General features: G+C 39.6%; 1 protein-coding gene and 1 non-coding gene across 2 annotated transcripts; one reads left to right on the top strand and one right to left on the bottom strand.

Moving 5' to 3' along the window:
* Positions 1-5,113: 5,113 nt before the first annotated feature.
* On the top strand, positions 5,114-6,646 carry LOC133802628 (U-box domain-containing protein 27-like). The gene has a single exon (XM_062240979.1). It carries the CDS (start codon positions 5,222-5,224, stop codon positions 6,464-6,466), a length of 1,245 nt encoding a protein of 414 aa, XP_062096963.1. The 5' UTR covers positions 5,114-5,221; the 3' UTR covers positions 6,467-6,646.
* A 29,317-nt stretch (positions 6,647-35,963) lies between these two features.
* Positions 35,964-36,069, bottom strand: LOC133813277 (small nucleolar RNA R71). The gene has a single exon (XR_009884307.1). It is a non-coding gene; the product is annotated as a small nucleolar RNA R71 (small nucleolar RNA).
* Positions 36,070-72,089: the final 36,020 nt, after the last annotated feature.

Here is a 72,089-nt window from a genome sequence, read left to right as displayed (position 1 = left end):
ACTCCCGAGGCCTAAAACTAAGTTCCCGGGGTCAAAATGAGCAAACGGGGTGAAAACAGGGCAAGGGCTGCGGCCCTGGCACCATAGGCCGCGGCCCCCAAAAATTCCTGAAGCAAGTGCCGTGGTGCCCAACACCAAGGGCCGCGGCGCCCAAGAACAGGGTCGTGGCCCTCGACCCTGGGCCATTCCCAAACGTGTTTTCAACTTCTCCAAGCTTCCAGAATCATACCTAACCATCCCCAATCATCAAAACAAAGTTCCCGAGCTTCCCAAAACTCCAAAACCCTCAAAACCCAAGGTTCAAACCAACCAAAAACTCAACAATTCACAAAGTCCAATTCAAAGCTTAGAAACTCTAAAAACTCAAAACTTTAAACTTAGATTACCTTTGATTGGGTTGTTTTCCGCCAAATCCTTCGGTTAAGAAGCTTCTAATCTTTCCTAGGATCGCTATGCCTCGATCCTTGCTTAATTCCGACTCCTAAATCTCGAGATATCTTCGAAAATGCTCAAACGGTAAAACGAACTATCGAAAGGGAGAACGAGAGGTTTTCTAATCGTACGTTCTATCTGACAGCTACTTCAAGCTTAAGTAACCTCAAATAAAACCTAATGCTCGGGGTCCCGAAAATACTCCCAAGGACATTATAGTCAAAACCTCAGAAATTTCCTCCTAATCTCAAATATTCCCAATTTATCATCAAATAAACATTTCTATTACCCCAAAATTGACCCTGTTATGACAAAACTGCTAATCCATTATATATGACTGTCTCATGCCGAATAACTCGAATATATCTCCATAATAATGAAATCTCATTCACAAATCACATTATGCACCCAAATACACATATTCACCCTCAATGAGCCAAATTATCAAAATAGCATAATTATTCAAATGTGGACCCACATGCACGCATATAACATCATATCATAATATAATTCACATATACATGCATAATATCATTTAATGGCATAATTAAACAAGTATGGCCCTCCCGGCCTACTAATCCTGCCATTAAACCATACCGGAGAATTTGAGGCATTACAGCTACTCCTTGCTGGGTAATCATTTATAGTCCACATCAAAGTTGCTCGAAGAGTGAAGAAACTACCATCGACTGCATCTCGAGTCTGTACACCAGTCACCCATAATTCTTTTAACTCATCAATCAATGGTCTTAAGAAAACATCAATCGTCAGAAATTCAACATTGACACACCTCCTACACGGACATTTCACCAATCCCATTGAGTCAACGCACTGCCGTGCTCTCTGAAGAAAATCCATCACACCAGCCTCATACTCATTAGATAATCGATCTGTCAAATTAATCCAGCTCTTGTCGATCGACATTGTATGAGTGTAGCACTGCATGGATTACTAATCATCAAACTTACAATCAATTTGTGTGTGTCCTAATTCAGAGAGAGGCAAATTTAAGAGTCTTCAATGACTCACCCTCTCCGAATGGGTCTAAGATATCTAATTATGTTGTTTTATGATATCTAACTGTAATATATATTTGAGTGTAAATATTATTAAAATTATTTAATTTTGACTTATTTTTTTCTAACTTAAAATATTAATTTTAATTACAAAAAATAGTGAAAATTATAAATGTTAATTAATGATTTATTAAATTAAATTTTATGCTTTTACTTTATTAAATAATTTTATTATTTTTCACACAATTTCTAGGATTTGGTTAAAAGTTATTTAATTACTTTATGATTTTTTTTACTAAACCTATTAAAAAATTTATTTAGTACTTTTACTAATATTCACAAAATCTTTAAATTTTATAATTCTTTGTAAAATTCAGTAGCATAACGACTGTATTGCATCTATCCCAAAATTTAAAAACCTGCAAATAATACATAAAAAATATCCAGTCCCAGATCATGCAGAGAGCAATACAAATACATTGTAAACGACTATATAATTTATAATTATTAGTCTAAATTTTATTAATTATTCAATTTTCTAATCAAAATATCAAAATTCTACTAAAAATTAACAACAACAAATCATCAATATTCATAAAATCTGATTTTTTACTACTAACATAACCAAAAAAATTAAAATTAACAACAACAACAACAACATACTAACATTAGCACCAAAAATTCCAAATTAACACTCAAATATTTAATATGTTTACTAATATGTTTAATACACATAATTTTCACCAAAACAACATAGAATCTATTTTAATAAAAAAAAATACTAATTAATCATCTAACAATTTTCTAATTCATAATCTCATTTTTACTAATAAATATTTTTAAAACCTAAAAATAAATACATTCACCCTAATATAATTTCAGATTTTTATTAAAACTAATATTATTTTATCTATATACAAACATAAATTATTCAAAAATTGAAAAAAAATTCAAACAAAACAGAAAAATTAAAAACAACTTACCAACACTTTCAATTCCTTGCAATCTTTCTCTGTAGTTCAACAAAAACCGCACCCACACCTTCAAACAAAAATTACAAAAATGCATTACCATTTCATAAATATATATATATATATATAAATGAAGAAATAAACCTTACCTTTAACAAATAGAGAGAAAACCCTTCACTTTTGGAGATTTTCAGACTTAAAAATGAAATTTTTGGGAAGAAAATGGGGGATTTCGGCAGAGAGAGGCGGAGGGAACGATGTTTGAAAACAGAGGGAAAGAGAGGAAGAAGAAGGGGGTTCACGCAGCTGGGAATATTTATAAACCCTATACTGTTCTCGGTATAGGAACTTACCCTATTCCAGAACCGCGAAAAAGTCCCGCGCATCTGAAATGTCTATACCGAGAACATGTTCTCAGTAAAATGTTCTCGGTATAGCACATTTTTTTAGTAGTGATATAATCCAACAAAAAATTACATAATCAACTCCTATAAATTATAGATAAAAAATGATAAATCTATTTTTGTTTTAACTTGTGTAACAATTGAATAAAAATTAAATTAATTGTATGGCCAAATTTATAACATAAATAAAATTCAAGGGTAAACTTGAAATAAATTTATCTTGTATGTGGTATTCAATGATAGACAAAGTGTTTGGGGTAAATTCATATTAAAAGAAGTAGTTAGGGGTAAAAGAAATTTAGTTTTATTATTTAAGGGCATTTGAAGACAATGTCAAAAGTGAAGGGGGAAATGCATACTACTAGCAAAAGTGGGGGACAAAATAACTAATTGTTCTTTAAAGTTTAGACTTTTTTTATATTATCTTAAGTCGGAGCTTCATATCACGTTAAATTCATCCATAATGACCAAATAATATTATGGTTATGTATACAAATAACTGTCCATTTGATTTATTTCTGTACATACTCAAAATATTATTTAATGGCGTTCTAAATGTAGTTATTATATCAATTTATTTAGTACTATTTGTTTGGACTAACTCAAATAATAGATTTTAATTTTACTTATTAAATCAACCTATTTATTATTAAAATATGAAGATTATAAAACTTTTACTTTTGTTTTAGTACAACTTACACTCCTCTTATTTAATAAATACTGAAATGTTATACCATATCTGACAAATCAATACAGAAAATTATGTACATTATAATTTTAATCAAATTTATTTTCAATATTACTTAAAATATATCTATTTAATTAGACAAAATATCTAAAATATCAAAAAACAAAAAATAAAATATTAATAATAATTTAAAAAATAAAAATAAGTTTAGGAATAAAAAAATATTACCACTTGAGGCTAGCTCAAGTGTGTGTGGGAAGCTAGGGAGGCTATCAAATCCCCATTCTAAAAAATAAAATTAAAAAATTAAAAAATAATACTTATTTAAATCTTAAATTTGGATTTTACTTTTTTTGAAAATCAATATTAAAATTTAATTTTTTTTAATATATATCATATTTATGTGATTAAAATATGAATAATATGTTAATATTAAATATAAATTTAATTAAAAGAATATTTCTGTACTAATTTGTTAAATGTAAAATAATATTTTATTATTTATTGAAGAGTGCAAATGGGTAAATAAAAAGTAATAATAGATTATGTTTCAAGCGGTAGAAATATGATGGCATGTACGTATGTATAGATATAATTTTACTTTACCAAACATATTTAATAAATGAATCCACACCATATCATAAATGAACATATAGTATCTGCCAACTTAACTGTAGATAGCATTAATTATTTCCGGCATTGCAACTAGTGATTAAAAAAAAAATCACGACTTGATAGATGTTCCCCACTAAAAAAGATTATTAACTATTCACCTTAATTTTTCTTTTTCATCACTCATATATTAGTCAATTAGCACTAATAATTAAATTTGTATTTGTATTTTTTTTTTTGCTTGCTATCATTTATTATCATTGAATTGATGGATCTCCTGTTGTTTTGATTTTAAAAAATATATATATTTGTACATATCAAAGAAAGAAAGGACGGAACAAAAACCTTAATTAATTACAAATCCACAAATCAAAAGACCCTTTCATATGTATTCCTTCTACTTGGACTTTCCCTACTACAACGTACAAATGATGCAATGAGACCGACCGAGCGAACCCTCCCTGGGCCCCCACCACACACACTCCCTTCATTTGGGCCCACATTCAATCCCGAAACCACCAATAATATAATAATGAGAAAAATAAATTTAGCCAAAATGTCTCCTCATTTCATTACTCTGCCGCGGTCCCCACTACCCCCACGTTCTCCTCCATATTATACGCCCTTTACTTCACATCCCACGTGTAAGCTTGTATTTCATCTCAACCGCCTATTCTCACTACATCCAAAACTTTCCAACTCTACGTACAATCAACGGTGGAGATTTCACGGCATAATATACGTAACACTCTACGCGGAAACACCTCCCTACTAATTTAAAATTAAATCACTAAATAATAGTCCTCTGGTTTGACCAATGACCCACCCAAAGAATATTATTATTTTTTTTTTAATAAAGATAATTAATGTATAAATCAGACGAAAAAGTAAATGCTGATGTCACCGTACCTTTGACTCTTTTTTTTCTCTCTCTCTTTCTCTTTAAACTCACTGGTGTCTTGTTTTCCTCATCTTCTGTTTCTTTTTTTAATTTTTTTTGGAGGGGTCGTTTCTCTCGCTTTCCCGTTCAGTTTCTTGGTGCTTTCTCTTCATCCTAACAAGTTTCCAAAGTGGGAAAAGAACTAGCAGTAAAAGACGATGGTTAGGGACGATTTGTACATCACTGTCCCGAGCTTCTTTCGATGTCCGATATCGCTCGACGTGATGAAATCCCCTGTGAGTTTATCTACCGGCGTGACCTACGATCGTTCTAGCATCCAGCGCTGGTTTGACAATGGTAACAACACGTGCCCCGCCACCATGCAGGTCCTTCAGAGCAAGGAACTGGTCCCTAACCGGACCTTGCAGCGACTCATCCAGATCTGGTCCGAATCAGTCCAGCACCGGGTTGACTCCGCCGAGTCGTCTCCCAAGCCTTGCCTTACCAAAAGCCAAGTCACCGAGCTAATTCAACGAGCGGACCGTGAAGCGGACTCGTCTGTTGATTTTTTGTCAAAAATCGTTTGTTTCGCCAGGGAGTCCGACGAAAACCGGAAATTTCTCGCCGGAGCAGATGGCTTCGTCCCGATGCTGGTAGAATTTCTTTGCAATGCCAGCGCTGGAGCTTCCAGAGTCATCGATTTTTTGGAGCTGGTGGTTAGGGCTATGGATATGATTCGTAATGATGTTAAAGACATGGAGAAGCTGAGAAAATCGATGCTGAAGAGCGACCGCGATTGCTTGCGCTCGCTTGTTCTCGTTCTTCAACAAGGGAGCGTAGAATCAAGAATCGGATCGGCTAGGGTTTTGGAATCCATCGCCATCGACGCGGAATCGAAACTAATTATTGCCGAGAAAGAAGAGCTATTATCCGAATTGTTGAAACTAATCAGTCCTGAGAAAGATCCAAACCTAATCGAAGCCGGATTGTCGTGCCTAATCGCGATATCCAAGCCCCGGCGAGTCAAGGTGAAACTTGTCCAACTAGGCGCAGTGAAATCCCTAGCGAAGTCGCTATCGGAACCGAATCTGAGCGTTTCGGTCACTGAAAAGGTGCTGAAGCTCCTTGAAACGGCGTCGTCCGTCAAGGAAGGGTGGTCAGAGATCGGCGGCGACTCGAATTGCGTGGCGAGGATTGTTCAGAGGTTACTGAAAGTTTCGAGCGCGGCCACCGAACACGCGGTAACGGTGCTCTGGAGTGTCTGTTACCTCTACCGTGAGAGGGCGGCGCAAGAGGCCGTAGCGAAGGCCAACGGTGTGACGAAGATATTGCTTCTGATGCAGAGCAATTGCTCGCCGGCTGTTCGCCAAATGTCGGCGGACTTACTTAAAATCTTTCGACTTAGCTCCAAATCTTTCATTTCGTGTTATGATACTAAGACCACACATATCATGCCTTTCTGATATGACCCCTTTTTTATTTTATTTTTTGTTTTATTTTTTACATTTTAGTCTCTCTCTGTCTTTCTGTTTGAAGAAATAGAAAGTAAGAAAGCAAAAAAAAAAAATTGTTGTAAATGAAAAGGAAATTTTGTTAGTGAAGAAGAATACAAAAGAAGAAATTAATTTGATTTTTACTAGCTAGCTACTCTACTCTGACTACTTTACTCCCTTGATTGTTTTGTTCTTCGGTTTCAAATATGCTTAATTTGCATGAAAGTCTCAAATAACAAGGTCGGTCCAAAATTGTCGCATTTCTTTTCTCTTGGCTTGTTATCAACGTTCAAGCAAGAGGTGCTTAATCCAATTTGCTCAACTTTGGAGTAAACCAAACTAGTAACTCTTCAAAGTTTAGTTATACATTTGGTATGTACTTTCTAGTCATCTGTCATTTTGTTCCTTAATAATTTTATGGTGTGCTGATTAATCTGAGCCAAGACAAAACAAATCAATCAAAGAATCTTAAAGAAATAAACTGTGGACTTGAAACTGAAAGTAATGAATTGGGATTGACAGCTGCGCAATAAAATAGTTATTTGTGCCCATTTTTCTGGCTTTTGAGTCATACCAGAATATAAACCTGGATGCAAAGCATTGTGTACATAGCCAAAACCGAAACGGCTAGGTGTGCAGTCCAATGTTAAAAGGGAAAAGAACAAAACAGTAAACACCGCCTGAGAGTTTTTAATAAATTAGAGATTAGAGATAATAATAAATTAACAATAAAAAATGTGAAGAGGAGGAAAACAAGAGAGAGAGAGAGACAAAGTGCCCGCAATTGCTGAAATTGTTGCTTTGCTGACTATGATATGAGGCCTTTTTCTCTCATTTATATCAAAATTTCTTTGTTTGATGGCAGAAAGGGAGCGAAAGGGATTGGAATCCCTATAGAAAAAGAAATGTGCTAAAGGAGAGAGAGGTAATACGAATTTGACCACTCCTCCAATCCCTTGTTATAATAATATTATTATTATTAGCATTTAAATACAATAAGCTAACTAGAAAGATAGACCCTTGAGAATGCACCCTCCACCCAGTATCTAACTCCCTAATCTTTGATTATAAAATTCGATCGACCCCAATTCATTATCTTGGGTAAAGAAGATCATGAAAAGAAGGGAGTCACCAAACCCATTAGCTACAATACAACTAAATAAAAAAGAATCACATATATGTCCAAAGATTGTTTTGTATTCTATTGGCTTGGGATTTATTTTTAATGTTCGGGTTGGCTTGGGATTGGTTGATATTGCCATTTCAATAAAGTTTTTCTATAGAATAGTTCCTCACTTCCACTTCTCCCCAGCACTTTGGAGAATTTCTCTCAATATATTTGTTTCCTTTGCACATTTGTTATTATTATTATTATTGCGTAAAAATATTTCTAAAATGTAATAATGTACTAAGTTTTATATCAAAGTTAAAACTTCATGAACTTTATTCTTCAAAATACATTATCAAAATTTCTTCATATCAAATTTTTACATTATACCATTTTTAAGTTTTTTATTATTTCTCTACATTATTTAAATATTATATATTTTTTAATATAATTTATTTATTTTAAATATAAAATAATAAAAGAAAGATGAGATAGGAGAGAAATTTTATTAAAAATTGTTTGAGAGATGAATAGTAGTCTCTAAATTTAGAGAAGAGAATATAATATGAGGTTAAAAAGATATAGTAGAACATTTAATGGAATGCATTTTTAATCTTTTTTTTTTTTTTGTATTTCAGAGTTATCCCTATTTTACATCATTTATTCTAGTGCTCTAAAAGTTTATTATTTCTAAAAATAAAGAAACAAAAATTAGACGTGTATCCAAAACGAGCTCCAAATAGTTACCAGTATAGATACATTTACACTAAATCCTAAATAATGTTTGAGTGTTCATTCACTATTATGAACTAACTTGTTAGATTCACTCTAGAAATTTGTGCAATTAAAAGTTGAGGATAAGAGTGGACAAAAATTTGAAGAAAAATGTTCGTAATCATCTTCAATAACGTGTAAGAAACTCTTTAACATAAATTAAACCTTACTATTAAATTTCAATTATAGAGCCTAAGCTCTCAATCAAAATGTAATAACACTAAAATGTTGGTGTCTTCTTGGATTGCCTATACACAAATATATTAGCCACATTGGATCTTGTATGTGGTTGATAATCACAAAGTGCACCTTTTAATATTAATATCGATAATATTTTAGGGAATGCAAATTGTTAGTTGTTTGGTTGTGGACGTGTCATTATTCGATGTTGGGTCAAATTGGATGATTTGTGTAGAGCTTATGGCATCAATGAGCCCACCTTGTATTATAAAAATTTGCTTGTGGCAAAGGTTAGTCTGATACTTTGTCAGTGGGTGCACTAACTATTTTCAGCTCTGTGGACCAACTATTGCAGTTCGACAACTCATTCTAGAATTTATTCATATGTGTTTCTTTGTTGCTTTCCCTAAATATGTGAAACTTGCTTAGATTTTCTTTTCTTCATTGGATTGTGCTATATTTTTCACATTCATTATGGTAATAAAACAAAAATATAAGTTTTGAAATAGTTTAGATTTAGTAGGTAATAAAATCACTTGGTTTTGAATCAAAACTTTTATTAGGATTGAGGATGATTACAGGTAAGGGTTACCTATCATCAAACCAAAACTTTGCCAATTACAATATTAGACTTTAGTGTTGATTTATAATATCTAGTTTTTTTACACATTATAGCTAAATTTTAAGATTGAATCGCTTTCATGTCAAAATTATTGTAATAATTTTGTAAATAAAAATAAATTAAAATGATAAGAGTAAAGGAATTTAAGATTGTGTTTTTCTTTGGTTGAAGAACAATATTTTGCTAAATAACTTTAAGAGTAATAATATATGCATCAAAATTATGCACCAAAACAATAGTTGGTGCAGTGTTCAAAATTTTAGTGCACATATCATTATTGCAACTTTAATATTCTTGATGCAAAGAAATGAGCTCTAGCTTCCTCTCTACCAAACATAACATTATTGTGGGGGTAAGAAGTTATTGACATAAATTCGAGATGACAAATAGATTTAGGTGAAGATATAAGATTTCTCGAGGAAAAATGGCTACCAATATCAACGCGGTTTTAAAAAAATTATAAGTCTTTTCTTCTTGAGAATCTGAGAGTGCTCAATTTGAGGCTTACTTCGAGGCGGTGGAATGAGGATTTGTTAGAAATATGTTCTGATGATGATAGAATTATGTTAAATAGCACATCAGGTCCTTATTTTATACCAATAGTATCACTTAAGTCCCCATTTTAAATTTTTGAGTACATAGGTCCTCATCTTCTATTAAAAGCCACAATTTAGTACGTACATTCTATATTTACCATTCAAAAATAAAAACCTTTTGTGGACGCTCAATATTCTGACCCAATATAAGATCCCGTGAAGGCCCATCATCCTTTGACGGCAACTTCGGATCAACTCGCGATGCATGAGGTCCCAGCCCCGTCACCATGGCCTCGCTCGGCCGTACCCCAGGCGCAAGGCCCTCCTCGCGCGTGCACCACCCGGCGTCGCTCGGCCACCGCGCGCGCATCTCCATGGCCTCGCTCGGCCGTGCCCAAGGCGCGAGGCCCTCCTCGCGCGCGCACCACCTGGCGTCGCTCGGCCGCCGCGCGCGCGTCTCCCTGGCGTCGCTCGGCCACCGCGCGCGCATCTCCATGGCGTCGCTCGGTCATACCTCAGCACTCGCCCAATAGGCTCCGTGGTGGCCTCGCCCATGCCCACGGAGGGGCCTCGCCCAATAGGCCCCGTGGTGGCCTCGCCCATGCCCACGGAGGGGCCTCGCCCAATAGGCCCCGTGGTGGCCTCGCCCATGCCCACGGAGGGGCCTCGCCAAATAGGCCCCGTGGTGGCCTCGCCCATACCCACGGAGGGGCCTCGCTCAATAGGCCCCGTGGTGGCCTCGCCCAATAGGCCCCGTGGTGGCCTCGCCCATGCCCACGGAGGGGCTTCGCCAAATAGGCCCTGTGGTGGCCTCGCCCATGCCCACGGAGGGGCCTCGCCAAATAGGCCCTGTGGTGGCCTCGCCCATGCCCACGGAGGGGCCTCACCCAATAGGCCCCGTGGTGGCCTCGCCCATGCCCACGGAGGGGCCTCGCCAAATAGGCCCCGTGGTGGCCTCGCCCATGGCCTCATGGGGGTCACATCCGCAGCACACTCAGCCTCGTGAGCAGCCAAGAGAGCCACGCCATCAATAAGCCTTCCAAGGGTCCCATTCCTTACACCTAGAGACCCCTATGCTTAGAGGCTCCAGTACGAGTCGCATGGGACATACTTGTACGACCAAGTACTGAGTACGGACACCAGTACCAGTGGGACTGCTGGGGTAAGAGTTATGGCCCGTACATCTACGACCAAGGGTCAGAGTCGACACCACTACCACCTGCGCCACTACGCCTGCCGCCACTCATCAGACATGGGTACAGACAAGTAGTGGAGACATCCTCCTGACACCTGCTCCCGTACTGTTGTACGACCACAACCTCTGAAGCCACTCCCCTGACATAGTACTTATGTACCATTTGGTCTCCTGGACCACCATGTACCTAAGGCCATTAGAGCCTACTATAAAATGAACTGGAACACCACCTGAAAGGGGGTTGGAAATTTTACTGTAGTAAAGGCTTGAGTGTGAATGAAAGACTGAATTCTCCATTATTGTGCTATCATTGTTCTTGAGTGATTGTTTAAGTTTCTACAGCTTTTCCATTAGAGATCTTGATTTGATAATTTTTCCAACTCAACTTAGTTGACGAGTTCTCACCGCCAACAGTTTGGCGCCGTCTGTGGGAACGTTCGTTTCAAGCTACTGTTCCACCATTGTTTCCGGCAAGAAGAAGATGCCAAGACGTTCGAAGCGACTGAAGGAGCCACGGGAAGTAGAGGTTCACCTGAACGGAGTCCAGCTGAAGGCCTCCATGAAGAAGGCTCCTCCACCTAGAGACGTGGAGCCCCCTAAGGACCCTGAAGTTCACGGAGGTGATAGGGTGGCCTCGTCACCGGCCGCTCCACCTGTAGAAAGTCCTCCAAGAGCACCACCGGGAAATGCTACTGAGTTCCCTCCTCCAAAACCACCGCAGGTACCGAACTCCGGCCGGCAGGACCCAGGCCCTTCTGCCCGTAGGCATGATAAGCACCCTCGGGTCCATTCCGTGAGCTCGAGTTTGAAATCTCGGTTTTATGAAGAGGAAATACGTGAGCTCCACCGTAAGAACCAAAGGTTGGAAACCACCTTGGAGAACATGCAAGAGGTCCTGAATGGCCTGTTGCAGGGTAAGTCGAGTGTGACCTTGCCCAAGAGGAAGGAGAAGGGCAAGGATGGGGTGGAGACCACTGTACCGGTAGATGATGGGAGAACCCGACACTCAACCAGTAACACCCCCCGAGCGAAGCAACATGAGCACCCTGAACCGCCTAAGCAGGCCCAGAAACCAGCACCGAGGACCAACGCTGCCCCTCGCAATGAGGACGAGGTCACCTCTAAAAGAGCACCCTCAGACTTACGGGAGGAGCTCAATAAAAAGAGGGAGGGCAAAGGGACCACGCCCCCTGTGGCGCCTCGAGAAGGCAAGGGAAAGGCGGATCTTAGCCCGTCCGCTCTGAGGGACACTCTAAGCAAGAGGAGGCAGGACCTGGACATGGAGATGAGGAGCCTGCAAAGCAAGATCGTCACCGCATCAGGCGGCCAGGTCTTTGAGGAAGAAATCGACCATGAGTTACCCTTCGTCAGGGAGATCCAGGCCATCAGGCTCCCTGCCAACTTTAAAGAGCCCCACATGACCCCCTACGAAGGAGTGACGGATCCAAAATATCATCTAGATACATTTAATGACCTGATGAAGCTGAGGGGAATTGGCTGCGGGGCGCGATGTCATTGCTTCGCTGTCACCTTAAGAGGACCTGCCTACAAATGGTTCAGGAGGCTTAGACCGGGGTCCATCCGATCTTGGCAGCAACTTTCTGACGAATTCCTCCAGTAGCACCACGCCATGCGAGATTACACAATACCAGGCACCAGCCTCGCCAATGTGAAACAAGGAGAAAATGAGAGTTTGAAGAGCTATATCCACCGGTTCAATATGGAGGCGGCTAAGGTAGGGAGCCTGACCCGCCGAGAGCTGAAAATGGCCATCACCACTGGAGTACGCCCAGGGAGAAAGTTATGGGATAACATGCTCAAGAGAGAGGTCACGGACTTGGATGATTTCTACGAGCGGGCACAAAAGTACATTCGCGTGGAGGATGGTCACGAAAACCTTAAAGTTGGAAAAGGCCCATCGCCCCCGAAACCTTCTGCCCAGGAAAACCAAAGTCGTGCCAAGAAGAAGGATTTATATGAGGGAACGAGGGACGATCGTCCCTGGAAGCACCAACGCTCTGACGAGCGCATACAGAGCCCCTACACTTTTTACACAGACCTCACCCATGCGAGAGAGGATATTTTCGTTACGAACGAAAACCGGGTCCCTTTTAAAAGGCCCCCGCCAATAAAAAAGGATCGGTCTAAAAGAGACCCGGGCAAGTATTGCCAATATCACAAGGATATCGGCCACACCACCGCGGAGTGCAGCCATTTGAAGGTGGAAATCGAGGAGCTCATCCGCCGGGGACATTTGGGCAGATATGTGCGCAAGGAGAACCAAAGGCCAGAAGAAGGAGAGTCCCCTCCGCGGGCACGAGGGGTGGCCCCAGAAGTGCAGGGAGAGGTCAGGACCATCTTTGGAGGACCAGGAGTCGAAGGCGATTCAAGGAAGGGGCGAGACAAGTATGCCAAGGAGGCCAGACGAAGTCCACCACCTTGTGTTTTAAGTTTGGAGCAGCGCCCCCCAAAGAGCTTCAAAGGCGAGAATGACTCAATAACTTTCACTGAAGAAGATGCACAGGGGGTGCGTTTCCCTCATAATGACCCCCTGGTGCTAACCGCCCAGCTTGCTAACATGAGGGTACGTCGGGTCATGGTGGATAACGGGAGCTCTGTGGACATTTTGTATCGACCAGCGCTGGAGAAGATGGGGTTGATCCTCCGTCACCTAAAACCTTGCACTACGACTTTGTATGGGTTTACGGGAGATTCGATGCAACCCCTAGGGACAATCGAATTAGCCCTCACCATGGGGGAGCAACCCAAGCAAACCACCATAATGGCTAACTTTGTCGTGGTGGAGTGCACCTCAGCCTTCAATGCGGTATTAGGGAGACCCTCTCTGAGAGAATTGAAGGCGATAACTTCTGTGTATCACCTAGCTATGAAATTCCCAACCCCTGGAGGAGTAGCATGCGTGAAAGGGGAGCAGAAGGAAGCGAGGGAATGCTATAACATGTCCCTCCGCGCAGCCACCAAACAATCTATACCAATGACGATGGATGTGTATGAAGGAGCGACCCACACAAGTTAGATCCGCACAAGATTGGACCCACGGGTTACGGAGCCTCTCAAGAAGTACTACCAGCAAGGCTTCAGCTCTCAGGGCCAAAAGAACCTATGTTTAGTTTGTTCTTCGTTGTTTTAGCTTAAGCAAGTAAGAATCAAAGAGGCTACCTAGGTAACCTCCTAGTTAGATGTAACCCCCTTTTTTATTTACAAAGTCAGTTGTAAACCGCGTGTTATGAATGAAACTGTTTGCAACTTCATGTGTTATTTTTCTTCGCTACGCGAGCATCAGCCAAAGTGTCAGCTGAAATAAATTTCACCAAACACTTGGGGGGCAGGACAGGGGGGCAGGACAAGAGGCAATAACATGCAGCTAGCAAGGGGAACCTAAAAAGGGCCCTCTAACGGAGGATCCTAAAAAAGACCCCTCGCCCTCCTAAAAAGGAGACTCCTAAAAAAGAGGCTCCTAAAAAAGAGGCTCCTAAAAAAGACCCTCTAATAGGGGATCTTAAAAAGGGCCCTCCATCAGGAGGAAGTGGCCCGTGAAGACAAAGCAAGCAACAAGCAGGAGAACCCAAAGAAGGACCCCTTGCACCGGGATCCTAAAAAGGATCCTATGCACCAGGAGGATCCTAAAAAGGGCCCTCCATCAGGAGGATCCAAAAGGGACCATGGCCCTAAAAAGGACCCTTTAATGGGAGGTCCTAGAAGGACCCCTTATATTGGGGCCTTAGGCAAAGTACTTAAATACAAAAAACAGGGAGAGGACCTTGCAAGGCATCCCTTGGGTTTACAAGGATTAGCTACCCTTGTGAACATCAAGGAGGCCAAAAGGTCTTACGAAAGAAAAATATATAGTGACAACACTAATAAGTCTAGAGCGGCCACCAAGCCATCTAGCCAAAAAGGGTCCTAAAAGAGACCCTTGCAAAAATAGTACTATGCAGAATGACGAGAGGGACGCTTCTCGCAAAAAAGTAATAAGCGCGCGCAAGAATATATAAAAGGATAGCTAGGACCCAAGGGGTCAAAATATCCTTATAAGAGTAATCAAGGGGCACCAAAAGAGGTCCCAGTGAACCCTTTCACATGGGCTCCCAAGGACCTCCAGCCTGGTAAATAAAAGAGGGGAACCAACCAAACCCCATCATACAGGCTCAAAAGGGCCTCGAATACAGTAGAATAAGAGACACTCCACATGGCCGCTCGAGCGACGGCATGCTCACCAAAAGAAGAGAAATCAAAATTGGGATCCTGCCTCCATACGTTGTAAAGGGCGCGGTCTATGGACCTGTACTCAATGACAGTCTTCTTTGCCTCCAAGGAAGCACTTCTCTCCTGCAAGGGGTCCTGGTAACCTCGACTTCGGCCCTTGCAGTCTGGAGTTCGACCCTGATAGACTCGACTTCAGCCTCTAAATAAGTAACCCTCTCTTGCGACACCGTCACGATATCCTTGGTCGCCTGGAGTTCGCTCTTCAGGATGGCAACTTGGTCCTTCAGCTCCTTGGCCTTGGCAACCGCCTTCAGCTTCCTCCTCGACGAGGTGGCAAGTTCGGCCCGAACCTTCTTTAGCTCAGACTGGGTTTTCTCAAGCTCTTTCTCGAGCTCCTGGACCCGGGTTGTAAGGCAGTCCCTCTCAGCAGTAGACGCAGAGAGGTTGCTAGACGAGTCGGGAAACCGTAGAGCCACAGTATTGGCCTGGAAAAATAGACCAAAAGGATGTATTAGTCTCCAAATAGATACCCCAAGAAATTAGCCCATACTTAAAAAAAGAAAAAAAAAAAAACTATGGAAAAAGTGAGGTGCTAGGTGATTAAACCCCTTACCTCTTGAAGGAAGGGTTCTCTAAACCACTAAGCCAAGGAAGTAAGGTGGAAATATTAAGCCACGCACGAGGGCCTATTTATAGGAATCAAGGTGAATAGTCTACAAGAGCACCTAAAGGTCCTCTCCTAGGATGCTCAATATTTCGACCCAATATAAGATCCCGTGAAGACCCATCATCCTTTGACGGCAACTTCGGATCAACTCGCGATGCATGAAGTCCCAGCCCCGTCACCATGGCCTCGCTCGGCCGTACCCCAGGCGCGAGGCCCTCCTCGCGCGCGCACCACCTGGCGTCGCCCGGCCACCGCGCGCGCGTCTCCCTGGCGTCGCCCGGCCACCGCGCGCGCATCTCCATGGCGTCGCTCGGCCATACCTCAGCGCTCGCCCAATAGGCCCCGTGGTGGCCTCGTCCATGTCCACGGAGGGCCCTCGCCCAATAGGCCCCGTGGTGGCTTCGCCCATGCCTACGGAGGGGCCTCGCCAAATAGGCCCCATGGTGGCCTCGCCCATGCCCACGGAGGGGCCTCGCCAAATAGGCCCCATGGTGGCCTCGCCCATGCCCACGGAGGGCCCTCGCCAAATAGGCCCTGTGGTGGCCTCGCCCATGCCCACGGAGGGGCCTCGCCCAATAGGCCCCGTGGTGGCCTCGCCCATGCCCACAGAGGGGCCTCGCCAAATAGGCCCTGTGGTGGCCTCGCCCATGCCCACGGAGGGGCCTCGCCAAATAGGCCCCGTGGTGGCCTTGCCCATGCCCACGGAGGGGCCTCGCCAAATAGGCCCCATGGTGGCCTCGCCCATGGCCTCATGGGGGTCACATCCGCAGCACACTCAGCCTCGTGAGCAGCCAAGAGAGCCGCGCCATCAATAAGCCTTCCAAGGGTCCCATTCCTTACACCTAGAGACCCCTATCCTTAGAGGCTCCAGTACGAGTCGAATGGGACATACTTGTACGACCAAGTACTGAGTACGGACACCAGTACCAGTGGGACTGTTGGGGTAAGAGTTATGGCCCGTACATCTACGACCAAGGGTCAGAGTCGACAACACTACCACCTGCGCTACTACGCCTGCCGCCACTCATCAGACATGGGTACAGACAAGTAGTGGAGACATCCTCCTGACACCTGCTCCCGTACTGATGTACGACCACAACCTCTGAAGCCACTCCCCTGACATAGTACTTATGTACCATTTGGTCTCCTGGACCACCATGTACCTAAGGCCATTAGAGCCTACTATAAAATGAACTGGAACACCACCTGAAAGGGGGTTGGAAATTTTACTGTAGTAAAGGCTTGAGTGTGAATGAAAGACTGAATTCTCCATTATTGTGCTATCATTGTTCTTGAGTGATTGTTTAAGTTTCTACAGCTTTTCCATTAGAGATCTTGATTTGATAATTTTTCCAACTCAACTTAGTTGACGAGTTCTCACCGTCAACACCTTTCAATTTAAAGGGAAAACTGTAGGTATATTGTTTTTTATTATTTGTTTGACAAATTGGTTGTTTGTTTTGTTCTCCATCATTCTAACATTGTAATTTTTTTCCTCAATTCTTAATAATTTAGGAAAATTCTCAAGTGTTATCTATGAAAAGGAAACAAGTTGTTTGAACCCCAATTAAGTGTAGTAAAAAAATTGAGGTTTACCCTTAAAGAATGTACAATCTACTCATTCACCATTTTGTTTTTCCATTTATTACCCTCAATCGAGTATAAAAAAATTGAGGTTTACCCTCAATCAAGGTTTTTGAGGAGAAAGAAGTCAATCGTCTTCGAGAGAAAATTTGTCAAATCTTTTTTTGGGAGAAGGAAAGTTTGATAGTCAGGAGATGATCAATCACCGTCCATTGAAAGGAGTTCGGACGTAGGTGATAGCACAAACTTGGTTTGAAAATTGGTTAAAAATGTTTTTGCATAAGAGAGAAATTAATTTATCAAACAAATAAGAAAAAGAACATTATAATTATGGGTGTTGTTTGGTAACACTAAAAAAAAAAAGTTTTTTATTTAATTAATTAAAAATTTGACATTTAAACATAAATCAGTGTTTGGTAACTTTATTTTTATTTATTATTTTTAAAATTTTTAATTAAAATTCATTACATTTTGAGAATAGAATTTTTTCACTTTCAAATTTTTTAAAAACTGTTTTCGACTTTTTCGTTTTTTTTTCTCTTCTTCAAATTAACACCTCATTTTATAACAAAAAATAAAAATAAAAGTTATCAAACACATTTATTATTTTTTGTTTTTAAAATAAAAAAACAAAAATAGTTACCAAACATATTTTTATTTTTTTTTTGAAATAAAGAAATAAAAATAAAAATAATATTTCCATTTTTCTGTTTAAAAAATTCGAAAACAAAAATTTTACCAAACACAACCATAGTTTTCCCATTAAATTGAATGTTTTTTAAATGGTAAATAGGGTCTAGGGACTAAATTATAGCATTTGATAGAAAATGGAGATCTATATGCTTGAAAATTTAAAATGAGGACCTAAGTTATACTATTGGTACAAATTGATGAGGAACTCAAGTGTTATTTACTCCTAGAATTATTCTAAGTATCTTGGTTGGCTCTTCTGATCATAACGAAAAGCAAATAGTCTGAAGTGATGATAACTCTATTTTAGTGTCGTTTTAGGATGTGTTTTTGTGGTAATATTGAGTTTTTATGTTTGTTTTGTGGAAGATTACGCTTGAGTTTGTTTTTGTTGTAGGTTGGTGCGTTGAATCATGAGATAAATGTGAAAAGAGCTTTCAGTGGTTGCTTGACTCAAAATGGTGCTAAGAATGAGTTATAATAAGTTTTTGATGAAGGAAGGATGTTGAAAGGTTAAAATCTGAAAAAATGGAATTAAAGTCGCGACATGGTGTTAAGGGTCGTGACTCTAGCAAAGTCAGAGGCGGAAGGTTTGCTGAAAGGAATTAGAGCCGCGACTTGGTCAATAGAGTCGCGACGCTAGAAGAAACAGAGGCAAAACCTAGGAGGTCCATGGAGAGGCGGGCCGCGACCTGGGTTTAGAGGGTCGCGGCGCCTGGAGGGCTAACCAGATTTTGAAGTGCTTTAAAAAGACATAGGCCACGACCTAGGAAAGGCCAAGTCACGGCCCGCCTATGAAAAAAAAAGAGGAATTCGTGTTTTTTTAGTATAAATTCAAATTTTAGGGTTTAATTATGGTTAGATCAAATTTTAATTACAAATTTAGAGAGTAAATTTGATTCTGAGATAATTTTTTCTGCACTTTCATATTGCTATTTCTTCTTCAAGCTTTTGAATTTTATGTTTCTGAATAATTATTTTGTTGTTTTAGTCATGTCTAATATGAACTAAACAATTCTATCTAGGGGTTAATGTAGTCGCTTGGATTTCTATTTAATTTTATTATGATGTTTTATTGATTCTTCTTCTTTGTTCTAATCTATATAATATTTGCCTAATGCTAGTAAATACTTGATCAATATTTGTTTGATTTATGATTTTGATTCAAAATTAGAAAGATGAGAATTGAATAGCTATCGTTATATAGACATAGGTTACATATTGGACGGAAGCACTATTGGAAAACCATTCAGAGCACGCAGTGAAAACTTCATGCGTGATGGGCCCATTTGTTTTTGTTTATGAACAACAACAATAAAAAAAAATTCATTAATCACATAAATAGTTTATATGACCAAGAAAACAATCTAGAAACATTATCATACAATATTATTAATCATGCAACAAATATATATAATATAAACACAAAAAATCAAGAACATATACTTTTACCTCTTGAAGCCTATCAAGTGTCCTTGAGTCATTTTGTATTTTTAACGATCTTCCTATCCAAAGCTTTGAGCAATCAAACCACGATCTTCCAGAGTGTTCTCTACACCTCAAGATGTGTGTGGGCATATACAGAACATGAGTTTATATTTTAGGAATCACAAGTTGTTTACCCAAAAACGGCTTCTGATGACGTGGCAAGATCGACCTACACGTGGCAACTTTAAGTGAATGAATCTTGTTTGACCATCGACCAGAGAGTTATTGATTTATCAAGCCTCACGCTTAGGTGTGACCAGTCTGGTCACATACTTTCATTTACTTCCTTTTGGATATGCAATCTTGTAATATTTGCATTAATTATATTTTCTTTATTTACCATGATACGCAAGTCTTAATTGTAATTAAGGCCCATCGGCCCATGTAACATTCTTGAGCCTATAAATAAGACTCAAAGGGCTCAAGGAAAGGGACTTTTTTGAACTTTTGATCTTTGTACTCAGAGAGAAGAATATAGTGTGATTATTCACCAAAGTTGTAATCTTCCCAATGCTTGTGAAACTCGTGAACCCTAGTTCATTGATCACAGTGTTAGGATTCAATATCAATAAGAACACTAAGTGGGCGTAGGTTATTACCATTCAATTGGGGCCGAACCACTATAAATCGTTTGTGTTATTTGCTTTCCATTTGAATTTCTTCTTGTTTTCCTCTCATTTCCTATCGTTTATCTGACTCCGTGTCGTTGACCAATTTGAGGGTCAAAATTTTGGTGCTTTCATTGAGAGACGAACTCAAGACTTCAAGAAGATAAAATGGCTAAGACATCCAAGAAGACGGGGCAGACTGCTGGTGCTGCATCCACCCAGCCTCCTCCACAAAATGTGGCTGAAGATGAGCCATAGTTGGACTTTGAAGAGGAAGAAATGGATTCTGAAACCCTGAGGACAACACTGAGTGTGTTGCAAGAGGAGTTGGCCAATCTAAAGGCCAATCAAATGAACGTGGCTGAGACGTTGGCATTGCAACAGAGGGAAATCAAACGTCGGCACCAAGAACTGAATGAGCGGCAGACAGACATGGACCGCCGGTTGAGAGATGCCACTACCGCCCTGGAAGCAGCCATTCAGTTGGCCTGGGGGTAAGCTGCACCAACTTCTCAACTGGATCAGCCACCAAGTGCACCACCACAACAGGTCTCAAACCCGAGTCCCCCACTTTAGCCGGCAAGCCCTCAAAGGCCGGAGCAACCACCTACTGTTCAACAGGATATCCCAATTCAGGATCCTGAGCAGCAGCCACCTTCTCGTGCTGGTCGAGATAATCCCCAACGTCAAAGGCAGAATAGGGTCGAGCAGCCTCCCCGAAGCCCTAGACGCCTAGTGGATGATGAGCCAAATCCACCGAGTAGGGGAAATGTCCTTCTACTAACAGAAGACATGTTGAGTCAGGCTCTGCGATCAGGGGACCCCCACGGCATAATAATGCCCGGGGACCCACCGACCAACGCAGACCTCCCCCTGACGCTCGAGAGATGCCAGCTAGAGGGGGGAACAGTGCGACCAGCAGGTCGCGCAATAGTCGGTCGCAGTTCAGGGACGACCATGACTATAATGAAACTGACAAGAGGAATGCTGGTCAAGGGCAAGAAGAAAGAGGTGGAGAAAGGAATCCCCCACCAAGAGAAAATAGGCCTGCGAGCCAGAACGCTGGGGGGCAGCCTAACGTCTTTGATTGGCTGGGCGCTAGCGAGCAAAGGCGCAGAGATGATGACTTAAGGGACAAGCTCAACGATAGGCATGAAATACATGATGTGTACACTCCTCCGGCACCGGTCGCCCCAGCGATCCCAAACGCTGTGCAGGCTTAGATCGACGCACTAAACCAGGCTGTCCAGCAGCTAGTGGGAACCTAGACATCCCACATCGAGTATGATCGGAGAAATGGTACTCCATTCATACAGAGAATAGCTGTGGTAGAAACCCCCAACAAATTTAAGATGCCAGTATTTCCAAACTTTGATGGGTACGGGGACCCATTATCTCACGTGAATAAGTTCGAGATACAAATGGACATCTAGAAGGTGTCAAATGATGCTCGTTGTAGAATCTTTCCGGCCACCCTATCTGAAACTGCTCACGAGTTGTTCTTTAAATTCCCTCTTGCTAGCATAGTATCATGGGAAATGTTCATGAAGGAATTCTACGGGAAACTCTATGCTGGTCGTGTTCACCCGACTGAAGCTAACCAGTTGGTCGAGATACGTCAGAAGGAGGGAGAACCCTTGAAGGAATATGTCCAACGATTCATGCGAGCAGCTGCTGGGGCTAAAACAGTTGGCGATGAAGGGAAAATGATGGCCCTTACTACAGGAGTAAGGCGCCATTCTCCCCTCTGGAACAGCTTAAGAAAGAATGGGGTGAAGAGTACCCAAGAGTTTCTTGATCGAGCAGATCGATACATTAAGCTCAAGGATGCGATTTCCAACGAGGGGAAATCGCCTGCGAAAGAAAATGGACCAAAATAAGATCATGCTAAAGCCTCCAATGGGTCAGATAAACCCAATGGCAACGGCAAAGGCAACGGGAACGGTAAAAATGGTGGAAAAAGGGCAAAAGTTGAACCATCGATGTCCAAAAATAAGCGCCCTAAGGGCAACAGGTACGAGCCAAGGTTCACCAACTACATGGCCCTTGTCGAGAGCAGAGCAGAGGTGTACCAGGTGACCAGCTCCAATGTCCCTTACAAGCGACCAACACCAATAAGGAAGGATATCTCCAAGAGAGATACAACAAAGTTTTGTCGTTTCCACAATGACTACGGTCATGACACTAATGAGTGTAACCAGCTGAAAGATGAGATTGAGTTCCTTATCAGATAGGGATACCTGAGGAGATATGTACGAGCCACTAGAGGTTCTCAGCGAGGGGCTCAAGGAGGCAACGAGCAGGCGCCTGTACGCCAACGCTCACCACCTTTATAGCCAATTCATGTGGCAGGTACGTTGCTAACCATCTGTGGCGGCCCACACCTTGCAGGAGATAGTGGGAAGGTGAGGGATTGATACGCTCGAACCTTATGCCACGACCAGGACATCGAGATGCTGAATGTGGAGGAACGAACTCCCAAAAAGGCTCGAACAGAGGAAGGGCTAATAACTTTCTCTGAGCTTGACGCGCAACACGTTTGATTTCCTCATTCGGACCCTCTGGTCGTGGACGTCCAGATAGCCAACATGATGGTCAAAAGGGTGTTAGTTGACACAGGGAGCTCCATAAATATTTTGTACAAGTCTTCATTGGAGAGAATGAGGTTGTCAGTGAAGGACCTAGAGCCATGCAACCAAACCATTTATGGTTTTTCTGGCGAAGGGCTCAAGCCAATGGGGTCGATTAGGCTTCCAGTTACAGTAGGAACTGCGCCCGCGAACAGGACATTACTCACTACTTTTATAGTAGTTGATTTTCCTTCCACATACAATGCCGTAATTGGAAGACCCATTCTGGTCGACCTGCGAGCTGTAACCTCGGTTTGGCACCTTGCCATGAAATTCCCAACTAATGTAGGGGTAGGATGCGTATTGGGAAACCAACGAGAAGCAAGGGAATGCTATAATTCCTCGATTACTAAGGCAAAGAGAGGTGGATTGAGGGAAGTCGCCGAAAAAGAGTTGCAGCTGGCCGATGAAACACAAGCCCGATCAGGTGAGCACGTCACCAAATAGGGTGTTGCCCAAAGTGAGGATAGAGATTTAGATCCTCATTTTGGGGATTTTGAGGAAGAAGTAGGACCGATCGAGGACCTCGAAGAGGTCCAACTCGATGAGGAAGATCCGACCAGGGTTGTGAAAGTTGGTAAAAACTTAGAGACAACAATTAAACAAAACTGGTGGAATTTTTGAAGAAGAACCCGGAAGTCTTTGCCTGGTCGCATAAGGACATGGTTGGAATTGACCCAGCAGTTATCAGCCATGTCCTGAACATAGATAAAAGCTTTCCACCAGTGCAACAGAAAAGAAGGCTGCTCGACAAAGATAGATCGAAAGCTTTAAAGGATGAAGTCGAGAAGCTAAAGGAGAACAGATTCATCAGGGTAGCATTTTATCCATCATGGATCTTTAATCCCGTACTAGTACCCAAGCCGAATGGCAAGTGGAGAACGTGCGTGGATTTCACAGACCTTATTGAAGCCTTCCCAAAATATTGTTTCCCACTCCCAAGGATCGACCAACTGGTTGATGCCACTTCAAGACACGAGATCTTATCATTTATGGATGCATACTCTTAAAACATGTGAGGATCACACTAGATTTCAGACCGATACATGGCTTTATTGTTACAAAGTAATGCCATTCAGTTTGAAAAACCCTGGTGCAACTTACCACGACTAGTCAATCACATGTTTAAAGAGCTGATCGGAACAAACATGGAAGTATATGTTGATGACATGCTAGTTAAGTCAAAAAAGGCAGAAGAACACGTAGGGGACTTGCAAGAGTGCTTCAACGTCTTGAACAAATATCAGATGAAGTTGAATCCCCTCAAGTGTTCTTTCGGAGTTGGATCAGGGAAATTTTTGGGATTTATAGTGAACTCACGAGGAATTGAAGCTAATCCCGAAAAAATCAAGGCCTTGGTCGATATGAAATCGCCAACAAAGATAAAAGATGTTCAAAGTTCAACCGGAAGGATTGCCGCTCTAAGTAGATTTATCTCCAAATCAATGGACAAGTGTGTCCCATTTTTTAATCTACTTAGGGGGAATAAGAAATTTGAGTGGATGGAGGAATGCGAGCAGGCTTTCCAGGCTTTAAAGTCTCATATGTCGTAGCCACCGATACTATCAAAGCCGATTGAAAAAGAAACTTTGTTCATCTATTTGGCGGTCACAGAATATGCTGCTCGTGCTGTCTTGGTAAGAGAGGAGGAAAATGTGCAAAAAGCCGTATATTATGTAAGCAAAAGGCTAATAGGAGCAGAGCTGCGATATCCGCCCATCGAAAAATTAGCCTACGGCTTGATCTTAGCCTCCAAAAAGTTGCGGCCGTACTTTCAAGCTCACCCCATCACAGTACTAACCGACCAGCCCCTACGGCAAGTCTTGTAGAAACCAGTGGCTGCTGGTTGATTATTGAAATGGGCAGTCGAACTTGGGCAGTTTGAAATTTTGTACTTACCACGAGCAGCAATGAAAGGACAAGCTCTATCCAACTTTTTCGCAGAGCTCAATGGGCTTCCAGACAGCGAACAGACAGAAGAGCCTGAGCCTCAAAGCCAAACTCCCTCTTGGAAGTTGTTTATAGACAGTTCTTCTAATGAACATCACGCTGGAGCCGGAGTGATTTTGGCAACGCCTGAAGGACATCGATTCCACTGCGCAATCAGATTCGACTTCACGGCATCCAACAACGAAGCCGAGTATGAAGTGCTGCTCGCAGGTTTACGATTAGCCAGGGACATGAACATAAAGTCACTTGAAATATATAGTGACTCTCAGTTGGTGGTTAATCAGATTACTGGAGAGTATCAAGCCCGGGGTCTAAAGATGGTTGCTTACTTGAACAAAGTATAGGATTTGTTGGCACAGTTTGAAAGATATACTCTCCAGCAAGTACCTCGTGACCAGAACTTAAACGCTGATGCCTTGGCCAAATTAGTGAGTGCAAAGGATGCCGACACGATGAATATAGTGCCTGTTGAACGACTGTCCGCACCAAGCATTAGAACAGAAGAAACCTCTCTGGTAATTCAGGCAGCGGATACATGGATGGCACCTTTCACTGAGTACTTGGTGCATGGCGTGTTGTTGACGGACAGAAACAAAGCAAGGACCCTCCAAAGGCAAGCTGCTCGGTTTATCCTGGTCGACGAAATTCTATACCGAGGGGGGTACTCAATGCCACTCCTAAGGTGTGTCTCAAAGGAAAAGTCCACATAATTAATGTGAGAAGTCCATGAAGGTTTCTGGGGAGATCACGCTGGGGGGCAGAGTTTATCGAAAAAGATCCTAAGGCAAGGTTACTTTTCGCCAACAATGAATGAAGACTCATTGGACTTTGTTCGAAAATGCGACAAGTGCCAGAGATTCTCCAAGATTCCACGAGCGGCCCCTAATGACCTAAAGTAGATGCAAAGTCTATGGCCATTCGCAGTATGGGGAATAGACTTAATCGGGTCTTTGCCTACAAGAAAGGGCGGCGTCAAATACGCCGTGGTGGCTGTTGATTACTTCATGAAGTGGGCCGAAGCTGAGCCACTTGCAACCATAACGACCAAGAAAGTGATGGATTTTGTGGTCATGAACATAGTGTGTCGCTATGGATTGCCAAGAAAAATCATCTCAGACAACGACACGCAGTTTGATAGTGATCTATTCACCAATTTTTGTGAAAGGCACGTGATTGTCAAAAGCTTTTCTTTAGTAGCTCATCCGCAGGCAAATGGACAAGTTGAGGCTGTCAACAAGACACTAAAGGATACTCTGAAGAAAAGGCTTGAAGAAGCAAAAGGGGCATGGCCAGAACAGTTTCCTGAAGTCCTCTGGTCGTATAGAACATCCCATCGAACAATAACAGGTCACACTCCATTTTCCTTGGTATATGGATATGAAGCTATGTTGCCTGTTGAATTGGATCCGCCATCGCATCGAAGGATAGCATACGATCAAGACTCCAACAGTCAATTATTGATGGAATCTTTGGATTTGGTCGATGAAAGGCGCGAGCAAGCCCAACTTTGAGTAGCAGCTTACCAACAAAAGGTCGCCCAGTATTTCAACTCTAAAGTACGTGAAAGAAAATTTAATGTGGGAGATCTAGTACTTAGAAGAGTTTTCCTTAACACCTGCAATCAAGCTGCCAGAGTACTTGGACCCAATTGGGAGGGGCCATACCAAATAGAAGAATTCCTCCATCCAGGTACCTATAAACTTGCTCGCTTAAATGGAGATATCATTCCTTGTTATTGGAATGGAGAACACACGCGCAAGTACTATCAATAAACAATTATTCTTAAAGAATTGACTTGTATTAATTTTACTTCTTACAAGTTTATGAACAAGGGTTAGTCAATTATGTGACTGATCGCTTATAAGTATAAGATCAATTTTTGATCACTCATATAGACACGATTGTCCATTTATTACGAGAAATATAAGGGACTGTGCGCAACCAGTCACTCTTGCCAACAATTGTATTTATTAAAAGTATTTGCTCATTACGTGTGTTGTTTTGCCATATTATCATTGTTGACATATCTTTATTACGAGCATAAATGTTCAAACAGGTCTTGGTCAAGGAACGTGACCGAGGACCTTAAGCTCCTTAATCACTTGGGGGGCATACAAGGCACCTAGCAGGCAAAGCATATCAATAAGCATATGTAAACACACGAGCAAATTAAGTGAAAGCATGCTATGGTACTTAGAGTATTTTTCAAAAAATTTTAATTTTGTTAAATCAAACCAAAGTACTATGCTAAGTTTAGTCATGTGAACAGATGTTATAATAAGTAAAAATATTATAATATCAAAAAAGAAACCTTTTACACCACGAGCAGTTACTGCTTGGATGTAATTGTCTGTTAAAAGGAAAAGCTGCCCGTGCAGCAACAAAAATATAAATTGTCTTGACATCACGAACCGTAGTTCGCGTTTTAAATTAAAACTTAAATAAAAATAGATAAAGTTATGAAGCAGTTGAAGGATCCTGCTGAGGCTCTTGTGGCTGCTGATCGACTGTGACCCCAGCATCTTCATTGGCACCCTTAATGCCTGTTGCTAAAGAGATCTTGGGAGACCCTTGAGCCTTCTCTTCCTCTAAGCGAGAAGCGCACCTCGCCAACTCACCCCCTTTATATGATCTGGTAGGTAGGAAAAGTCAGCGTTGGGGTTACATTTCCAGAACTTGTAAAAACATTGAAACGCTGCCCCTCATATTTCTCGAGGTTGCGGGCGTTCGCCTCCTCCTAATCAACAGTCTCCTTGCGGCTTATCTCCAGCTTTGTTTGGAGTTTGTTGGCTACCCAATAGTTGATCAATGAGACCTCCTTATACTTCTCCCTAGAAGCGGTGATCTTGGTAATTAATGCTTCCTTTGTCTTCAGCTCCTCTTCGAAAGAGGCGAGTTTTGCCTCAGTTGTTTGCAATGCTTCAGTATGCTTTGCCTCGACCTCCTTGAGCTGCTCAACATGTTTGGCCTCAGCCATGCTGAGCTGATCGCTGAGTCTCTGTTCAAACTGAGCAGTCAGTGTCCTCGAGCACCGCCAACCGGAGCTCATGGTGAGAACTCACTGCGACCAGAAAAAGATAAAGCTGTTAGTGGGAATAAATTGACAAGGTAAATTGGTAAAGTATAATAAGAACGGCGATTCACGCTAAGCACTTCGTTCAGGGCACGGTTGAAGATCTGGTCGACCTCCATAGAGTCAGTCTCGTGGATGGCCTCTCGGCTGCGTTGGTGCCTTGTTAGCTTAGTCAACCTATCTTTAGCTGAGTTAAGGGCCACGTTTGTGAGAGCTTCTCGTGGAGCTTTTTTTGGATGACCAGAAGGTGTCTAGTTAGTGGAAACTGGAGGAGTGATGTCAGTAGGAGCTGCAGGAGGAGTTTGTTCGACTAGAGCTGGTGGATTTTGATTGACAGGAGTTGGGAGAGGAGACGTCCTTTTGGTAGGAGTTGGTGTAGGAGGATCTTCTGTTCGAGCCCTCTTTGCAAAGGGGTCGCTGCAGCCCTCCCCAGGTTGGCGCCTGCTAGATTTTTTCGTGCTCGTTGGATTGGTATACAGGTCGAAGGCTCTCTCAGCTAGCATGTCTACAAGGAAAGAAACATATGAACAGTCAGGCGATATAATTAGAGGTGCTTACTAAGTCAAGGAAATAAGAGCAAAGAAATTATAAGTAAAGTACCCGAGCTACAACTACTGGTCGCTACATTATTTACAGTACTACTGCTACACTCACTCTCTGGCTTGAAGAAGTCTGAATTTAAATTAGGCGTGTATGTAAAGTTGTCGTCCCCGTCAAATAAATGATAGGTAATCAGCATACTGTATAAGAGTGAGAAGTCAGTACCGTTCTCATCCGAAGACTCTAGAATAGGCTTGGGATGCTCAAAAGCCTTCTGCTTGCCCTTTCCTGATGGAGCCGGAGCAGCAGCTGCCCGCGGGGCGCTGGAGGATTCCATGATGGTCACTCCCGTTGCCCTCCTCATCGGGGGTTGTGACACATATTGGTGTTGTTCAGGGGCTTCTCCACCAGTGGCACTCCCCGCTGTTGATTCCCTCACATCATGGTGAGGTGCCAAAAGGCTAACCAACCTTAGATTGGCCTTAGTGACCAACATTTTGATGCTTTTTTCTATATCGGTCATCCTGGCCAAAGATGCTGCTCGTATCTCCACCTCTGGAGTAGGAGCTGGTCAGTGCCATGGACCTGAACGGAATGAAAGTTTTAAGGGATATGTATAATAGCTAAAGGAAATTGAACGACCAAGTAATAAATGAATTACCTCCTTCTATGAAGGCCAGGTTGTTGGCGACCAGGTCTGTTATTAAAAAGTACTCCTGGAAGTACTTTCCCACGTTGGACTTGTGGGTGGTCTCACTCAGGAAGGTGCGAGCAGATTCCTGGTGGTAAAAATGGAAGAACCCCGTGTTGTTGTGATTGGGGTTGGACTTGAGATTAAACAAATAATTGATCTCGTGTGGCATCAGAACGGGCCACTTCTTATGACTGTACAGGATATAGAGAGCAGAAAGCACTCTATACCCATTTGGAGATATTTGAAAGGGAGCGACCTCGAAATAATTAGCCACTCCCTGAAAAAAAGGATGAAGAGGCAAGGTTTCCCCTGCCTCAATATGGTATCTCAACTAGGTGCTGAAGGCACCTCCAAGCAGATTTTCCCGCTGGTCGATGGATGGTTTTATCAGGGTTACCCCAGGAAGTTCGTACTTCTTGAGGTAATTCATTACCATCCTAATAGTAATATTGCTAGGAGTTGCAACGTACCATTCGACCTTTGGTCGAAGGACGTCTCGAAGGCAGGCTTTTGTTTGGATTTCTGGCTGGGATGTGCTTTCGCGTAAAGGGTTGGTCGAAGGATTTTCAGCCCAAGGAGCAAGCTGTTTGGCAGGAGGAGAGGTTGTTTTCCTTTTCTTCTGAGCAGTGGATTTTACGCGCCCATGTTGGCTGGAATGGTCGAAGGTTTACTTGAAGAGTTATGGGAAAATGGAATCTCCGAGATTAGTAACGATGGTTGTTCCTGATCTTCGAACAACTGGGCGAGCAAGTCATCGTCGATCAGCCTCTCACCTCCCCACGGGTCGTGCATGAAAATCTGCGAACAGAGAAGGGGAGATGAAAATCTACGGCCAAAGTATCGTGAAAATGGAAAAGTTGGAATAACGTTGCTCGTGTATAAAAGCTAAGCTTTTATACGACCATCAACATTCTAACAAAACCACTAAATTCTATGCAAACAGTTTGGAAAACGAATTAAAAAGCAGAAGTGAAAAGTTTTTCTGAAAAAACTTTTCGACTCTGAGTTGGGGCGGGAAAAACCCAGTTTTTTCTATATGCTTAAAAATCAAAATTTTACTTCGATTTTACGCCCTAAATTAATAGTTCTAACTCCCAAACCGACTCCTAAGCCTCATGAAGTGGTATTTATTTATCCTATTATGCTCGGACTTACGTACCCATTTACCCAAAAATAGTTTCTTCCAAGAACATTCAAGAACTCAAGGTCTGAAATAGATATTGCATGGCATCTCAACGACTGAAAAGCTTGAGAAACTTACTTGGATGAAGATTGGAGTAAATCTCTGAGATGCTAAGTCAGGTGGCTGGGCAAAAACTTCGTGGAATCGTCAAGATCGTCTGAGTTTCAGAGTTTTCTGCGCCTTGTTCTTCAGTGTTCTTGAGGAGAAAGTAAAAAGTGATTTTGGAGGGTTATTTATATTGATCGAGGAGCAGTTACCTAAGTAATCATAAGGGGTAACTTTCCAAGGTATGGGTAAGTGTAATAGCCGTCAGACCCCTTTTGGGAAACTACAAAGATATGATTGGATGCCTTTTTCGAGAAGGCATGGGCGGCCCTGACAGATTTGACAAGGCATACGAAAGGTCGGCTGTCTAAGTTTGCTTTATACTGGTCGTAATAAAATAAACTTGGGGGGCAAATGTTTACCCAAAAATGGCTTCTGATGACGTGGCAAGATCGACCTACACGTGGCAGGCACGTGGCAACTTTAAGTGAATGAATCCTGTTCGACCATCGACCAGAGAGTTATTGATTTATCAAGCCTCACGCTTAGGTGTGACCAGTCTGGTCGCATACTTTCATTTACTTCCTTTTGGATATGCAATCTTCTAATATTTGCATTAATTATATTTTCTTTATTTACCATGATACGCAAGTCTTACTTGTAATTAAGGTCCATCGACCCATGTAACCTTCTTGAGCCTATAAATAAGACTCAAAGGGCTCAAGGGAAGGGACTTTTTTGAACTTTTGATCTTTGTATTCAGAGAGAAGAATATAGTGTGATTATTCACCGAAGTTGTAATCTTCCTAAGGCTTGTGAAACTCGTGAACCCTAGTAAATTGATCACAATGTTGGGATTTGTTTAACGCCCAAAATGTGACTACCACTAAGCGGTAGTTGTAGTAAGATCAGGTGGTCGATCCACAAGGAGGTAACCTAAAATCAAGAGATTAGTAGAAAATAACACAAAAAATTAGTAACAAGAAATAAATAAAATTGTATATGAAAAGAGGTTTGAGATTTTGGTATTGTCTTTTTGATAAAGTGATAAAATGAGATAAGTAAAATAAATGTAAGATGTAATCAAGAGTTTGAGAAAAGGAGAGGTTTCAAGAATCATCCATATGCTTGTTTAGTTACTTGGTTACTTAATTTACAAAAATACACAAGTAAATAGTTCACATCCCAACATTTACTTGGAAAATCTAACATTAAAGTCCATATATTTTTTTCTAACAAAAGTCCATTTGAGTTATAAAGTTCTTTACTTTAAAAGCACAATGTTAATCTTATGAAAAATCTAAAAATGACAAAATATCCAAGGGCAATAATGCAATAGAAGATCAGACATAAAATTATGTATCAATATTACTTTTACTAATTAGAAGCACATAGAAAGAGCATGACTAATCCTATATACTATTAGCATAAGTAAATAAAGATAACAAAATAAAGATAGAGATGAAAGAACATAAATAACTCAAATATATTACATTAAGAACATAGTAAATCAAAGTAGCAAAATAACATCACTAGCATATGGAATCATCCCTAACCTTCCTAGGAAGATTAGGCCATTATGCTCATGATTCTCACAAAATTCTAGGAAGAAAATATGAGAAGAAAGTGAGTAGAAATTTTGCTATAGTTTCTTTACTCTCAAAATTACATACCAATTGTGAAGAAAGAGTCCCTATTTATAGAGGGAGAAAAAGACTAAAAAGAAATTAAACAACAAATGGGGGTTACATAATAAATCTGAAATATTAATAATAAAATATGATTTTGAAAAATCAAATCTTATTATTAATATTAACCTAGATATTTTGGTGTATGACCATTTTGCTTTTTTTCTAAAACACCAAAAAAGTTGAGCTTTAAGCTAAAAATGGGAGGTCCAAGGCCCAAAGAGCACACAAAATGGGCTGGTGGCAGCTGGAAGTGTTGACCTAGCCGTAGCCAATGGGAGCGCATCACGTGGCGCGGTTGGCTGTGAGAGGAGAAGGACAGGAGTGGGTCAGGGGGAGCTGGGCCAGGTCTCAGGCTGTTGGAGAAGGTTGGGCGCAAACTGGGCTTCTCCTAGGCTCACACATGGGCCTGGCATCTCAGATGTATAGTTGCATAAAATCCAGCCCAACACATATAAAACCTACTGTGTTTTTCACACTTCAGCTGCTACAAATGGGGACATGGGCTGCTACAAATGGGGATACGAGCCTGTGAGCAAGGTAAACCAATTATGCAAGGACAAAAACAATTAAATTTAAAAAATTTAGCAAAAGAAAAATCTAAACAAATACTGGGAACTTCAAACAAATAAACTAAACATTTGCCAATTTTTTTCTTTTATTTGTTTTTTTTTCTTTCAAATTTAATCATTTTCCTTCTCTTTCATTTTGCTAGTGCTCAAAATACTAATTAATTTCTACAAAATAACAATAAACTAAATCATGATCAAATATTTTCATCCATAAAATATATCATATTAATTCAATGAAAATAATAATCAAGAACTTAATTTATTTTGACATTTAAGATCAATAAAGATGCATTTTTGGGCACTAATCAGGATTCAATATCAATAAGAACACTAAGTGGACGTAGGCTATTACCATTCAATTGGGGCCGAAGCACTATAAATCGTTTGTGTCATTTGCTTTCCATTTGAATTTCTTCTTGTTTTCCTCTCATTTCCTATCGTTTATCTAACTCCGTGTCGTTGACCAATTTGAGGGTCAACACATGTATTTCTCAACATATGAGAACTTGGATTAAGGTCCGAGAATGGCTAGAATAAAGAAGAAGAAATAGAAAGAGTTTTTGTCTAACAAAAACCTTTGAGAACTATTCTGAATTGTATATTGTTGTATTTGATGTATCTTGTTGTCTTTTTTCTTCTTCTATATCATATATATAGAAATTTATATTACCTTATATTTTCTAATATCAATAATAATATAATATATTATCATAATGATGATAGGATTTGATTTTAGGTAAGTGTCTTACTTACCAAATTTGAAATACCATTTTCAAATTATTAAATAATTAAATAAAAAAAATAAAAACTATATAGATACAATATCTGTATAGTGTTACATGCATGGCACAGTCCTTGGACCGTGTCAGGCGTGTACTGCTATTCCCTTTTCAATGATTTTGTATTTTTCTTTTATTTACTTAATTAACTAAATCAATCTCCCACAAAATAAGGTATTTATCTTTTTAAGGAAAATATGACAATCATATTTCAAAATTTAAATTCTAAATTAAAATTGATGATCATCATTATCATCATATTTTAAAATTAAATAAATCAAAAACTATTTTTGACTTACCAATTTTATTTTCTCCCACTTAAATAAAATAATTAATTTATATATATGAAGTTCAAAATTTTATATATTAAATTAATAAATATATTTTCAAAATTTAATAATTAATTCCAAATTAATTATTCAACCTCAATTATCATATAATTGCATACTTGACCCGAAGAATAAAATTCTTTTCAAATTTCCAAATTATAGTTATATCATTGTATCAACTCTTACCTTGATATGGTGTTGATAGAGCCACCCTAGGGACCTATGGACCTATAATATCAAGCTCCAATAAATATTACATTATTAATCAAAACTCTTTGATTTAATAATCATATTTATTAATCTCATGATTACTCCGCTAAAAATATGAGATTGAACTCTTGATAAGTATAGACATATATTTATTGAGTACTTTATTAAGAATAAAAAGTCCATTGATATAATCATTACATACAACATTAATCTTCTATTAATGGTTCATAATTAAAAGGGATTAAAATTATTGTTTTACGCTTTTAGCTATATCTTGATCCTAGAGTACCATTGACTTTACTAGTGAAGGTTGTGTCACAACAAGTTTGGGACGTGAGCGCTCATAACATTTTCAGTTCCAAAAGTCAACCTAATAGGGAACCATTATTCAATCTATAAGAAGGTATAGATTCCATATCTGTTAAACTACGTCCCCAGCCATATACATCATTGAGTCCTCAAAACAATTGTTCTTAGCCTGATCATTCTTACAAACCTTAACGCATGAATCAAATGATCAAATGACATATATAAGAATTCATAGTAACCTCAGGATTAAGATCATCGTGTATATGATCATCGTTTGATGTGTTTGATTAATACTATGGAACAGTGTTTAAACAAGTATTAACAAATCACATCTGGTCCAGTTCTACATACTCTCAACATGCAAAGTACATCCACTAAAGTGTCCTAACCTGGATCTATGTCACATGTATTCATAATACTAGTGGTCCGTACTAGCAGTAATTAATCTAAAGATTTCATAACTTTATTTTACTGCGTACTATTTAAGCTTATTATCTTAATCTCGATCCTCCCATACCAATATGAGATTAAGTCCACATAGATAAACTTTAGAATTTTCTGATATTCACTTAATATTATCACAAAATATCGGACATAGTATAAATATATATATAATAATTCAATTCAATTATTTATTTCATTTAAAACATTTGTCAACTACAATTGCTTTAAGGGCACTATTCCCAACAAGTTTCTGTATGGCTTGTGTAGCAATTAGGTTTCTATGCTTAATGTTTGCTATGTGTTTAAGTTTATCATAGAGATGTAGAAAACCTGCATATAGGTTGAGATCTTATATCTTGAAAAAGAATAGGAATCGATTTTTGTTAACCTGCTATTAGAATAGGAAGAAGAGATTTAGAATTGATTAGTAAAATTGATAGAATGAAAAGTTGATGAAGTTAATACCCTAGGTTTTTAATTATTGAATCATTCTTTATTTTTTCAAAGTTTATTTCAATTTTAAGTCTTAGTTTAAAAATCACTTTATTTTTGACAACCAAATAGAAATTTTAAAGCCATTATTGGTAATTGGTTGATAGTCCTTGTGGGAACGATATTTTACTTACTATTTTATTACTTGAATCGATTGTGTACACTTGCACATCATATTTTTTTCGCTATCAAGTTTTTGGCGCCGTTGTCAGGGACTTATTATCCCATATCAAAATTAATTGTTTTTTGTTTTAATTTGGTTTTTATATTTTGTACTCATTCAGATCAAGGTTGTATCATGTTTTAGGAATTATTGGTATATGCGGGGAAGTAGACAAAAGGAACTCATACCGGTAGATCTTGAAATTGAGAACGTGCTGACAAAATCGAAAGATAAAGAAAAGGCTGGATTTTTCCATGGCTGAGAACGCTAATAACAGTGTGAACAACAATGAAAATCTGGGTAATACAGCTGAGGCTAATCCGCCATTGAGAAATTATGTACTCCCTACTGTTACGGGGATACATTCAAGTATTCGTCCTCCTGTTGTAGAGGCGAATAATTTTGAGATAAAACCCTCGATTATTCAGATGGTACATAATTGTGTACAATTTGGGGGATTACCAAACGAGGATCCAAATCTCCATATTACCAACTTTTTAGAGCTGTGTGCGACATTCAAAATGAACGTGGTGAGTAACGATGCTGTCAGATGAAGATTATTCCCGTTTTTGTTATGAGAAAAAGCTAAGAGTTGGTTGAATTCATTACAAGCCAACTCTATAGTTACATGGGAAGACTTGGCTCAGAAATCCCTTGGTAAATATTTTCCTCTTGCGAAGTCAGCCCGATATAGAGGAGAGATTAATAACTTCCATCAGTTGGATGGGGAGTCGTTATCTGATGCGTGGGAACATTTTAAAGAGTTGCAAAGGAAGTGCCCACTTCATGGAATAGAGAAATGGTTGTTGGTGCATACATTTTACAATGGTTTGGGGAAAATATAAGGACAATTATTGATGCAGTATCGGGAGGAGCGTTTATAAGAAAAAGCGCTAATGAAGCTTATGAATTACTATAAGAGATGGCCATGAATAGCTACAATTAGCCCACTGGGTATGAGAATAAGAAGGTGGCAGGAGTCTTAGAGGTTGATCCTATTGCTTTATTGACCGCTCAAGTGGCATCTCTAACCAAGCAATTGCAGCAGAATAACCTCGCCGCCCAAGCGATGCAAGTACATAATGTAATGAGTTGTGAGATTTGTGGGGGTCCGCATTCTTATGAACAATGCTCGAGCACTGTTAGTTGCTCAACAGACGTAAACATTTTGCCTTTGGAACACACACATGTTATTGGTAACTTTCAAAGACCGACACCCAACACTTACTCAAATTCATATACTTTTGCGTGGAAGAATCACCCTAACCTGTCTTGGAAAAATAACCAAGGGTTACAACCATAGTACCCACCTCAACAACCACCTCATCAACCGACTTATGGACTAAACTCTAGGCCTTATTATGATCCAAACACATGCCCATCTCATCCACCACCACATCCTTCAATGAACTCACCAACAACACAACCTGATGCACAGTCCGATATGCTGAACAAGTTCATGACCGAAACCAGGGAATTTATCAGGAGTTTGGAGACTCAATTGGGACAATTGGCTACTTTGATGACAAATCGTGCTCAAGGGAACTTACCAAGCACTACTGAGGTAAACCCAAAAGAGCAATGCAATGCAATATCTTTGAGGAGTGGCAAGGACTTAAAAGAGCCAAAAGTGGTTGATAAGGAGAAGGAAGTGAGTGGGTCTTGTAACGCCCTAAACTCCAGGGACCGTTACGGTGTGCATTTTAAACAGTGCTAAACTCGCTAATCGAGTCATTTGGCCATAATCGTGTATCTAAGTATGATTAGCGAATTAGGATTAAATTTTTTGGTTAAGATATAACATTTCACTAGAACGTTTACTATATACATTGGGATCCCAAAAATATATAATTTAAAGGTCAATTACAAGAAAATATTTACAACCAGCCGATCTAAGCGGCAAAATAGGGTTTAACTCTAGTTCCTCTTTCAACCCTCGGCCGTGGCGGTCAAGCAGCCGCATATGTACACATCGTCACCTAAGCTCTCCAACTCAAGGATGGTCCAGCTTTCTTTTGCCTTTACCTGCACCACATAGCACCCGTGAGCCGAAGCCCAGCAAGAAAACTCATTATGCTCATGAACAGTAATAACATGTCATCATATCATAATGTGCATGCCTAGCAATAATAGCCTTAATCACGCATGTAAATAAGTTCAAATAATGATGGTTGTGGGCCCTGCCCTCCTGTATGGATGACTATCAAGTCAATCCTAAACAGATGAGTGATTAACACTTGAGGTTTTGATAACCATGCTGGGCTTATAGCCCTTGTAACGCCCTGGTTACCCCAGAACAGTTACGGCGAACCGGAAATTTGACTCATTGCCTGAGTCCTTTGGTTAAAAACGTGTTCTAAGTGTTATTAACAGGTTAAGGTGAAAACCAATAAAAAGGAAAGGATATGTTTTATTGATACATAAAACTGTTCATGGGCCCACAAGAACATTTACAAGTTTTCTACAACTCAAAAAGGTCATTACTGTTCCAAAATTATAAACCTGCCGACCTAAGCGGCAAAAATAGGGTAAACCCCCTAGTTCCTCTGAGAACTCCTTGGCCGTGGTGGTCAAGCGGCCGCATATGTACACATCACCACCTAAGCTCTCCACTCAAGGCTGGGTGAGCTTTTCTTTCCCTTTACCTGCACCACATAGCACCCATGAGCCAAAGCCCAGCAAGAAAACATAACATTATGTGTAAACATTATCAAATGATTATCATTATAATCACACTTGAGCACAAAGCTTTCAAACAAATGAGTGAATATCACTTGAGGTCCTGATAAACCATACTGAGTGATTGACAAGCAAGTCACTAATTCAAGTGGAAGAGTGGCTGCTAGGTAAGCCACCAGCCTTCAATAGGTTCTGGTAAACCAAACTGAGTGACTGATAGGCAAGTCAGTAATTCAAATGGAAGAGTGGCTGCTAGGTAAGCCACTAGCCTTCAAGCGCTTATATTATTCATCGACCCTGAGGTCGGTCCGGCATTAATGCTCTTTGAGTCATTCAATGCAGAAAGTCGATTAGATCCAATCTTTGTTGGCTTGCGTGAATCACGCTAAGGCCGTCCTGACTAATGAGTCAGCGCTATGTGACCAGTGCCCAGTACCACTGCCAAACCTGACTAATAAGTCACAGCTTCACAGTTGATACTAGCACCTTTACCAAATCTGACTAATGAGTCAGTGCCATGCACAAGTGAGCAACATTTGCTAAGTATTCCACAATCAATTCATGTCCACATTTATACGACCAACATGCCTCATGAATAACCATGCATGTCACGTTTGGGGTGCAGCTTTCTTACCTCTGGTTCGAGCTAGAATGAATAAAAGAACGACCCTTGAGAACGATCAACCCTTTTGGTCCTTTAGCGATTACCTAGTCATAACCAATCATGGGATTCCATCAATAAAATGAATAACAAAAGGTTCCCAAACCAAAACCTAGCCTCCAAGACATCAAACACTACTAAACCGGGTAGTAGGATCAACCCCGAGGCCTAAGGCTTGAATCCCCAAGCTAGAAACATATTTCTGGCCAAAATTGCCCTGATGGGTTGCGGCTCACCAGAGCCATGCCGCGACTCACCCTCCTGACAGAGGCGTTTCCACCTCTGAAATCACACGTAGGCCGTGGCTCACCATAGCCATGCCGCGACCCTTTACCAAAACCAGCAAGCACCAGCTTGCTTCCCCTGCGTTTTCCCTCGGAACCAAACCTTCAAACCAGTTCCAAACCTCTTCCAAACACCCAATCTAACCCCTAAACATCATCTATATCAAACCCTCATCAAAACCCAAGTTAAACTTCAATCAAACTTCCATCAATTCAACTATCCACCAAAGAATTACAAGCTGAAATCTCAAAGCTAAAACAGAGATAAACCAGAAAGTTATGGCTGAAACTCACCTCAAATCCGAGATCAGACCTCCTTCAATGGCTGAACCAAGTCTACAAACTCAGCCCCTTGATTTCCTAGCTTAATTCCCCAATTCAAGCTCAAAAACTCCAAAGAGGAAATGGAAGAGAATGATGCACGGGAAGGAGAAGGAAAACCCTGTTTTTGCTCTGTTTTTCTACAGCCACCTAAAACCTCATATACATCCACCCAAATGACCTAAATGCCCCTAAGTCATTTAAGGCTTCTAAAGTCATTCCAAGGGTAAAATCGGTACTTTCCACCTATCTCGTTAATTATAATTAACGCTCTCCAATTCCCGCTAATCTCGATATTCTCAAACACCAATAATTCATATCCCGTTACCCTATAATTCCCGGTAACGCTCTAATCATTAAAACACCCCGAGACTCACCTCGAGCCTTGAACTTAAGCCTGTTATGACCAAACCGATAATTAACATACCATGATCGTCTCATGCCGAATGGCTCGAACAAACCTACATTATAATGTGGTCTCAAAATATATCACCGACATGCATACAAATAAACAATTTACCCTTAACGGGCCAAATTACCATCACACCCCTGTAATTAAAAATATGGACACACATGCATGCATTTAACATCATATTATAATATAATCCACATATACATGCATTTTATCATTTAATGGCATAATTAAACAAGTATGGCCCTCCCGGCCTATTATTCCCGCCATTAAACCATAACGGAGAATTCGCCAATCCAAGCTTAAAAACTTTAAAAACTTAGAACTTAAAACTTGGATTACATTCGATTATGTCGTTTCCCAACTAAATCCTCCTAATAAGCTTCTAATCTTCCCTAGAATCACTATGCCTCAATCCTCACTTGAATCCGTGTCCTAGAACTCAAGTTTCCTTCGCAAATGCGACCGGGAGACAAAAATGGAACTTTGAAGGAGAGAGAGAACGTTCTTTTTATTTCTTAACAGGTTACTTAAGCTTAAGTACCCTCAAACAAATCCAAATGCTCGGGGTCCCGAAAACGCCCCCGGGGGTAAAATAGTCAAAACTTCCAGAATTTCCCCTGATCTTATTAACTCCCAATTTATCATCAAATACATATTCCCATTACCCAATAACCCGGTATTGTGCAAAATACCCCTTGACTCACTCTGAATCAAGTATAAATCCCGTTGTGACTTTTCCACTAGCTTACCTCCTAGGATTGTCTCGTGCTGAGTAACCCTAGCATAACAAAATAATAATCAAGCACAACACACATGCCACATATATGCCAAATATGCCCAAAATGGCCAAAATATGAAAATCACCCAATTAATCAGAAATGGGTTCACATGCATATTTAATACAGCTAAATAAGCAAATAATCATTTAATTGCATAATAAATCAATTATGGCTCTCTCGACCTCCTAATCAAGGTCCTAAACCTTATTAGGAAATTTAGGGCATTACAGGTCTAATGTTACTGAGAACTTAGAGAAGCAACCAGAAATAAGTATAGATCACCATATAAAGATCCCATATCCTCAGAGGCTTCAAAAGAATAAGCTTGATAAGCAGTTTTCTAAATTTTTGGATATCTTTCGAAAGCTACACATTAATATCCTGTTTGCTGAGGCACTTGAACAAATGCCAAATTATGTGAAGTTTATGAAAGAAATTTTGTCAAAGAAAAGGAAGCTAGAGGATTATGAGACAGTGGCATTTACTGAGGAGTGAAGTGCGATACTTCAAAAGAAGCTACCTCCCAAGCTTAAAGGTCCTGGTAGTTTCAATATCCCATGTTCTATAGGGGACTTAGTGGTAGCAAAGGTTTTATGTCATTTAGGGGCTAGTGTGAATTTAATGCCTCTATCAATCTTTCAGAAGTTGAATTCAGGAGAAGCTTGGCCTACTACCATGTCTTTTCAAATGGCCAATAGATCAGTCAAACATCCTCGTGGAGTAATTGAGGATGTATTGGTGAAAGTGGATAAATTCATCTTTCCTGGGGACTTTATTATTATATATATGGAGGAAGATGACAATATTCCAATAATACTTGGCAGGCCATTCTTGGCTACTGGTAGGGCTTTAATCGATGTACAAAAAGGTGAGTTAAAGCTACGAGTGCAAAAAGATGAGGTAATATTTAACGTTTTTGCAGCAACAGAAATTCCAACTTGTTGTAAAGTTGAAGTGGTAAAACGAGGAGAGAACAAGTTGGAGGTCTCTAAGAAAAGATCCAGGGCTTATAGTGGAATGCGAAAAGTGTGTCATCGTTTAAAAATGTTCTTTAGTGAGAGGATTCAAATGTTACATGAGCGGGGTAAAGTTCCACCAATCTATAATAACAAGAAACGAGGGCCAACTCATGACACTATGGCTCTCAAGGAAGGGAGGGGTGGACTTGGTCCAAGTTGAATATGAAAGAAAACAAGCGTCCGGCTAAATGATGTTAACGACAACGCGTTTAGAGGCATTCCAATCTTTTATTTGCATTTTTTATTATTTTTATTTAAGTTTTGGATTATGAACACTTTAATTTTAGTATTTTGGGTATTTATTTTTATTTGATATTAAATATGAGACTAATTTGAGTTGTAGTGCTACTTCGAGTTCAAGCATAATGAATTATGGGCTAACCCAAATATTTTTTCCCCATTTTCGATTCACCATTTCGATCAGTATCATTTTAAGCAGTATGAGGTATCAGGTAAGATTCTTTTTCCTTAACTTTTATTTAAACATTGGGGACAATGTGTAGGTTAAGTTTGGGGGAAGGAATTTATTGTTTTGTATATATTATGTTATTTTTTTAGTCGTGTTGTGTTGTGATTGTTATGTTTTGTCTAGGTTTTTAGGGTGTTAGTTGAATCAAGTTGAAAATAATTAGCCAATGAAAATATGATTGAATGATGTGCTGTATAAATTGAATGGAAAGAAAACTATTAAAATTTATGTGCTTGGTTGAATAGTTCTTTCCATTTTTTACTTTGTCTACTTAAATATTTGAGAACTTAATCATGATTTTTAATAAATTTTGCATAATTGAACAATTTTTATGCTTGCTAAATGTTGAAATTTTTTTATGAAAATGTTGTTATCCTAGAACTTGTTTGCTTGCTATTTGAGACGAAATCCTAGATGATGCATGTTTAGGAAGATGACTTAGGCAATTCTTTGAACCGTTTGTGCCTTTCAAGCAAACCTTTGTTATTTAATCCTTAGTTACCAAATTTTGAGCCTAATTTGATTCTTTTGTTTGACACTTATTTTGAGCTTATTTGAAACTTTTTTATTTTTCCTTCCCTTAAACTTTGTTATTTTTTATTCCCTTTGATATACCATGAGCATATGAAAAGTGATTGGGAGATGGTTTGTAATGAGGTTTATATGTAGAAATTTGTGTCAATAGAATAAGAAAAATGAAGAGAAAGAAACTATATTAAATATGAACTACACTCCAATTGAAAATACAAAGCGATAAGTTTGGGGGAGTGTAGTATCATTAGAAGAAAAAAATAATAATAAAAAAATAAAAAAGAAAAAAAATCAGTTTATGAATTTCTCTCATAGTAAGAAAAATTTGGGATTGTTTTTGGGTCTGCAAGTTGATACAAGATTGGTTTGTTTGGTTGTGTGCTTATGATATACTTTAGCTTAAATGACTTTTTCATCTACCTTTACCTAAGCCCTTTCAATTATAAGCTGTGAAAGTCCTATTGATTTCTGAGCATGTGTTTTCTACATTAGTGGAGATTAGTAAGTATAGCAAGTTTATGGGATAATGATATTAGTTGATTGCAATGAATTTTTTTTTTTGGTGAGCATGAAATGATTCCAATAAATTTTATTTATTAATCATGATTTTGAGTGTTTTTATTTTTGTTTTGACTTAAGTGAATTGGAAGAATGTTTTGATTGAAATTCTGGATTATAAGTTAATTTTCTTGAAGATTATATAAGTGTGTTAGTCAGCATAGCCTGAGGTGTGAATTATTATTGTCGGTTTGATTCAAGTGTGTTGGTTGTTTAGGTTTTTAGTCGAGTATATTTATTGTTGTGTTCTTTACTCGAGGGCGAGTAAAGAGTAAGTTTGGGGGAGTTTGAGAACTCCATTTTAGTGTCGTTTTAGGATGTGTTTTTGTGGTAATCTTGAGTCTTTATGTTTGTTTGTGCAAGATTACGCTTGTGTTTGTCTTTATTGTAGGTCGATGCTTTGAATCATGTGACAAATGTGAAAAGAAGAGAAAATGGTGAAAAAAAAGATTTCAGTGGTTGTATGACTCAAAATGGCACTAAGGATGAGTTATAATAAGTTTTTGATGAAGGAAGGATGTTGAAAGGTTAAAATCTGAAAAAATGGAATAAAAGTCGAGGCATGGTGTTAAGGCCTCGACTCTAGCAAAGTCATAGGCTGAAGGTCTGCTGAAAGGAATTAGAGCCGTGACTTGTTCAATAGAGTCGAGGCGCTAGAAGAAACAAAGGAAAAACCCAGGAGGTCCATGGAGAGGTGGGTCGCGACCTGGGTTTAGAGGGCCACGGTGCCTGGAGGGCTAACCAGATTTTGAAGTGTTTTAAAAAGACAGGGGCCGCGACCTAGGAAAGGCCAAGTCACGGCATGCCTATGAAAAAAAAGAGGAATTCTTGTCTTTTTAGTATAAATTCAGACTTTAGGGTTTAATTAGGGTTAGGTCAGATTTTAATTACGAGTTTAGAGAGTAAATTTGATTTTGAGACAATTTGTTCTGCAATTTCATATTTTTATTTCTTCTTCAAGCTTTTGAATTTTATGTTTCTGAATATTTATTTTGTTGTTTTAGTCATGTCTGATATGAACTAAACACCTCTATCTAGGGGTTAATGTAGTCGGTTGGATTTCTATTTAATTTTATTATGATGTTCTATTGATTCTTCTTCTTTATTCTAATCTATATAATGTTTGCCTAATGCTAATAAATACTTGATCAATATTTTCTTGATTTATGATTTTGATTCAAAATTCGAAAGATGATAATTGAATATGTTATCGTTATATAGACATAGGTTATATATTGGATGAAAGTACTTGTATGGCTTGTGTAGCAATTAGGTTTCTATGCTTAATGTCTGCTATGTGTTTAAGTTTATCACAGAGATATAGAAAACCTGCATATATGTTGAGATCTTATATCTTGAAAAAGATTAGGAATCGATTTTTGTTAACCTTCTATTAGAATAGGAAGAAGAGTTTAGAACTGATTAGTAAAATTGATAGAATGAAAAGTTGATGAAGTTAATACCCTAGGTTTTTAATTATTGAATCAATCTTTATTATTGCGAAGTTTATTTCAATTTTAAGTCTTAGTTTAAAAATTATTTTATTTTCGACAGCCAAATAGAAATTTAAAAGCAATTATTGGTAATTGGTTGATAGTCCTTGTGAGAATGATATTTTACTTACTATTTTATTACTTGAATCGATTGTGTATACTTGCACATCATATTTTTCGTTATCAAGTGGCTATGAAATTGCTTTACGTGAAAGAAAATTTACATAATCTCTTAACATGTCTAAAACAGAGAATTGGTGGGAAAAAATTGTGCACTTTGAGAGGATCTCCTAAAATTAAACACTTTCTATGTGATGAAATTAGAGCTATTCATAATAGACCTTTAAAACTTTTTGCAGCAAAGCTCCTTGCTATATTAGATAATGCTAAATTTACTAAAGAGTTGAATTTTCGAAATTTCTTCAGTTTGTCTAATTTCCTTGCTAGAGTGAATATGTTAAATGGCAAGTCTATGGCACAATGTTATTTTAGAGAGATTATGGAAGATTGAAGTTTGGACATTTTGAATTGTGGCTTTCTGGGATTATGAAGCTGAATATTTTCGTGTTTTGATTTTTAGGCTTCAACAAGATTTTAAGCATTAACTAGTAGTCGACACATATTGTAATGCTCTGGTTACTCTAAGACCGTTACTGTGAAATTTGAACCGTGCTTAATTCGCTAATCGAGTTATTTGGTTACAAATGTGCATCTAGGTGCTATTAATAAGTTAAGGTGAAAAACCAATAAAAAAAGAAATTATATATTTTATTTAAAACGTAAAACTGTTCATGGGCCCATAAAAACGTTTACAAGTTATTTACAATCCAAAATGGTCATTACAGTATAAAATTTACAAATTGCCGACCTAAGCGGCAAAAATAGGGTAAACCCCCTAGTTCCTCTGAGAAACTCCTTGCCCGTGGTGGTCAAGCGACCGCATATGTACACATCGCTACCTAAGCTCTCCACTCAAGGCTGGGTGAGCTTTTCTTTCCCTTTACCTACACCACGTAGAACCCATGAGCCAAAGCACAACAAGAAAACTCATTACTGCATTTATATAATATAAAATGATGATCATGATAATCATCTAGAGCCTATAGCCCCAAACAAATGAGTGACTGATGTTGTAAGTCACAAATGTGGGTTTCACACCCTTTACAAATGAGTGATCAAGTCACTAGCTTAAACCGGATGAGTGACTGATGAACGAGTCACTAATGTAAACCAATTGAGTGACCATGGAGTCACTAGTGCAGGTTCCGTACCCTTAACCATGTGACGATGGAGTCACCTGGGCCTTTTGGCCTTGGCTCTGAGTGACTAGTCATGGGACTAGGCAAGCGCTTTTAGTTTTCATCGAACTTGGGGTCGGTCCAGCATTAATGCTCATGATGAGTCATTCAATGCTGATATCGATTAGATCTAATCTTTTTGGCTCTGCGTTCATGACACTTATGCCACTTCTGACTCATAGGTCAATGACATACGACCAGTGCTCAGTACTACTTTCAAACTTGACTAGTAAGTCACAGCTTCACAGCTAGTTCTAACACCATTGCCGATTCTGACTTATAAGACAGTGCCATTCACAAGTAAGCAATATTTGCTAAGCATTTGATATGCAATCAATGTCCACATTTAAACACTCAACATGCCTCATGAATAACCATGCATGTCACATATGGGGTGCAGTTTTCTTACCTCTGGTTCGAGCGAGAAATAGTAAAAGAATGACCCTTGAGAACGATCAACCTTTTGATTTCTTAGCAGTTACCTAGTCATAACCAATAATAACTTCCATTAATGAAAATCAACATTAAAAGGGTCTTGACCTAAACCTCACTCCCGGGACCCCGAATTGTACCCAAACGGTGAGTAGATTCGATCTCGAGCCTTAGGAATTGAAACCCTGAGCCAAAAACCCTTAAAAATGCCCAAAACAGAAATATGAGGAATGGAAAACCCTCAACTAGGGCTGTAGCGCCCCCTTGTGGGCGCTATAGCACTACAACCCGACAGAAATGCCCTGGTTCTTCTCCCCTTCGACTCCACCATTTCCAACCTGAACCAAAAGCTTCCAAACTTCAGTTGAAGTCCTAAATGAACCCAAAAACCATCTACATATGTCCTAGGCATCACAACCCAAGTAACCCTAGCCAAAAACTCCCATCAATTCCCTTTAACCAACCTAGAAAACCAAACTGAATTTCAAAACAAAAACAGAGCAAAGCTAGAGTTTTAATGGCTAGAAACTTACCTCAAGCTCAGTTTAGGATCCTCTTCAATGGTGGAACAAAATTCTAAGCCCTCAAGATCCACTTCCCTAGCTTGAATCCTCAAGAAAAGCTAAAAAATCCAAAGGAAAAAGGAAGAGAAAAATGAGAAGGTAAATTGTATGGGAAAGAAACTTTGATACTCTGTTTAGGCTAACCTTCCACAGCCTTCAATGGCTTAAATATATCCTAGGGATGAAAATACTAAATTTCCCCTAGGTCATTTAAAGTTTTCTAAAGGCTCCCAAAAGTAAAACCGTCATTTCCCGCCTATTTCGTTAATCATAATTAACACCCTATAATTCCCGTTATTCTCAAAATTCTCAAATACCAATAAATCATATCCCGTTACCCTTTAATTCCCAGCAATGCTCTAATAACCAAAATACCCCAAGACTCACCCTGAGCCCCGAACTTAATCCTGTTATAACTAAACTGCTAACTTGCATTCAAAGATCGTCTCATGCCGAATGACTCGAACAAATCCACATTATAACGTGGCCTCAACAATAGCTCACCAACATGCATGAAAATATACAATTACACCCTCAACGGGCCGAATTACCAAAATACCCCTACGATGAACTATGGACCCACATGCATGCATTTAACATCATATTATAATATAATTCACATAAACATGCACACAATCATTTAATGCCATAATAAATCAATTATTGCCCTCCCGACCTACTAATCCAACCATTTAACCGCATTAGGGATTTTGGGGCATTACACCTATAGAGCAATAAAAAAAAGCAACCCAAAAAAAACCCTCGGTCTCTCACTCTCCCTCCAATCACACTCTTTATTTTTCTCTCGGTCTCTCACTCTCTCCCCAAATTGAAGAAGGAAAAAAAACCTTAGGATTCTCACACTCTCTCACTCACCCTGAACTTCGCTCTCATTCTCACTCAGAGCTTCACATACACTCACTCAAATCTCTTTCTCTTTGCCTTATCTTGATCTCTCACTTTAATTTTCTTTCTCTTTTGTAGGTGTGGCGGGTCTTGGGGTCAATAGCAGGTGCAAAGACGACAACGAGGTTGGCTTGCTCTCTCGCCTATGGATAGGGTTAGGTCTTGAAAATGGCTAGCGCCAGGGACGTCTAGTACGTGGGGAATGTCGTCTTCATCGAGGAAATGATTGTGAAGAGCTCTTCATATTCGTCGAGGAGATGACACCAATGATTTCTTTGTCTTTATCAAGGAGTTGACTGTGAGGAGCTTTTTTTCTTCATTGAGGAGCAACTGCAAGTTTTCAATGGCAACAGAGGGCAATAGGCTTCAATCTAACTCATTCTCCAACCTCAACCTCTCCAACAACTATGGCAATTCAAAATCTTTTTTTTTTGTTTCCTTCATCTAATTTTTAAGTTAATTTTTATTTATTTATTTATTTGGTTTGTTTGTGTGTGTGTTTTTTTTTTGGTATGTTTTTTTAGTTGATGGTAAAAATAATTTTCACCATTTGTTCTTGATAGTTATTCTATGGCATATCTACTTTCTAAGAAATTTGGAATTTTGTTAATTTTCTTGGGTCTTAATATCGTGTAGGAATTTGAAATTTGACTTGTAATCTACTTTGTTGTGTTATGAAATGCATTGGTATGTTGATTTGGGTTTGTTATGCAAATCATTGATTTCTACCAATTTTTAATACATATTATAGTATTAGTCTACGACCAATGCCTTTGGCACATGGCATCCATCATAGACTGAATCCATAGGACTTATTCTACAATGTTATGAGCAATGGTGTCATAGATTTTTAGCCAACGCCAAAACATATTTTTATGGGTTTCTGTAGCATAAATACTTAAAACTTTCGATTTTATACATTTATATACATAATTTTTTTTTCAGCGGCAAAATATCAAATGTTACATTTTTGTTGCAAATGTTACTACCAAAGTTGTGAAGTGTCATTTCAACAAATTAAGATGTCATGTCGATGTATTAGTGGTTCACCTCTCATTTTTTAAGAAAATCTTATTAGTTGATTTTTAAAATAAGAAAAGTAATTCTAAATAAAATTTAAATAATAAAAAAATAAATATAATTAATAAAAATCCCAAACTGATTTTTACTTTCCCAATCTCTCTTGCTCCTTCTCACCTTCTTCTTCTTCTCTCTCTTCTTCATCGTTTTGATTGGCAACAACCACCAGGGAGCCGAGCCCAACAACCACCGCCCGCCTACTAGGATTGATGTTGAATCTTGGTCTATGGCTGAGATGTTAAATTTTATGATGTTGGCAGCAAACTTCTCTAGATTAGTAACAACTTCCATGTTTTTTTACTTAATATTTATAGATGCTCTAGATTAGTTGAAAAAGATGGAGGTTGATGATTTGACTTTTAATTTTGCAAGATTTTATCGTGATATTTGGGAGGAAGAAGGAAGATATTTGATTTATTTCATTATGGTTTAAGTTTAAATTTTGATTTTGAATTCTTTTTAATTTTAATTTAATTATAATTAAATATGTAATATTTTTATTAATTTTAAGTGAATTAATAAGTTTTTTTAAAAAATATGAGGTGGACCACTAATAAATCGACACATGGCACCTTATTTGGTTGAAATGGCACTTAACGATCTTGGTAGTAACGACTACAACAAGAACGTAACGTTCAATATTTTTGCCGCAAAAAAAAGGGTATATAAGTGTATAAAATCGAAAATTTTGAGTATTTATACTGCAAATACCTCTATTTTATAATTGCGATGCTTTAGCTTGCTAAGTATATTTTATCAAACAAAGCTTCAACTTCTTGAAAAGAGGAGTATCCCTTAAATATATTTCGTAGGGAGGAAATAAATTAGGATAGAAAGAAAAAATAAGAGGGAAAGAAAACTAAAATTCTGTATTTTATGATTACCGAGTGATTAGAGATAAACAACTTAATTAAATGCGGAATATTGATTAAGTTGTTTAGACTGATTTCAACGTTGTTACCACAATTGATATGAGTGTTAAGACAGAAACAGAAAAACAAGTAAAGAATCATCACAAGAGAATTTTTACGTGGTTCAGAAATCCTTTCAAATAACTTACATCCACGGGGTCACGCCCAGAGAATAAACCAATTAGTAAAGAAATAATTTGTAGAAAAGCATTGACTTAAACAATGTAAGACTCCCTCTTAAACTATTGGTACAATCTTATTATACTATTGTCTACTAATCTGGTTTTGATGAAACGTTGATTCTCTTGAAATCCCTTTAAAGAATAGCAAGTGCTCTCTTCCTCCCGAAGTGAGACTTTAATAAAATCTTCTCCCGAAGATCTTTAGGAACACATTCACAAGAGATACCATCTATTACAAGGAACAAGAGAGATATGTGGACAAATACATTCAACACACACACAAAGATTAAGGTGAATAACTTAATCTTTACAAAGAAAGATTCCTAAAAAATAACAAAAAGTGATTACAAAATTCAAAATGGAGGAGGTGATTTTTCCAAAGGCATTGGCAATGTATTTATAGCTGAAAAAAACGTCCAAGGCTAGCCCTTCTGAAATCTTGCAATTAATACAAGAATGTTTGCGAATTTCTTTGATTGAAAAAATCTACCAGCCAAGTTGATTTTGTTCCGACGAAACAGGAAACTGTTGAGTCAACATGATCATCATTCTTGACTGACTATAGAGAATTTGGCCATTTCTCTTGACCAAGTTCATTTTCGAATCTTTCATATCTAGAATAACTCAATCCATGAAACTACTCAGTCAGAATAAATTAAATATATTATCCTTATCACAAGATACGATATTTGACTTTCAAAGAGCTCTTGCTATCTATTTATAGTTGAAATGATCGTGCAATGTAGTCCACAAAATCTGCAAGAATCATACAAATTCTTTAAATAGAAAATTATGCATGTCTGCCAGATTCTGTCTCGACAGATTAGGAAACTGTCTTGACAACTAGAATGTAGCTAGACAATTAAAACGATGTCTTGACAACTAGAATGTAGCTAGACAATTAAAACGACCAGATTCATTCAGGGACAAGGAACTTTCCCAAAATGAAGTAAATCCTGTAGTAATTTGTTTAGAGATGCACAAAATAAAATATCTCATAAAAATTATTTTATTTTACTAAAAAGTCTTCTTTTCCAAACAAGGAAAGATATATTTTATTTAAAGAAAATATTTCTATAAATAAAAATCATCTTTTCAGCTGGAAAAATCATTGTATAATTGAATTGCCAAAGGAAAGAATCACAAGAAAATTTTACAAATTAATTCTTCAAAAAATATTTTTCTTAAGACAAGAAAATTAATTTACTTATTTATAAAAGATTTTTTTTTTAAAATAAATAATTATATCTTTGACTTTGGCAATACGAACACAATCATGAAAGAAAATGATTAGTCATTATGGCTCAAAAATTGGAAACTAGGATATTCAATTTCATAGGTAAGTTTGAAAGACTCAAACGATCCAAAGAACATGCCTTAATCATCTTCCTAATCATGTGTACTTAAGATTTTGCCTCAAACAATTAATCAATGATTTCTAGAGAGATCGATACTATATAAATAGATAATAGCATGCATAAATATCTCTAAACAATAGTGAAAAAGTAAATCTAATTGTACTCATCATGTTTAAACATCGAAGAACAAGTTTAAGTATCAACCACACAAGAGTTAACCACACAATTCATGTAGAATTCATCAAGTTCCTAGACATATTCTTATCTTAATAAGAAGTTTTATCATTGACATACAACTTTCAACACAACCATGCTTATGACAACCTAAAAGTAAACTAAAATTAAAAAAAAGACACTAAAAACAACTAAACATAACACAAAAATAAATAACAGCTAAAGAAATGACAAAGAAAAATAAAACATGCAATTTTCCCTTCCCTCACACTTAGTTTAAGCATTGTCCTCAAGGCATATTTTAAATAAAAAATCAATGCAAAATAAAAAGATAAGTATAAGAAAAACTCCTGCAAGTTTGCTTTGTTTAATGTCGTTAATTCGATTGAATGATTTGGACATGATTATTATGGTGGGTCATTTAACAGAACCTTCTTCCTCTTGTACTTATCAATAGAATTCAACACATTGAATTTTATAACTTCACCATCAAATTATATTGTAAGTACCCATACTTTGACATCCAGCTTTGTACTTGTTATTAGCAAGAATGACCTCCCAAATTGAACCTGCACCAAAACATCTTCAACTACCCTTAGGGCATAAGCATTAATGCGATTAGGCAATCGAAAAATAACACCATTTTATTTTAATAACCCTAAATTTAAAGAAGCAAAAATAGAATAAGACATAACATTAATAGGTTCTCCTAAATCTATCATACAATGATGAAACATGGTTTTACCAATGATGTATAGATTTGTAAACTTCCCAAGGTCTTGACACTTGGGTTGCAACTTCCTTTTAAGAACAACAGAGACATTCTTTGCCACAACTATCTTTTTATTACCCTTAAGTTTCATTTTATTTCTACACAACTCCTTAAGAAGCATAACATAATGTGGTACTTGCTTAATGGTCTTATGGAGCGAAATATTGATTTAAGGATCACCTTATTTTCCTCCTCATTCTTAGATTTTATAAATGTGCTCGATAAATGAGGAATATGGACATACAATCTGATAGTTGGTTTGTGTAGCATGTTCTGTGATGATGGACCCACTGAAGTGAAAGTTTCAATCTCCGATGGAGAGGATGTTTCTGGGGTTGAATTGTTGACTTATCTAGTTGGAATTCGATCAAATGTTATGTCTAGATGAGGTGGCGTGTCAAGTTGTGTACCACTTTGGAGAGTTAGGGTACCATCGTTCTCTATTAAATTACTCTTTAGTTCTGTGGCAATTCTCCAAACTTCTCAACCTCAAGATTACTCAATGATGTAGCAATTTGTCCCATAGTACTTGCCAAATTCTTGAGGGATGCTTGAGTACTCTGAAGAATAACTTGGGTCTAAATATTTGAAGCCACAAAGGTTTTTAGCATATCTGAAATTGATGATTCCTGATCTTCTGACATTCTTGTAGGAGGTTGTTAAGGAAAAGGCCCATAAGCCTGCTGCGACATAAGTTGAAGTTGGAGATTGCTGACATTCAATGCATTGATGAGATCTTCAATTGATGGATCTAAATATTGTGGCAATTTTGATTGAGAGTAGTAATTTGGCTCAACATATTGATTTCCATCATAGAAAGTATTAGAATATTCCTCCCATTGTGAATTATAATTGTTAGAATAGGGGTCATATCTATTCATTTGTGGATCATAACAGTGTTGATAGTACATTGCCATGTCTCAAACCAAGTTTTATGCAAGCCCTGAGAACATCAACAACAACTAATAGATCAAGTTAGTAAAAATGAAAAAAAATAATAATAACAAATTAAATAAAATAGTCCCCGGCAATGGCGCCAAAAATTTGACGGGTGTCGTATGCCGTGTCAAATTTAACTATTTATTTTAATCACTTATACCAGCTACTTCACCATAATGGTAAATAAGAGTCGAACCCACGAGGAATATGATTCTAATTATTATTCAAAAATAAGAAATAAGTAGAAATTAACTAGGGGATTTGATTTTAAAGATTAGTAACATAAAACAAAATAACAATTAAAAGAGTAAAGATTAACAATTCAAGAACTAAGGAAACTACGATTTTAAAGAAATAGTCAAGAGTTACTCTCCACCTTCGACAATCAATCTATCAACAAAGATAAATAATATTCCTTTCTTCCCAATTAAACAATTAACCCCACAGATAACACTTAAGCAGTCAATTATCCTAGTTTCCCTATTATAATTAATTAAAGCTAAGCGCTCTTAACTAATCATTTTTACAAAGCAATAAACCCATTAAGCATGCGATCTATTTAACCTTGGAAAAGCATCACACTATATGGAAACAGGTTAATCAAGGCAACAAATAAATTAAGCATGCAATTCATTTACCGTAGATTCTATTTTTCATCACAATAAAGATACCCGTCAAAATACCCTAATTGAAATTTATTACTCTACTTAGAATAATAAACTATTAGGTGAATAACAATACTAAGATGATAGTAGAATAATGCAAAACCCTAATTAGCGGTCGTCTAAACAAGATTTTACAAGATCCATAATATTCAAGTAGAAAAATAGAAGCAATTTATTAAAAGGGAATAAAAAAAATAAAATTTATAAATGCAGTCAAGATCTTATGTCTAGGGTTTTGAAATAACCCTCAACTACAAGGAAAACTACTCCATAATCACATTCATATTCACAAACATAAATATTCAATGACAATAAAGACGTTTTGAGAATAAAGAAAAAATAGATTGACAAATATAGATGATGATGTCTTTTCTTCTCCTCGCTGCTCTAGCCTCTAAAATCCGCAATCCAAAGTTGTATCAAAAGTTAACCCTAATCCTTTTTATAACCCTTTGAAAATACATTTAAAATTTAAAAATTAAAGAAAATTTCAATTGCTAGCCGTGATCGGTGTTTCTTGGCGGCCGCGGCCACATGAGACGATTTGGTGCATTTATCAGGCTCTGGCCATGGCCAGAGGTTTATAAAGGCCATGAACACTGCGTTCTGTCCCCCAGGCCGCGACCTGGAATATGGCTGGCCGCGGCTAGAGACCATTTTCAGCACACGTGCATTTTTCTTCATTTTTCGTGTTTCTTCAGCTGCAGCCGTTGCTGATATTTTAACAAGAACTTCCTTGAAATAGTTATGAATTAGACGATTCAAAAATCTATCAAAAGCTAAGAAAATGATCTAAAACTTGTATTTCCAGAAAGATTTCAAAAAGAGTATTGAAAAATTGTCAAAATCAAGTATGTAGTTTCAACCTTGTAATTCCAAGCTTAACCATTGCTTGTAAAACTTCCCAAATTCATTATTTTTCACCCAAATGTCATGGAAGTCCTAAAAACCCAAAATAAACTTATTAAACATATATAAATAAATAATCAAGTGCATAATCATAGAAGAATAATGATTTAAAAATAGTCAAATTCAATACTTATTAGAGTCTTACAAATAATAAAGGTAACAACCATAAAGTTTGCGATCTGCTTATGCAATAGATTAGTACCAATGAGAAATGTCAGGACATAATATGAATGAGTCCATTGACATTTGCTAGATTGTGTGAATTATTGAGGGAGACTAGTCACCTCAAAGATAATAAATATGCCATAGTCGAAAAACAAGTTACAAAATTTCTACATTGTTAGTTGTTGACTTCCTTTTTCGCTACCAACTAATTAAACCAAAGCTTAAAGAGATGCAGTAAAGAACACAAGGATAACCCTAGTCTACGAGGCAATTGTATTATGATTTGAGGAGCTTATGGAGTCAAGTTTCTATGGAGTTTCAGGTAACATTTTAGCAACACCCTAAATACAAATAGTTTTGACCCTTTGCAATGTGAGCCCTAGCCCTATTTATAGATGGGTGAGGGTGATTTGTTCCCATAATGGGTGTTTATTACATAACATTCCCCATTAATTGGGGTCTAAACTCTAATAAATTCAACCTATTGTAATTAAGGTTGTGGTGGGCCCGTGTGTATCACATGGGTCCATTTATGAGGTTTCAGCCCACCAACTTTTGGGGTGACACACCCATGACAGTTTCAGGGGTAGTCACACGTTTCCCCATGTCAAGCAACACTTTAGGATATACTGCTTGTTGTCTGTACGAATTTGACACCACTACTAATGGGAACAATAACTTTGTCAAACGGTTGCTTGTGGTCTAGGGTCGCTGTGCATGACACTTGACAAAATCCTCCAGGGGTGAACACTCCTTGCAGACCTAGAGGACTTGGAAGAAGATGGAGGAAATCAGGAACGATCCCTGAGGCATGGTCCACCTCATGACACCCTTCTCTGGGGGTGGAGCACAACCACTACGAATAGCCTATGGACCGAGTAGGTCTGGTGAGTCCCACACGAATTCTCAGGGCCTAAGAAGCCTAATTACTTTCTAATGGCAACCACATGTCAACTGCTGAAAACACGGACAACATTTGCCCCCCAAGTCTTCACTTGTCCTCGAACAGTGGAGACTTAGATTGAGGAGAGTAATTCCCGAGGGACATGTTGGAGGGGAGATGTTTGGGCTTTTTGAGGCTTCTCCCTACCAAAAGGCGATGCCAAGAGTCGGCTCCCTATAGTTGGACCTATCAATAGTGCTATTTAGTGAGGGGTCTTGTCCATGCCCGAAACATCTATTTCGTACACGAAGTGTCATTTCTTTCTGTACTTGAGGCGTCCTTTTTCCACATTTGATCATGATCCGTGTCTCGATAATTGTGACCGTTGGATCACCTTCGAGTACCTATTCCCTAGATGATCAACGATCAAGATTTGGTTGCTTCCCATCAATGCCTAGAGGTATAAATTAAAATTTTGGCTCTTTATGCACATTTACATTCATTTGAAATTTACACCAGAGCCTAAACTTCCCTTTTCCAAAAATGATTCCCCTTGTAAAGAACCGACCCTTCAAACCCATAAATTCCTTGCTTACGATCCTAGAAGGTTGGAGAGAAGCCAAGTAATTCTGGGTTAACAACATCAAGTACCTTTGAGTTCAAACCAGATACAACACATACCAGAGTTACATATCGAGTAAGTTGTTCGTTTCAATTTCTGTTTCTGCTTTTGTAAATGTTTTGGTTTGTGTATTGTTTCTTGGTAATTTTAGGGTTTAGAGACCTTTTCGACCCCGCTTAGCGTTTTTGTGGGTCTTGGATAGTGCCTAAATTGGTTATAAAAGTCTGTTTGGCACTTTTTGCCCTTTTTCGTGCTTTTAGTCACTTCTGGGTATTCGACCGGAATCTGGAAAATTTTCAAATTCTTGCGAAGTTCTTGAATTCCGGTGGTGTTCTCCGAGAATCGATTTAGGGTCTCGAGAACACTCCTTGCTCGTAGAATTTCTTCCTTCCCCACTCCCCGAGCATCTGTCTTAGGGGTTATTGTATTTTGGAATTTTTTCTTTCGGTCAAAATGCTAATTGCTTGATTTTTGTCTTAGATGTCCAAGAAGCTCCATCAATTACACCAACAAGGATTCTTCACTTTTGATCAGGAAATTCTCACCATGGCCCGAGAAGGTAGGGACCAAGGGGTTCCATGGGTAGTGGCCCAAGAATCAACACGTGAGCTGGTGGTTAGAGAAATGGGTTTGGTAGCGGAGAGGCCAGCGTAGTCGGTTCAAAGGGGACTGACGGAGAAAGAATTGAATCATGATCCTATTCCCCATCCTACACAACGATACGAGGCCGCGGGGTTTGAGGTGGAGAAATACCCTAGCAAAGTCAAACATCCCCAAGCCTTAGAGTGCATCATGAAGCACTATGGGATTAGGGAGGATTTTCTGGTGCGCCTTTGTTGGGACTCGGAGAGAGCGGATCACATCGTGCATGGCCTCTGGGCGTGGAGCCAGGCACACTTGATGGCCGAAGCGGCCATACCACTACACCAATACTTTGTGGACTTCTTGAAGTACATGGGAATTCCCCCCTTCCAACCTTTGCCCAATGGGTACAGGGTCCTGGCGGGAATGTATGTCTTGTACTGGAGAAGAAACTGGCCAGCACCATCCCTAATGGAAATCTTATATTTTTATAGTTTCTACAACACGCCGAGGAAGAAACAGAAGGACCTCGATGGGTACTATGCATTGATGATGTATGCCCATCCCTCGCTAATCTACAAGGACCCACATCACAATGAGAACCATTCTTGGGACTTTAAGGACCAATAATTCTTCATCAACGGATTCCCGATGCGTACCAACCCTACGCCGATACTTGAGTTCTCCAAGGTTGGTGAGTATTATCGAAGACAAGCTTTGTACTTCTTTCACTTCCTTAGTTTGTCCCATACTTAGTAGTTCTTGTGCATATAGGCCTTTTTCGTCAGACTCTTTACGTACATGTGTATGAAGATCACCTGGTGGAGATAAAGACTCTTCTAGATGTTGAGCTAGAACTGAGTTTCTTAGTGACGGAGGAGAACTTGAGGGAAGTAGGCCTTCTCAAGCCCGGGAAGTGTATATGCAATGTAGACTTCGCCAGTTATAAGGATTTCCAACAAGTCCTGACTACTGGCCGCCCACACATTAACTACATCGATGGTCGGGCCTTCGCGATGTTCAACCAGAGGTTGTTGGAGGGGCAGTTTGAGAACGCTTAAGCCATTCAAGCACTCCGAGAGGCCTAAGAAGACCAGGACCTCGAGGAGGAGCTCCAGGTGGGGATAGAAAGTTCGTACCTTGTCTTAGGAAAATCTCCGATAATTGTATATAACGCTAGACATGTAAGAGATGGTGCAAGTCTCGAGCACATGTGGGCTTCTCCATCACTTCTTCAGTTTCGGCTAACTTTCGAGGGGCACTAGGCTAGGGAGGAGTTCCAAGATTACCAAGACCTTATAAACGTATATCTCCACCACCTACGGAGGAAATTTCCATCACAGGGATTCGTGCCCTTAGACAATGTAATCTCTTTCCATGCGAACTATTTTTGCCAATATGAGACTAACACTACCCAAGAGATGGGGAGGTTAATTTGGGAGATTGTCCATTTAGTTCTTCACCATAAAGACCTTAATGGTGGGTATTTCGGGAAGCCCTCGTGCTCTCGACATGTGTCGTTACATCTTGTTCATTATTTTGTGTTATGCAATTTCTAACTGTTGCTTTACATTTGCATAACACATAGGGTTGGCTGACATTGCCCAATCCGCCCTTGGAATTGGAGTGGGTCCAAGTTCATCTGCTGTGAGAGGATCGCAGAGACCTCGAGAGGAAGTGGTACCTCATGCGCCGGCAAAGCGATAACAGACCTCCTCCTCCAGAGAGAATTTCCTCAGGCAGAGGTCACACCCGTCTACGAGATTTCCTTCTCTTATTCTCTTGTGGATGAGAAGACTCTGGGAGCAGAGAGCCAGGTATACCCAGAGATATTCGAAGGTGAGAAGTTGGACTGTTTTGAAGCCATGCTCCAATACTTCGAGGCATGCCTGGAGGAGGGGAACAAGGCCCTTCATGACTCTACGGAGGCTTTGCGCCAAGTGAAGCCTCCAAGGGAAATGTCTGTCATGCCCCCGATAGGTCTCGCTGAGCTGGAGCCCTGTTCGTCGCCAAGATGGGAGAGGTGGTTGGTCCACTCACAGTAGAGCTTCTCCAGGGGGTCAGCTCCACCATGTGTGAGATGAATGCTCACAGTGATGCTGTAATGACCCAAATTTACTAATGAGGCTTAAGGGCCTTGATTAGTGTGCTGGGAGGGCATAATCAGAATATATGTGATTTAATGATTTAAAGCACGTTATATGACTATTTGAATATTTGAGATGCATGACTATGTGTATTAGTATGCATGTAGGCCCTGAATAGGTTAGAAGGGCATAATCGCAATTTTGGCCCGTTGCGGGCATAACTGTATATATGTGATAACTGTTGAGACCACATTATTATGTGGATATATCTGTAATCTATGAGTCTAGATGATCCTAGTGAGCGAGTTAGCGGAAAAGTCACGGTGAGGATTTATACCTGGATCAGGGCGAGCCTGGGGGTATAAATGGGAATATAGAGAATATATTGGGGTTAATTTTGATAATGAGGAATATAATTGGTGATTAATTAGGTATCGAGAAGTAAGCGGGAAATATTAGAGACACTCGAGGAAATTAGCGGGAATTAGGTAAAATGACCAAAATGCCCCTAAGTGGATTAAAGGATTTAGGATTAAAAGGGAGGGCATTATGGACATTTGGCTTGCAAGAGATAAGTATGCTGAGGCTTTATACTTAGTGGAAATGGTAGAATAATATAGAAGTCTGAGGAAAGAAAGAGAATAAGGAAAAGAAAGAAAAAGAAAGGGAAGAAAACATAGCTGTTTTTCTAAGGGTCGGTTGGTGATCTCCTTCACCATTTCCTTGTGTTTTCTTGGAGCAAAACTCAGAGGGGAGCTAGGTTGGGCTGAGCAACAAGAATCCTGAGCTAAGCTTGAAGGGTTGGCAAGGGATTAGCAGGAACACACTAATACCTAAGGTAAGACTTTGGAGTTTTTAGTTTCTGGTTTGACTTGTTTATGCTATGGGGTCTAAGCTGAGCTGATGGGAACTTTAGGGGAATTCAAGGCAAGGAATTGAGGAAGAACAAGCTAAGGAGGGCGACAGGATAACTTGAAATCGAATTTCCATCAAAGGTATAAAATTCTAAGCTTTAAACTTTGAAGTTTTGATTGTATTTTGCTGAGTTCTGAAGTCCAGGAGCAACTATGGTGAATTTTGGGATTAGGGGTGCATGTGGTTAGATTTTGTATGGTTGTGATGCTTGGGATGAGTTGGACATGTTAGTGAGCTTGATTTTGAGTTTGGTGAAAGTTTGGGGAAGTTTTGGTTAAGTTTGGCTCGGGAGAAATCACAAGAAGAAGTTGAGCAATTTGGCAGTCTGTGACTAGCGCTATAGCACTAGCCTTTGGGCGCTGTAGCACTAGGCCAAGTTTGTTGAGGGCATTTCAGTTCTATTTGTAGCGCTGTAGCACCCTCCAATGAGCGCTGTAGTGCTATCCTGTGTTCAGAAAGGGATTTTAGGGTTATTTTCAAGGGTTTTTGACCAAGGGTTCGAGGTTCAATTCCACCACCTTGTTTGGTGGAACTAGGACTCTCCGAGGGCTCGGGATTGGTCCCGAGGCTAGGTTATATACTTGAGGGTTGGTAATGACTTTGGTCTATGATTGTGGCTAGGTTCGGGCTAGGGCTCGGGAAGGATCGTGCTTGAGGATCACAGTGAACAAGACTAGCAAACCCAAAGGTAAGAAAACTGCACCCAGTTATATGTTTGTGATGGGACTAAGAGCTCCCGATATCTGTATAATGTCAATGATGGTATTATTCCATGGGACATGTGATGGCGGCCTAAGGGTGCCGTACACAATATTTGCGCACAGGGCGCGGCTTGGCCACTGGTAGCCAAGGACAGCTTTATAAACATGTTCCATTATAGTTTCAGAAACATGTTCTTAATTAAATGACTTGATTAGCAAGTCTAGCACTTTATAAACACACAGTGTAGTGGTCTTGGGTGTCTAGGGCGTTACAACTTGGTATCAAAGCGTCCTAGGTTTATGGGTTCCTGAAGACTTTCTAGATATGTACATTCACCGCGAGAGACAAGCTTAACTCAGGGTTTGGTAATTGTGTACACCTGATTATGTGTTTAAATGATTTGAGTGAGATATGATTTTTGATACCTGTTTGATTATAGGGAGCATGAGATGTTGATAGGGCCTGGCCCTTGACTATTGCATGATGTTATTGAGGCGTGCTTATCAGCACTGCTATGCATGTGGATGAATATTTGGATAAATTGTCATGAATTGATTGTTTGTGAATGATTGGAGTTCCAGTGATGGATCATGAAAGGATTATTACCCTGTCATCATAGTCTGATTGCCGAGTCATTGACTGCAGATTGACTTGGATAATTATGCATCCAAGAAAATCCACGCGACTAGCCGGCAGGTCTGGGGCTAGAGATGATGATCAGGCCAGATCCCTCCACCAGTCCCTGAGAACTGGCAGCAACTGATGGCAGATATGCAGGCTCGGCTACAGAGCCAAGATGAGCAGATCCGAATTCTGCGGCAGCAAGCTCCATCTGGGAGTGTTGCCCCTATTGTGCCACCTGCAGTGGTACCTGTAGTGCAGCCAGCTGAGGTTGGGAATAAGTGGGAACCGTTGTATGAGCGGTTCAGGAAGCAACAACCCCCGATCTTTGAGGAAGGACCAGATCCACTGAAGGCTGAGCAGTGGATGACCATGATTACTACCATTCTTGATTTTATGAGGGTAAAGGGACAGGACAGAGTGGCCTGTGCCACATATATGTTGAGAGAGGATGCCCGAATCTGGTGGGAGGTGGCATCACAGACTAGGGATGTTACTGCTTTGACTTGGGAAGGATTTAAGGATCTATTCAGCCAGAAATATTATAATGTTGCCATCAGGGCAGCGAAGATAAATGAGTTCGTGGGGCTAGTTCAGGGCGGCATTACAGTTACAGAGTATGCCCTAAAGTTTGACAGGCTTGCGAAATTTGCACCAGATCTTGTGCCTACCGATGCAGCTAGGCAGGACAGATTCATTAGAGGGCTTAACACTATGATTGCCCATGATGTGAGAATTACAACAGTTCCTGGAGGGACAACTTATGCCCAGGCTGTAGAGAAGGCTCTTACTGCTGAGGAAGCGGAGAATAAGATATGGAGGGAGAGTGCAGTGAGGAGGGAGGGCCGTAGGGCGGTGCCTCCAGATTCTGGTTCTGGTAGGGGCGGAGGCCCTAGTGATTTGAAGAGAAAGACTTCAGCGGGCTTAGGCTAGAGTGGCGGTGCTAAAGGAGAAGGTCCTGGTTCCCTTGGAGGAGGTGGTTCATTTGTAGACCTCACTGGAAGCGGAGTAGGCCTGCACCCGGACGCTTGAAGAGGCAGCCCAAAAACCAACCGAGGAACTCCACACAGCTAAGGAAGAGGCCCAGAAGTCCAAGGAAGAAGCTACTAAGGCCACATCAGACGTTGCACGGGTAGTAGAGGAGGTCACATGGGCTTGTGGGGAAACCAATGAGGCCATGGTAAAAGCCCGTGCCAGTGATGACAAGGGTCTCCAAGCTATAGAGAAGAATAATTCCCTTTAGCTGGTGGTGGAGGTCCTTAGGAAGGAGGTTGAAACCATCGTCTTAGATGTGTTTTATGTAGCCCGATTCCACAACCAGGAGATGAGCTTGGACTTCACTGGCGAAGCAAACAAGTATCCCCTTCTCTTCGAGTAACTTCTGTGGGCTGCGAAGGCTGCAGAGGCTACCAACAGTACTGCTAAGGATGTTGGGGTGGCTCGAGAGGTGGACCACGAGCAAAAGTGGGAAGGACCTTCACCAAAAGAGATTTTGTATCTCTTTTGTTTGAAAAGCAACCCCTCCCGAGCTCGGGGAGGAGATGGATTCTACTACCTCTCGAGTTATCCTAAGGAGAAGAAAGTCTTTGAGGATCTATTGAACCATCCTCCCAACTTCAAGCTGGCTTTCTTTTGGACAGATGGCCTGGCTCCCTCTAGATATTATTCGTTCAGGCAAATTCGTAAGTATATGACCCCTTTCTTTTCATGCTCGAAGTTTTGTTTAAGCTCAAACCATTCATAACATCTTCAATTCTTCAGCCACTATCACTACCCTACTCCCACAGACAAGATGAAGGAGCACAAGGAAGCCTTGATTCAACTTCCTTATGGTAGGCGCTCCCTTTCCTATCTTCTTCATGAAGATAGGCTTTGAGCTTGTGGTCTCCTAGAGATGGATCAATCCACAAACGACTGGTCCAACAAGAAGCACACCAGTTGGGAGTCTATGCATCTCCCAATCGACAACCTTCCTTTGTGGCAAAGCTCTAAAGTACGATCCCCAGCTCGTCGTTGCAGGAGTCCGTGCTTGGGGAACGAGGCCAATGGCGAGGCTTCGAGCTCAAGTGACAGAGGTACGGTCATCCATAGCTCGGCCTTATGGTCTCCTTCGCTACTTAAGCATAAGCCCGACACCTTTATCTTGTGCGAAGATGATTGGAACCACTTTTATATATGGTCCTGGGTAGATGAGAGGGTTCATAGGTTTGATAGTTGGCTAGGGAAGTACGATACTATGTATAGTCTGAATGAGGTCTGGGATGGAATAGCTGTCCAATACACGACAAATGATTATAGGGACCTTTCTAGGTTGACTTCCACATATAGGGAAGGGACTCCCCTTGTCTCTTCCGAAGATGGGGGAATTACGTGGTTGCCGAGCACGAGCTCGGGGGAGAGTTCCAGTTAGGTTCCTCATTAATTGTCCTTTTATTCCTTGTCTGTCTGCATTATGCTAACTTTTTGTGTCTTTGAATTTCTTATAATGTGGTGTGATTGCACAGGTACTATGGCTTCCGATCTTGACACCGTGCTCGCCAGTGGCGAGGGGGCTAAGAGGAGTAAGTGCCCAAGAGCCTCGCAGAAGTTTGATCGGCCTGCCAAGGTCTTTAAGAGGACCGAGAAGACCCATCCTCCCCCAGCTCCCATTGCTACAAGCCCAGCCGTGGATCCTGCCTCCCAGGTCGAAGCTTCCACCACAAGTGTCCCCCTGTGCCTCCTGCCATCATGGTCCGCTCGACACTCGGCCCACTTTCGAAGAAGCCCACGGCCTCCAAAACACGCCTATTGTTGATTTCTACTCATGTTGATGAGTATGTAGTCAACAATGCTGCCGGGACCCATGGGGCTACACTTGGCTCAAACGTTCTGTCTCGGGTAGACTAGAGCATTAGCGGCTTTGAGGCTCCTTAGTGGCAGTTTTTGAATAATGCTCGGGACTGCAACACTCTTTACGACAAGATTGTCGAGCTCACTACTGCGGTAACCTCTCTCACCTTATTATTTGTTGTAATTGTGCTTAGTGTATGTTCTAACTTGATTTGTTTGTATTTCAGTCTCTTAATGCCTTTGCTCAGCTTAATCACAAGTTGAACAACGAGGTTCACTCGAGCATGTCCTATGCCCAAGAGTCGAAAGAACTTCAAATTAAGCTCGCTCATGAGTTCAAGACCGCAAAAGCAGACATGGAGGCTAAAGCGGAGAAGATGAAAGCTAGGATAGCCAAGCTCGAGAAGCTGAATGCCAGGCTCCAGGAGCTTGAGAAGATTAATGCCAAGCTTGAGGTAGAGAAGAAGGCCACGTTCGAGATAATGGAGGGCGAAAAGGCTCGTCTTCTCGAGGAGAAGGATCGGGCGGTTGACCTAGCCATGTACAGGATCTGGGCCAGTAACGCCGATCTCAATACCAGCTTCCTAGGCTCTTTTGAGGAAGAGCTCGTGGCCAAATGGCAAGCTCGGCTTGATGTGGAGGAGGCTGCTCGGGAGGAGGTAGAGAAGGCTAAGGAGGAGGCTGAGAAGGCTAAGGAGGATGCTGAGAAGGCTAAGGAGGGCGCTCCTTCCTCCTAAATCTCGATCCGGGGCTGCGTCCCTTTGAAAGCTTTGTAATAGATTTTATCTTTTGTTTTCTATGCCCTTGGGGCTACGACAATTTATAGCTCGTAAAAGAGATATTTCTTATGATATTTATAATATCGTATTTGACTTTACTTTAATATTTTCGCTTTACATTTCTCAAGTCGAAATATTTCAAGCTATTTACATTAAAAGTGTCCTTATGTATGTTTATTCATACAAACACGTGGTGGATTTAAGCTCGAGCTTCAATGGATTCATGCACAGTTTACTCGATGTATCTGTGTCCAATCTCGTTATTTGTCAAGGTCGGAAATTACTTTTACCATGCACTTGAAAGTACTTATATGGCGTGTAAGGTATGTAGTTTAGTTATATCCTGCTTTTCTAGTTACTTTTCTTCATCTTCGGGTAGCTCCCCAAAGTTATGAGATCGAAACGATCTTTTTGCAAAATATTCCAGCTTCAAACTCTACTTAACTTGAAGTAGGTATATTTACATTCCAACTTTCTGTCGATTAGTTTTAGATGGTTTGTTCCAAACTTATTTAGGTCGTGTTTTTGGTTCGTAATCCATACACATATTTTTGATCTAGTTATATCTAGATCGCGCATTTGGTTACATCCAAATTACCTTGGCTCGCGCATTTGGTTATATCCAAACACTTTATTTTTTATGCCCAAATTATTTTAGCTCGCGTATTTGGTTATGTCCAGATACTTCTATTTTTTAATAATTTGGTTGTGTCCAAACTATCTTAGCTTGCGTATTTGGTTATATCCAAACACTTTTATTCTTTAATAATTTGGTTATGTCCAAACTATCTTAGCTCGCGTATTTGGTTATATCCAAACACTTTTATTCTTTAATAATTTGGTTATGTCCAAACTATCTTAGCTCGCGTATTTGGTTATATCCAAACACTTTTATTCTTTAATAATTTAGTTATGTCCAAACTATCTTTGCTCGCGTATTTGGTTATATCCAAATACTTTTATTCATTAATAATTTGGTTATGTCCAAACTATCTTAGCTCGCGTATTTGGTTATATCCAAACACTTTTATTCTCTTCGTGTATGCTATTTTTTTATTTTTTCAAGCTTACGGTATATATACCACTGATGCCCCCTTAGTATCCTATGAGTGTGACCATAGGTTATTAAATTAAGAGAGTTTGCAAAAAATACAGCATATTGAAGCGAAAATGAACTTTATTCAGGATTTGAACAATTTATTAACAGAAGCATAGTAAAGATAAACAAGCATGGTTACAGGTGACATCATTCCTACACTATTGATAGTAAGGGCGTAGATGTTCGCCATTCCATTCTCGTGGTACCAATTCCCCGTTTAATCTTGCCAATTTGTAGACGCCAGGTCGGATAACTGATTCGATTTGATAAGGTCCTTCCCAATTAGACCCGAGCTTGCCAGCGGCTGGGTCCCGCGTAGCTAGGAACACACATCTTAGCACCAAGTCTCCTAGACCAAATTTCTTGTCTGGAACCCTTTTATTGAAATATCGGGCGGCTTGCTGCTTATAAGCTGCATTTTTTAGCTGAGCGTCATCCCGTATTTCTTCGATCTGGTCCAGACTTACTTTGAGCTGGGATTGGTCCGAGGCTTTGTCATAAGCGTGGCTACGAATGGTGGGTATTTTGACCTCGATTGGTAATATAGCCTCGCATCCATATGCCCGAGAAAAAGGGGTATGACCTGTGGAAGTACGAGTTGTGGTCCGATAAGCCCATAAGACTTGGGGTAACTCCTCGGCCATTTTCCCTTAGCGTCTTCAATTTCTTCTTCATTGAGCTCTTCAGGGTTTTATTCACAGCTTCGAATTGGCCATTCGCTTAGGGATGGGCCACAGAGGAGAAGCTCTTTATTATCCCATTTTTCTCACAAAAATTAGTAAATAGTTCACTATCAAACTGAGTATCGTTTTCCGATACTATCTTCCTTGGCATTCCATATTGACAGATTATATTTTTTTACCACAAAGTCCAAGACTTTCTTTGAGGTAATTGTTGCCAGGGGTTCGGCCTCGATCCACTTCATAAAGTAATCTACCGCGACTACTGCGTATTTAACTCCACCCTTGCCTGTTGGCAATGGGCCTATGAGGTTAATTCCCCAGACCTCAAAGGGCCATGGGGAAGTCATCATAGTTAGCTCGGAAGGTGGAGCTGGTGGGATTGTCGCGAACAGTTGACACTTATCGCATCTCTTGACGTAATCAAATGAGTCTGCTTTGATAGTGGGCCAGAAGTATCCTTGGCATATAATTTTCTTTGATAAACTATGCCCCCCAGTGTGGTCCCCCCAGAATCCTTCATGTATCTCTTCTAGGATCTTCTTTGTAATGCCCCAAAATCCCTAATGTGGTTTAATGGCTGGATTAGTAGGTCGGGAGGGCCATAATTGTTTAATTATGCCATTAAATGATTAAATGCATGTTTATGTGAATTATATTATAATATGATGTTAAATGTATGCATGTGGGTCCACATTTCATTACAGGGGTGTTTTGGTAATTTGGCCCGTTGAGGGCATAATTGTATATTTGTATACATGTTGGTGACCTATTGTTGAGACCACATTATAATGTGGGTTTGTTCGAGACATTTGGCATGAGACGATATTTGAATATTAATTAGCGATTTAGTCATAACAGGTTTAAGTTCAGGGCTCGGGGTGAGTCTCAGGGTGATTTTAATGATTAGAGTGTTGCCAAGAATTAAAGGGTAACGAGATATGAATTATTGGTGTTTGAGTATATCGAGGATAGCGGGAATTGGAGAGCGTTAATTATGATTAACGAAATAAGTGGGAAATGTCAAATTTTCCCTTGGGAGCCTTTAGAAATCCTTATTTGACCTAGGGGTATTTTGGCCATTGAAGGCTGTAGAAGGAAGAGAAAACAGGGCAATTTCAAAGCCTTCTCCCGTACCTGTATTTCCTTGTTTTCTCTTTGGATTTTTGAGCCTAACTTGAGGATCCAAGCTTCGGAAGTAAGTCTTGAGAGCTTGGGAGTGTATTCCACCATTGAAGAGCATCATAATATGAGCTTAAGGTAAGTTTCTAGCCTTTAAAATTCCTGGTTTGCTTTGTTTTAGCTTTGGTTTTTAGTTAAGATTTCTAGGTTGGATGATTGGTTTTGTTGGGAGTTTTTGGCTAGGGTTCTTGTGGTTGTGATGCTTAGGGATTGTGGGGATGATTTTTGGGTTCATTTGGCACCAAAAATGAGGTTTGGAAGCATTGTAATCGAGTTGGAATTGAAGGAGTCGAAGGAAGAGGTTTCGGGGGAGGATTTGGCTGGGTGTAGCGCTACAGCGCCCACTAGAGGGCACTATAGCGCTACCCAGTGCTCTGTTGGGCGGTTTGGGGTTCTGAGTATAGCGCTGGGGAGCTATTGAGCAGCGCTGTAGCACTACTCTGTTCCTCCAGAATCCCGTTTTGAGTGTTTTTAAGGGTTTTTGGCTCGAGGTTTCAATCTTTAAGGCCCGGGATCAAATCTACTCACCGTGTGGGCATGTTTCGAGGTCCCGAGAGTGGGGTTTAGGTTAAGACCCTTTCATTGTTGATTTTCATTAATGGAGGTTATAATTGGTTATGATTAGGTAACCGCTAAGGAATCAAGATGTTGATCGCTCTCAGGAGTCGTTCTTATTATCTTTCTCGCTCAAACCGGAGGTAAGAAAACTGCACCCTGTGTATATGACATGCATGATTGTTCTTGAGGCATGTTGGTTGATAAATGTGGACATTGATTGCATATTAAATGCTAGAAGATGTTGTTTACATGTGTATGGCACTGATTAGTCAGGGACGACACTGGTCACATATTACCGATTGAAGATTAGATCTAATCGATATTTGCGTTGAATGACTCTAAAGCATTAACGCTGGACTGACCCTAAGGTCGATGAAACTTATAAGCGCTTGAATAGTCTAGGACTAGTTACTCAGAGCCAGGGCCTAAGGCCTAGGTGGCTGCTTGTCACATGGCTAGGTAGCGGAATCCCACGGTTATGACTCTATGGTCATGTGATAGGTTATATTGGTGACCAGTTCATCGAGCACCTATCTTGATAAGCTAGTGAAAGGATCACTTATTTGTAAAGCCCTAGTGACCCTATCGTCACATGGCTGATGGGAATGAAGCCCACTTTAGTGACTTTTCAATTGTCACTCATCTGTTTTGGACTGAAAGTCCTGAATGATTATTGTGATCTTTGTTGATATTATACTCATGTGTTATTGTGTTTTCTTGCTGGGCTTTGGCTCATGGGTGCTATGTGGTGCAGGTAAAGGGAAAGAGAAGCTCACGCAACCTTGAGTGGAGAGCTTAGGTGGTGTTGTGTACATATGCAGCCATTTGATCACCACGGCCAAGGAGTTCTCAGAGGAACTAGGGGGTTTACCCTATTTTTGTCGCTTAGGTCGGCGGGTTGTAAATTTGAAATAGTAATGACCATTTTGAGTTGTAAATAACTTGTAAAAGTTTTTGATGGGCCCATGAATAGTTTTATGCGTTAAATAAAATATATCCTTTCCTTTTGATTGGTTTTCTACCTTAGCCTGTTAATAACACTAGAAGCACGTTTTAACCAAAGGACTCGGGTAGCGAGTTAAATTTCCGGTTCACCGTAACTGTTCTGGGGTAACCAGGGCGTTACATTCTTGGCCTCGGGTGGAGTCACACATCGGAGCAGTGGCATAGAGTATCCTCTCCGATATATCCTTCCTTCCACAATAGTGTATCTGGGGATCTGATACATCAGTTTTTGAGCCTTGTTCCGTTCTGCAGGGAGATTGCCGATTTCAAGGTACTCAACTATTAGGACCATCCAGGTTGGCTCGGAGTCAATCATGCAAACGTCTCCCTGTTTTGGTTATCTTATACTGGGCGTTGACAGATGCTCGATTGGTACAACATTCAACTCGTCGACCTCGGTGGATGTGGCGAGCCTAGGTAGGGCGTCTGCATTCGAGTTTTTCTCTCAGGGAATCTACTCTATTGTGTAGAATTCGAAGTGTTCGAGAGATTCTTTTGCTTTTTCTAAATATGCAACCATTTTTTGTCCCACGAGCCTGGTATTCCCCTAAAATATGGTTGACCACCAACTGCGAGTCATTGTAGCAATGTACTGTCTTAGCCTTGAGTTCCTTGGCTATTCGAAGTCCTGCCAGCAGAGCTTCGTATTCAGCCTCATTATTGGATGCTTCAAAGTTGAATCTCATGGTGGAGTGAAATCGGCTTCCAGTTGGAGTGATCAATATGATTCCTGCCCCCGATCCATTTTCGTTGGAAGACCCATATACATAAAGTTTCCACAGCTCGTGGGCTGGGGTTATAACTTCGTCGTCAGTCATTCCAGTGCATTCCACTATGAAGTATGTCAGGGCCTGTCCTCTGATGGTTGTCCTCGGATGATAAGTAACCTCGAATTGTTCGAGCTCAACCACCAATTTTAATAATTGGCCAGAGGCTTCTGGCTTTGATAAGACTTGTCGTAGTGGTTGCTCAGTCAACACATGGATGGGGTGTGCTTGAAAGTAAGGTCGGAGCTTTCGAGATGAGCGAATTAGGCTGGGAGCCGATTTCTCCATTAAGGGGTATCTCGATTTTTCCCCCAGTAACCTTTTGCTGACATAGTATACTGGCTTTTGTATGTTTTGGTCCTCTTGGACGAGCACGACGCTGATGGCGTGCTCGGTTGTAGCGAGATATAGATACAAAATTTCTCCTGTGATAGGTTTCGACTGTTGGAAAAGCTTATACATGATCTTTATTTATTTTCATGTATATCTAATATTAAACAAATTAATACGAGATAGCCTAAAACATGTTTCTAAAATTGAATTCAAAGAGAAACAAATTATATAATACTTACAGTATACGCAGTGGAATTAAGAGTCCTTCCTTCAGTTTCTCTAACTCTTGTATCCTTTCTGTCGCAGAGTATTATCAAGAAACTGAATGATCTTCTATTTTCTTCACAATCGTCCAATGTATCCTTAGAACCACCTAGACTAGTGTGGGCAATTCTCAACACATGAGATAGATATAGAGAGAAGAAGAGAAAATAACAAAGAGGTTTAGAAAAAGACTTGTGTTTAGAGAGAATCTAAAACTATCAGAAAATCTGACTTGTGACTTATCAAACTTCTGTTTTGACTTCTCTCTGAGCACTCCTTTTATAGACCAATTAGGCCATTTAATTTAATTAAAAAATCAATAAAATAACAACTATTTTGAAGCCCTAGGTCGAAATTATCATGGGCTATAGGCCCTTGAAATTTCCCATTTGATTATAAGCCCGTTGGACTTAAAATCAAGGCTTGTATTAGTTTCTATTGATTTAATTAATTAAATAATTATTTAAATCCTTTATCAAATTAATTATTTATAATTTGAACCTTGATTTAAATTTATTTATTAATTTAGATACCAATTTATCTTAATTAATAAATCTGCCATAATTTCTCTTTTCTTCTCAAAATTACACAACTCTGTGAAACTATCCAAAATTGACCTGGTCAACTTTGATAATTCTAATTGATGATTAAATCAATTAATTGAGACTATCTAGATGATTTTATCCAAGGTACAATGGGGACCATGGGCCTATGAAATCAAGCTCTAATAAGTTTTCATAAATCTAACAAATAAATTTACTAACTTCTTAATTCCTCGTGACTCCACTATAGACTCGGAATTGCACTCTTGAATTCATAGAACTCTCTATAACAAATATAGATACGCTATTAATTATCCATTGTTACAACCATAATTGTCACTCAATCCTCTATAGACGGTCTACAATGAGATATGTAATGCCCCAAATTTCCTAATAAGGTCTAGGACCTTGATTAGGAGGCCGGGAGGGCCATAATTGCTTTATTATGCTATTTAATGATAATATGCATGTTTAGGTGTATTAAATATGCATGTGAACCCATTTGTGATTAATTGGGTGATTTTCATATTTTGGCCATTTCGGGCATTTTTGGCATATATGTGAAATAGGCGTGGTGCTTTGTTATTATCTGGTTATGCCAGGGTTACCCAGCACAAGACGATCCTAGGAGGTAAGCTAGTGGGAAAGTCACAACGGGATTTAAGCTTGACTTGGAGTAAGTCAAGGGGTATTTAGAGCATTACCGGGTTATTGGGTAATGGGAATTAATATTTGGTGATAAATTGGGAGTTAGTAAGACCAGGGGAAATTCTGGAAGTTTTAGCTATAATGTCCCCGGG

Source organism: Humulus lupulus, chromosome 1 (genome assembly GCF_963169125.1).
Source record: "Humulus lupulus chromosome 1, drHumLupu1.1, whole genome shotgun sequence".
Classification (NCBI taxonomy): Eukaryota; Viridiplantae; Streptophyta; class Magnoliopsida; order Rosales; family Cannabaceae; genus Humulus; species Humulus lupulus.
The sequence above is the reverse complement of the archived record's forward strand: the minus strand, read 5'-3'. Positions and strand labels throughout refer to the sequence as shown.

What these genes read in the sequence shown, in the direction of transcription:
- LOC133802628 (XM_062240979.1), top strand. Translation starts at nt 5,222, where the DNA reads ATGGTTAGGGACGATTTGTACATCACTGTCCCGAGCTTCTTTCGATGT.